The following is a 72,089-nucleotide window of genomic DNA, read 5'->3' as shown; positions in this document are numbered from 1 at the left end:
CGTGACTATGTTGCCATCTTGAATGAAGGGAAAAAGAAACAACACGGCAATTAGCGTTGGTGTTGTTGTTGTTGTTGCCATCATTCAGCCCCGGGTCAGACCTCATTCAACAGACTCCAAGTTCAAAGACATTCAAGCCGTCATCATCCAGTTATGTTTTTGTTCGTTTTTTTTTTTCCTTTATTCAGGGCATAGTGTATCTAACATTACATTATTCAATGTGTCCTTCACCGTTGTTTTAAAGATAATGAGAATTGGCTGCTATTTCTAGCCAGTCAAAGTTGCTTCTTATTTAATACTTGATCAGCACTGATCCAGTAGTGAGTAATGTTCAACGGCATTCTAGGCGTGACCTTCACTCTCACCAACGCGAAATGTAGTGACCGAGGCCAGCAAGTGACCCGTTGCTGGAAAACCCTTGACCAAACGCCGCTAATGTTAACCATTATGTTTTACTTGTATCAGTCATTTGACTGCGGCCATGCTGGGGCACCACCTTGAAGTATTTTGGGTCGAATGAATGGACCCTACTGCTTTCTTTAAAGCCAGTTACTTATTCTGTCGGGTTTTCTTGCCGAACCGCTAAGTTACGGGGACGTAAACACGCCAACACCGGTTGTCAAGCGGTGAGGGTTAGGGTTAGGCTTTGCCCGGTCGAAGATACTTGGCCAAGTTATCACGCAGTGGGACTGAACCTGAAACCATGTGGTTGGGAAGCAAGCTTCTTACCACACAGTCACGCCTGCGCCTACACTGTTTGGTATTAAATAATTTCCCCCCTCCACAAACAACTTCCGTTTAAAAGTCCCTCCCCCATTTTACGCACGAGGACCTCCCTTCCCCAGACAAACCCGGCTCCGTTAAGAAGTCTTACATTCCTAACGTTGACGAAACCACATCAAAGAAATTTGGTTAAGGAATAAAGAAATATTACCGCTCAAAGAATCTGTGCGGAATAATCTCTTTCATGTCTGGAATAGCAGAATAGCGGAATAGCGCGTTTGATTCCGTCACTGTTGTACGAGACGAAATTTAGATGGGTTATCTATCTATCTATCTATCTATCTATCTATCTATCTATCCATCTATCTGTGTCTATCTGTGTGTGTTTTGGGAGAGAGAGAGAAAGAAGGTGAGAGGGCGACAGAGAATCTGACGAAGGTTAGCTAGCAGACCGAAACTTCGAAGTCGCTGTCATTCCTCTTGTAAAATTTAATAAACACGTAAGGCGGCGAGCTGGCAGAAACGGTAGCACGCCGGGCGAAATGCTGAGCGGTATTTCGTCTGCCGTTACGTTCTGAGTTCAAATTCCGCCGAGGTTGACTTTGCCTGTCATCATTTCGGAGTCGATAAATTAAGTACCAGTTACGCACTGTGACCGATGAAATCAACTTAATCCCTTTGTCTGTCCTTGTTTGTCCTCTCTATGTTTAGCCCCTTGTGGGCAATAAAGAAATAAGAATCGTTAACACGCCGGTCGAAATGCTTAGCACTATTTCGTCTGTCTTTACGTTCTGAGTTCAAATTCAGCCGAGGTCGACTTTCATCCTTTCGGGGTCGATAAATTAAGTACCAGTTGCGTATTGAGGTCGATCTAATCGACTGGCCCCCTTCCCCAAAATTTCGGGCCTTGTGCCTAGAGTAGAAAAACTACCACTTTCTGATCCTTGCCATTAATTAAGAAGCCAACAAGGGGCCCTACGGCCCTACGTACCTGTTATTTAGCTACAAGTAAGTACAGACTTGACTCTAGGACTCGTAAAGGCGGTTACCCGGTTTCCACGGCGATTCGAGTTCACATCATTCTCCCCGAACGGGGACGCCAGTCCGTCGAATGGTTGCTTATTTACAGCCGAGTGGCCTGGAGCAACGTGGAAGGAAGTTGGCTTCGATCGGATTCGAACTAGGTTAGACTACAATAATCAAAAGTCGTATAAAGCGAATGCTTCCGCCGCAATTCTTGATCTGGAACCATTGAGGCTTTTCTGGTTTGGATCATCTGGGGGAAACACATTGCAGTTGTTTACTCTCGTAGAATGACTTTGTTGTCGTGGTAGTTGTTGTTGGTGGTGGTGGTGGCGGTGTTGTTGGTGGTGGTGGTGGCGGTGTTGTTGGTGGTGGTGGTGGCGGTGTTGCGCTTGTTACTGTTGTTATTGATGCTGCTGCATCTACGGCTGCTGCTGTTATATTACAATTGTTGTTGCTGTTGTTGTTCTCCCCGTTTTCCCCTACAATTTGCAGCCGTTCCGTTGTTTATTTTTGTCATTCTCCTCATTGTTGTTGTTGTAGTTGTAAGCTATTGCTGGAATCGTTTGTCTTCTTCTTCTTCTTCTTCTCCTCCTCCTCCTCCTCCTTCTTCTTCTTCTTCTCCCCCTCCTCCTCCTTCTTCTCTCCCTCCTCCTCCTTCTTCTCTCCCTCCTCCTCCTCCTTCTCCTTCTCCTTCTTCTTCTTCTTCTTCTTCTTCTTCTTCTTCTTCTCCTCCTCCTCCTCCTCCTCCTTCTAATTAGCTCCTGTCTAAACACTACCAATGTTTCTCTCTCTCACATCGTCAACATACTTCAAATAGATGATTATCCCTTCTTTATCTCAAATATATTTGCCGATCACATCAAAGGGGGAATCTTTTTTCAACTCTTTTAGCGCTACTCTCTGTCTTTTTTTCTTTATATTTATTTCTTTATGATTATTATTTTCTTCAACATCTTCTGCTTATTAAACTCACCTTCGCCCTCTCCCCCACCCCCCTTTTTTTAACTTTATCTTTTTGAACCTATTCCACTCTGCTCTAAAATGCCTATTATGACTACGATACTAATTGCTCTTAGGTGCCAAAACTCTATTGATCTTTTTCTTCAGGTGTTGCTTCATTTCTTACCGTTCATGTCTTCTTCCATCAGCTGGGGTCGGCTAACAACATGTGTGTCTCCTCTGAGCATCACGCAGTGTGTGTATGTGTATGTGTGTATGTGTGTGTGTGTGTGTGTGTGTGTGTGTTTATGGTTAAATTTATATTTTTATACTCTACATCACTGTCAAGCGTATACACACACGCACACACATACACACACACGCACACACATATGTATAAGTGTGTGTGTTATTTTTAATCGGCAGAAGTTAGAAAGTGATTCAAGGACCGAGAGCCTCGTGTACGGCGTTTATTAAACATTTCGATGTGTGTCTATTAAGTGCAATGAACTCAACTGGTACTTATTTCATCGACCCCGCAAGGATGAAAGATAAAGTTTATCACAGCGGAATTTGAACTCAGAACGTAGCGACAGACGAAATGCCGCCAAGCATTTCGACCGACGTGCTAACGATTCTGCCAGTTCGCCGCCTTTGTGGGAGTTAAATAACAGCAGGATTTTTCTTATCGATATGGCGCTGTTGCTGCCGTTATGCCCTTCGCTCCCTATAAAAGAGAGGGCATTGACGACCTTCTCCAGCTCTGAGCTGTTCTGCCCTTCCCCTATGTTTCCCTGCCCTCACCTCAGTCACGTGGCTATGTTTCGCTTATTCTCTTGTCTGTTTTACTACATAAACATCACCAACTGCCTACCCTGAGTAATTACTGACGGCGCGTGCCTGTTTTCAACATAGCTTTTTTTTCTTTCTACGTAGGTTCTGTTGGCCCTCTGCAACGCCATTTTCACCTCTGGGAAGATGTGGTCGATGTTAGTCAGGCCTCTATCCTTCGACCTATCCAGCATGGACGGTCCTACCAGGAACTTGCTCTCTAATGGCATGGCTCTTAGGGTCATCGAGACATACAAGCCCACCTTACCGCAACAAAGGCTGAACCTCGGGGTGGTTTTGCATAGAATACGTTTAAAGATTTACCCCCATGTAATGTGGTGCTGTATTAGAAGGTCGGAGTAAATCGCTTACTGCCGGCAACAGGTGTGTACAAAATGAATGCCTAGGGTAGTATCTGTTTAGCTATTCATATAGCAATTAGCTACGGGTCAGTGGCATCCAAGTGAGCGTGTTCACCTATGGTTGATGAAAATTAACGATAAGAGACCAACTAATGAGAATAACAGTCGGTGAGCAAAAGTTACGTGTGCGTACGTGTGTGTGTGTGTGTATTTGCGCGCGCGCGTACACACGTATATATTATTGCATCCTTTTACTGGTTTCAGTATATATATAGGCGTAGGAGTGACTGTGTGGTAAGTATCTTGCTTACCAATCATGGTCCTGGGTCAGTCCCACTGCGTTGCACCTTGGGCAAATGTCTTCTACTATAGCCTCGGGCAGACCAAAGCCTTGTGAGTGGATTTAGTAGACGGAAACTGAAAGGAAGCCCGTCGTATATATGTATGTGTGTGTATATGTTTGTCTGTCTGTATTCGTAAATGCTTCAAATAATATTATGCCAATTTCGAACCCAACATATTTACACGCTATCATTTACGAGGTTCATTCAGGCGGCGAGCTGGCAGAAACGCTAGCAAGCCAGTATTTCGTCTGTCTTTATGTTCTGAGTTCAAATTCCGCCGAGGTTGACTTTGCCTTCCATCCTTTCGGGGTCGATAAAATCGACTGGCTCCCTCCTCAAAAATTTCGGGTCTTGTGCCTAGAGTAGAAAATATTTACATTTAAGAACCAGTGGTTCGGGTTCAGTCCCATTTCGCGACACCTCCGGCAAGTGTCTTCCACTATGGTCCTGGGCCGACCAATACCTTGTGAACGACTTTGGCAGAAGGAAACTGTGTGGAAGACGTTGTATACATATGGTAGTGCTCCAGCACAGTCCAATGACCAAGGCAAGTAAAAGATAAAAAAGATAAACGACATATTTGAATGAGATGGACGCGCATTCCATAGCAGACGGACGGAGAAGGTGTACGGTGAACATCATGCTGTTTTATTGCAGCAAAATGAATAAAGAGATACAAATGAATAACGAGGTACAAAACTAAACAAACTGCAACAACGACACGCCATAAACGACGACGAAAACTCTGAACTCAACGCCAGTCATTTCTATCAACAGAACTATTGAACTGTCAATCAAAAGCCATAAATATATCATGAAGCTTGTAACTGTGAATCACAACTTTATTAGTATCGTCTGCCATGTTGCTTCTTCAATCAAGTTATTTAGTTGGGCTCAAAGTACTGAAAGGCTATAAAAAAACCCAGAAATATATAAGGTGCAGGCATAGCCGTGTGGTCGGCTGTTAAGTTATGCGCTTTATAAGCCTGAGATTATGGGTTCGGTCTTACTGTGCGGAAAGTATCTTTGGAAGGTGTTTTCGAGTGTAGCAACTGTCTTCTGCTATAGCTCGGAGCCGGCCAAAGTCATGTGAGTAAAATGAACTATTTCAGCAAAACTTTACTGGCATGTAGTGTTTTTTCTGGGCATTCTAAAATTATTTTGAAAACCTGTTTTGGTTTACCTTCCGCGACAATGGCCCAGAAGCAAGATATCAAAACTTCTGGAAAGTTCTAGCATCGCATCGTAATGGTATTGGAAGGTTTTGTTTTGTTTTATAATTTTCTTTGAATCATTGTAAACAGATTTTTGTGCGACGACGTATTGAAGGTGACAACTTTGGCACATTTAATTCGCCTTCTTAGAGTTCGGCGGTAAAAAAAAAAAATGTCACAGAAAAACGTCACTTCTTTGAAGGGAATTTTTTCTTACATTTTTTATTAAATAAAACGGGATTTTGTTTTTTTTTCACGTAGATGCAATGTCATTTATAGGCGACTGATTGGCCGCCTCGTTAGAGACATTGTCACTGTGGTATTCGTTCCGGCTTTCTTTACTTTCATTTCAAATACTGCCGACCAATAACTTCACCTTTTATCCTTTCGGGGTCGATAAATACAGGGCTGGCTTCGTACTGAGAAGAGAGTCTCTCTCTCTCTCTCTCTCTCTGACACACACAAACACACTTTCTGTCTATCCGGCTATCACTCTCTCCGATTCTTTCTCCTACTCTTTTTCTTTCTCTCCACTCTCTCTCTCTCTCTCTCTCTCTCTCTCTCACAAACACACTTTCTGTTTATCCGTCTCTCATTCACCTCCTCCTCTTTCTCCCTCTCTCTCTCTTTATATCTGTCCGCCTGTCTGTCTTTCTGTAAACAGCAATGGAAAGGGATGAACCCCTCCGCTTCCTCTAAAAACGCCCCTAGGCACATCGTATGTTTCAACCGAATTCATCAGCGATCGATTCAAAGCCAGACGATATCGTTATAAAAATTGTGGGTTTTAAGGGATTCTGGATTGGCAACATCGTTAAACCTTCCAGCAAATGTCTTGCGTTGTTTAGTTATGCTTCTTTACGTTCTGAGTTCAAACCCCACTAAGGTCAGCTTTACTTCTCCTCCTGCCACTCTAAACGTACGTTTGCCTAACGTGGTTATAAACAATAGTATACTACTACTACTACTACTGCTGCTGCTACTGTGTTCACCGTTTTAAACTTGGAAAACAATTCTCTGTTCTCTCGGCAATGTAAACATTTTTCTTTGTGGAATGAATGAAAAGAATAGGGAAATGAGTATGCGCATGTGTGTGTGTGTGTGTGTGTGCGTGTGTGAATGTGTACATGCGCGTGCGCGTGTGTAGCAATTAGTAGTTGGACAAGTCTAAAACACACACACACACACACATAAAAACCAAGCACGAAACAAAGCAACAAAAAAATCTCTTCTGAAGACATCTGGACGATGCTGGTTCCATTAGAAACATATATGTGTGTGTGTGTGTGAGTGTGTTTGTGTTTGTGTATATGTATATGTATATATATATATGTGTGTGTGTGTGTGTGTGTGTGTGTGTGCACGCGTGTAAGTATGTATATATATATATATCCCTCCCGAAAATCCGTGAGAACTTCGTGCAATTCAACAGTTCAACTCTTTTTGGCCGTGCAAAAACATTTATTCTTTCGTGGGCTTTCTTTCTTTCTTTCTTTCTTTCTTTCTTTTTTTTCCTTCTTTTTCTTTTTGTTCTCTCCACGTTCCTTTGATCTACATAAAAACGTCAAGCACCGCACGTTAGAGTTATCTCCCGTATATTTGCCGCTCTTCAATTGAAGTTGATACTGCTGATATGTGATGGAAACATCTGATACGTGTCAGCTCTCATGTATCAGGTTTCTGGCCCGTGGTGTTTGCGTTTGTTGTCTTCTGTTCTCTCGTAGCGGTGGTGGTGGTGGTGGTGGTGGTGGGGATGTAAAAAAAAAAATATATAAAATATAAAAGAAAAAACCTGCTTCATTATTTACCGTCCTTCCCTCGACTATCAAAGACCGAGTATTATTTTCTCACGATGTCATTGCACTCCTTGTAATATTCACAATATTAAAGGAAGCAAAAGTAACCATTCGGCCGGCGAAGACCGCACGTTGGTTTCGATCCTGCTTTGAAGTCACTTAATTTCTCTTACATTGCTAATGTGGTTATAATTGGGAAATCACCCCCACAGCATCCAACATAAAGCTTTCCCCGAAACTGAAAGCCTCTTTCTGAAAACAAAAAACGTCATGTTATTTTATTTTTATTAAATTATGTTAAATACTAATATAATGAAATAAAAAATTGCAAATTTATTTTATAAAATAAAAGAAATAGAGATGTTACCAGAATAACTGAACGATTATAATACGAGGGAGTCCTGGCTTTAAGGCTGTTGCGAAAGGTCTGGCTGGAAGCCCAACGTTCCGAGTTCTTTTACAGGGCTTAGAAAAACTGAAGGACCCAAGGAATAAGTGCGTGAATCTGAGAGAGAAATACGTTGAATAAAATTATAATGAACTGATCCTCTCTTTTACTCAAAGCCAGGAACTTTTCAACCCCCTCGTAATGATGGTGGTACAATCATCCTGTAACAGCAGAATGAGACACCAACTAATCCTCCTCCGACACGTAATTTTAGGCGATAATTTTTGGTTTAGAACGTTTTTCATTTTTTTTTTTTTTGAGAAAGAGAGGATCAATGGTAGTTGGTCTAACGCACACTTAGTGCTCATCCCATACATATCAAATCTCGGGGATACAACGTGGTGATTCTTGAACCAGTATCCTGTTATAAGATCTAAAGCTGAAAATTTCTGTTTCTTATTTTCTTTCGGTCTGTTTTTCATATTATGCTATCGATTTCATATTGTTTTTTGTTCAATATATATCTCCAGTATATACATACATATATAAATTCTTCTAACCACACAACTTGCTTGTTGAACACAGCATAACTCTATGTACACTTCCAGCAGTCTCTCTCACACACACACACATATATACGATAGGCTTTATTCAGTTTCCATCAATCAAATCCACTTTCAAGGCTTTGGCTGGTCCGAGGCTATAGTAGAAGACCTAGAGTACCCTGGATGCTTCGCAGTGGGATTGAACCTGAAACCATGTGATTGGGAAGCAAACTTCTTAGCAGCTTGCGATAAGTTAGCAACGTGATTCGTGACACAAACAGGAGGAGAATCAGAGTCCCTTAAGATGCTTTTGAGGCCCCTTGACGAGATATATTTTAGGGAATTTGCTGCTAATTTTTATACACGTCCAAAACTCACACAAATTTTAATTTATTCTTTGTGGACATGAAATTTACAGCAATTTTAATTCTGATTTTGTCTTATTTATTTTTCCCCATCCAGATATTACCTAAGACGGTCTTTTGGAAGCTTTAAATGGATTATCTTTTTAGAAGGTGAGTCAAATTTACCTTAATAACTTTCTCTGCATCTGTAATACGTATTTTTTATATACACCACGCAATATCAATATCGTGTGTGTGTGCTAATGATCCAACTAAATGCCAACTAATGCTCCTCCGACACGTAATTTTGTTGAACACATTTCGTCTCTTTTGCCGAATGGCTATGTTACGGGGACTTAAACACGCCAACACCAGTTATCAAGCGGTAGTGGGAAACACACACACACACACATACACACACACACACACACACACACACACACACACACACACACAACGGGCTTCATTCAGTTTCCGTCTGCCAAATCCACTCTCAGGGTTTTGGCTGAACCGAGGCTATAGTGGAAGACACCTGTCCACGGCGCCATGCAGTGGGACTGAACCCATACCCTTGTGGTTGGGAATAAAGTTTCTTACCACACATTCATACCTGTACTTAATTTACGGTATTCATTTATGAATCTGCATTTGGCTCTGATATTCCAAGCAAATAATGACCTCTCGTCTACCTTCACAAGCCCTCGAAATATACACATATTACATATATATATATATATATATATATATATATATATATATATATATATATATATAAATAGAGTTATATATATATATATATATATATATATATATGTATATACATATACATATTACATATATAAATATATATGTGTATATGTGTATATATATACATATATATATATGTGTGTGTGTGCATACGTGCATATACGTATACATACACACAAACACACAAAGTCGCACGCGCGCATATACTGTATTTTTACTATGAATTCCTTAATTTTATTCCTATCTTATCACCTCCCGAAGACGCTTTTTGTTTTTTGTTGTTCAAAGCCTGGAACCCACCGACAGGTCTGCCCCATCAAGGGCGTACGTGTGTGTGCGTATTTATCGCTCTATTTCTATCTATTTACCTGTATATACTCATATATATCTTATAATTTCACACACACACGCACACACACATACACACACACACACTATCTCTGTATATATACATCGCCACGACTTGTTGAGTACAAGCTACCTACAGCGGAGTATATATAAAACAAGATCACTTGAAAAAGAAAACAAAAATATTGAAAGAGATTTTAATAACCTCTTTCATCTCTCTCCTTCGCTCTCTCCTTCTTTCTCTTTCTCTTCCTCTCTCATTCTCTCTATCTCTTTGGTAGTGGTTGTGGCGGTGGGGGTTTTTGTTTTGTACATTATTGTTTTTTTTTATCATTGGTTCCTGCAAAAGACTTGTGTTGGTTATTATTTTGTTGTTATCTCAAAGTGAAGTTTTATGCCGTGGCCTTTATATGGTGGATAATAATATTTGTAAAGAGATTAGACAAAAATAGAAAATGGCGGCTTTTTTGTTGTTGTAAAGAAGTACTTAAAAGATGGAAGGTTGTAGGTCCATGAGAGATAATATGGTTGTTATAGTTGTGAAGGGGGGGGGACCTGATGCACAGCAGCATGTGGAGTGTGTGTGTGTGTGTGTGTGCATGTAGATGCGTGGACGTATAAGTTGGGGGATGTTGTAAGGGTGCAGACAGAAGAGAAAGAGTGAAAGGAACGCTGGAAAAAGGCAACGTGAATCTGGTCTTGTCTGTCTTTTATTGGCACCGAAAATAGATATAATCTCAAAAATTCAATATATTTTGAATAAATTGTTTTTGAAAAGATGTTGGCTCTGTCATTCGTTGATCAGAGATTATTGTTACGTTGAGAATTGCTCCAGATAGTGATCGAAGTTGAACTTTACAATAATAATAACAACAATCGAGTTGATGGGTGATAAAACTGAACTAAAACGTAATCAATGTGTGTAATTTTATTGGCACTATGACGCTCACAAAACACAAGTGTGTATCGTTGAAACCATAATGAAAATTGTAATTTTTCAAAAGGTAGCCATATTTAATGAAAATCTGCATCCCTTTGACATGCTGCAAAGATATTTTGAAAGAAGACACGTTTTTTTTTTCATAAATTTTACTTTATACCGATATTTTAAGTAGCCATGTTTAGACAAAGCTTTCCTCAGCCGAGCTGATAACGAACGAAAGTTTTTTTTTTTTTACCAAGATTCGTTTTGAGGCCTAACAGGTTTTATGCTTATAAAATTTTATCCATATCAGAGCCATGAGCTGACGAGAGGTCTCTTATCAGAGAGATAGAAAAGCGTGTGATTGAGAATGATGCCGTTTGATGTTGAATAATTTACCGGTCGTAAGGGAGGGTCTAAAAACACTCTTAAGAAAGTTTGCGCGCGGACTTGGCTGTGTAGTTAAGAAGTTCCAGCTGTACAATGGGATTGACCTAATCGATTCACCCGAAATTGCTGGCCTTGTGCTAAAATTTGAAATCATCATTATCATTATTACGAATATGGCGAGCTGGCAGAATGGTTAATGCTTAGCACTGAGATCGAATTTGCCTTTCACTGTTTTGAGGTCAATAAAATAAGTAGCAGTCGAGCACTGGGGTCGGCCCTTCTCCAAAATCTCATGCCTTGTGCTTATTGTAGAATGGATTGTTAATATTATTAGGAGCAGAGATACCGCCCTGCGGACAATTTCCTTCTGGTCATCTGTAGTGACCGCCGCGAGGTTTGCGGACACTGGCTTCACAAAACGGAGAAACAGGCAGCAGCGAGAGCTCCGAGTAAAATAGTCAGTTATTAACGACTGTTGTTGGAAGTTGAAGAGTCGGCATGGAGACCTTTATTCGGTGCACGTTTAGAGTACTTAAGTACACAACCTTCAAAACACGCAATACATACACACACACACACACACACGCACACACATGACATTCGTGCATGCACACAGGTGCTAGCACACACATACAAATATAGACGCGCGCGAGCACACACACACTTCACATTCAAAGGGCCGCTGTAAACAATCTCAATAACTCCAGAAAAAAACTTGAGTGGTGTGTGTGTGTGTGTAAGCTATCTGTCCATGCATCTATCTGTCTAACCAGCTGTGCGTGTGTGTATGTGTGTGTGAATTTGTACCTTTTGTTTTTATGTACATTGTGTGTGAGAGACGGAGGAGGATACAGTAAGAGAGAGAGAGAGAGAGAGAGAGAGAGAGAGAGAGAGAGAGAGAGAGAGAGAGAGGGGGAATGGATGTAAGGGTGTGTGTGTGTGTGTGCAAGAGATTGCGCTGTGATGTGCGTGTGTGTATGCGCGACGGAGTGAACGTCTGCTTGTGTGTGTGTGTGTGTGTGTGTGTGTGTGTGTGTGTGTGTGTGTGTGTGTGTGTTTGCAGGTACTTGTAATCGTTTTCAATCACACTCGTAGTTGTTTGCTTTGTTGGTTGGTTGTGTACCATAGCTGCGGGTGTAGAACCATCTCAGTTGACACCCTTAATCTATAAATACGTCAGAAATATATCGGACAGCACCTGTTTCTTAGCCTTTTATCTTGGCCGATATTCCGCCCTTATGAAAGTTGAGTGCCCGCGGGCGACCGGTTCAATCTACGGCGACGACGATGCTTGGCCTTTTTCTTTTTTTTTTTTTGTATTGTTCATAGCATTGCTATGCTGGTGATATACATACAAACTGCACACACACACACATATATATACACATATGCACACATACACATACATGTGTATATACATGCAACTATATATATATATATATAGAGAGAGAGAGAGAAAGAGACAGACAGACAGACAGAAAGATGCACACACACACACACACACACACACACACACTATGTTGTATGTGTACCGTATTTACTCGTGAACAAATTGATTTATACACGTAAGTACGGTATATATGTATGTGTGGTCTTCGAGAATAAAACGAAAATACCGACGAATCTTTTTAGCGATCGCTCGGCTTGTGTGTGTTTGTATGCGAATGTATGTCTATGTATGTGTGTGTGTGTGAGTCAAACAGACTCCGAAGAGACTAATGCAGGTCTGCATGGGTAAGACTTGTATTAATTGGTGAAATAAAAAAAGAAGAACGAAACACTTGCCGTGAGGAATGGAGATTCCATCGTTTCGGACAGAGTCTTCCCTTCAGGATGAGAGACACGGCAGAGGTTTCTATCTTCTCAGTAGGAAAACTGGCTGCAACTGATGAGGAACGCAAGACCACAAAAGTTTCATACGTGGACAACAGCAAGTAGGTGGCGAGCTGGCAGGATCGTTAACTCGGTGGACGAAATGCTTAGTGGTAATTCGCCCGTCGCTGCGTTTTGAGTTCAAATTCCGCCGAGATCAACTTTGTCTTTCGGAGCAATAAATTAAATACCAGCTACGCACTGGGGTCGGTGTAATCGACTAGTCCCTACCCCAAAATTTCAGGTCTTGTGCCTATAGTAGAAAAGGATTATTGTAAGAGAAATTTTTTCCTTCACAGTAAATGCAGTGAATTTGCTTTTAGAGGTTTAAAATGTGATAAACATACTTTTTTAACCTCCCTAAAGTCGGTTTTTTCCTAATCCTTGCTTCACACTGATACGGCCATGCAACAAAATACTTCAACACACGATTCCACATCGGGAGTCTTGCAAAGCAAATACGAAAACGATTCATTCTTAACACTTAACTTTCTGGCGTTGAGAAAAGTCTGCGGACAACGAAACTGTTTTGTCAATTATTAAACGGCAGAAAATGAAGCGGTTTTTGGTCCTGTAACATGACACCTTGACACTCTGCCTCTAGCGAATATGGGTCACGCACGGACAAACACCGCGATAAAAAAAAAGAGAGGGGAAGACCACATGGGTGGGGTGAGGGAGGGCAAGCACCCCTATCAACAGGGAATAATGAATAAATAAGAAGGGAATTGCGTTGGTTGATGACTGGGAACGATTCAGAGGGGAGGAAGTTCTGTCTCTTGCTGTGCACAGATGGCGTCCCTAAGTTTTACGTTTTGATTGATTTGTCAAGTTGAAACATCCTGTGAAAGTTTTCTGTCGGACGGAATACGTTTCTTGTGGTATCATCCATGTTTGTTTTTCTTCTTTTCTTCACTTGTTTCAGTCATTGCACTGTGGCCATGCTGGGGCACGGTCTCGAAGGATTTGGTCGAACAATTTGACCTTAGTACTTATTTTAAGTATGGTCTTTAATCTATCGGTCTCTTTTGTCGAGCCGCTACATTACGAGGACGTAAACAAACCAGCACTTGTTCCCACGCCATAGGTTCAACGACTGTTACACCAAAGAGCTGGTCCGAAAATATTTCCAGCCTTGCACCAGACGCTTGGCCATGTAAAATGCTTGCAATCTCACTTTAAAAGAAAACCCTTGCTTCAGAACGAACTCCATTAATATTTCATAATAATTTAGTCGCTGATAAACGCCAAAAAACAAAAACATGTACAAAGGTAAATGAAAAAGATGAGCTGTGTTGGGTGGTGGTGGTGGTGGTAGGGGGTTACGTCGACGTTCTAAAATGAAGGTCTAAATTGGAGCGAGTGAAGAAAGATATGGGGTGGAGGTGAGGGTAGCAGTCTGTAAAGGTATTTGAAACTCGGAAAGCGAGATCAAGCCTTGTTTACGACTGTGAGTGTCTTAAACTTGAGTAATTTGTGTCTGTTGTCAACTTGTTGCCATTACAGAAAGACTTGCGTGAAGGGACTTTGAAAAGGAAGAAGAAAAACGGCGGTAACTGACTTTTATCCTTTCCACCGGCAACCCACTCCTACTCACCCACTCACTCACTCCTTCTCAGAATCAGCCATCAGAAGTGTGGTGATGGCGGGGGGGGGGGGGGCTAACGGGCAGGCTTTTCGTTCTTTGTCGCAAGTGGAATTTGTAAATAAAACCCTAACACCACCACCACCACCACCATTAAGAACACAAGCATTTATCGTCCAACGACAGCAAAAAAAAGAACATATTTTATGGCTGATGCGTTTTCATGCAATCAGTGAGAGAGAGAGGGAGAGGAGAAAAAGAAAGAAAGAGGAGCAAGGAGAGAGGGAAGAAGAGAGACGTGAGAGAGGGAGAGTTATAGATGGAGAAAGGGCGACGGTATGTGGGGTGGTAGTGGGGGGAGCTGGAGGGCAGCTGGAACTTAATTAGGCGAAAATAGATGTGTAACAACACACAGCAATTATAAGCATCCCAAAACATGCATAGACACACACACACACCATAATATCATATGGCCACATGCACACACACACACACACATAACACACACACAACTACATGCATATAAAGCACACGCAACAACGTATATGTAACACATCATATACAGACACACACACAAACATATAACACGCACAACATATAACATGCAACAGCTAGCAACACACACACACACACACATGCACACATACACACATGCACAGCATACGCACCACAACACATAAAACGCACCCCCCCTCCTCTTCCTACTCAGCTAAACCCCCCCCCCACCCCCTGCACTCCAATCTTTCCTTCTCTCTCTCTCCCTCTCTCGTCCCCTTACGCCCTGCAGCCACCACCACCACCTCCATCTGCTTTGACGGTTACTTTGATCAACGTTTCAGTATTAAGGCCGCCCACCCCTTACCTCCATCCTTCACCTTTCTCTCTCTCTCTCTCTCTCTACTAGTATTGACGGGGGAGTAGGGTGAGGCGTAGGGATGGGATCGTCCCTCCTCCGCCCCTCCCGCCGACTGTAGTGCACTGACCCCTTTCAAGAACGTGCTAGTCAGACATGGAAGAGAGCGGGGTGGAGTGAAGTCAGAGAGACGTGGGTGAGGGGTTGAAACAAGGGCACAACGCTCTCTCTCTCTCTCTCTCTCTATATATATATATATACACACACACACACACACACACATATATATATATATATATATATATATACACACACACACACAAGCAGGCAGCAGTGTGTGTGTGTGTTTATACATATAAAACCTTTAAAGGTTCGACTATTCTCCGATATAGTTTGCTGTTGCTGTTGTTGTTGTTGGTGGTGGTGGCTTTGCACTTGCAGTCGCTGCTGCTGTTACTGCTCGTGCTGTTGTTAGTGGTATTGTTATTGCTGTTGTAGGTGTTGTTGTTGTTACTGCTGTTGCTGTTGATGATGTTATGGTCCTTTGCTGTTTAGCCCCAGGATGATGAAAAACAGAAGGTACTCCCTGACATTCCTTCTTTAGAATCTGCTGTAAACACTCGTTGTTCTCTTTCAGATGGTTGGTATTGTTTCGATAAACACAGCTGCCAAAGCCGATGGGTAACCATGAAACCTTACATGAGCTCAAAACACTGGCCGGAAGTTAAAAAAGGTAAGCTTCGACATGAGGATGTCGTTCATTAAAAAATTATTATTACTTCCGCCTTCGCTAAGGCGGGGATATTGTTTTCAGTCGTGTTTGTCCGTGGACAAAATATCTCAAGAACCGCTGGATGGATTCGGATAAAACGAACCGATTAGATTTTGGGATCGATCCGGTACCGCATCGGAGGAAGTGCTATGTGGTATAATCTGAATTCAAATCCCGTCGGCGTCGACGTTTTCTTTCGATCCTTTCCGGGGTTCGATAAAATAAAGTACTGGTGTAAGGAAATTGTTAGAGCACTGGTCAAAATGCCTTGTGGTGTTTTCCCTGCTACTTTACGTCCTGATCCCGATTGAGAAGACGCTACTACCAAGTTGTATTGGCTCGACCTTCTCCTTAGACATGCACCTGTCCAAGATGCGACATCGTTGAATCGAACTCACAACGCCATGGTTTACGAAGCGCCCTTCTTACGCACAAAACCACGCTCGCATCCTCAACGCACAGCTTCCCCGTGCCCTATACATCTCCCACGTTCTTTCCATTTCTTTATTTTCTCCTCTCTCTTTCCATTCAAACTCTCTCTCTCTCTCTCTCTCTCCATCCATTTATATGTCTCTCTCCCCTCGCATTTCATACATCTCAATCTCTGTCCATCAATTATTTCTCCATCTTCCTCTCTCTTCATTCTTTCTCCATTCTCTTTCTCCATTTCCTCCTCCCCCTCTCTCTGCTTTTCCTTCCATTCTCACCTCGTTCCCCCCCCCTCCTCTCAGTTCTTCCTTTCAACCACCATTCATTCACAGTAACTCTTACTTATGGTCCTGTCATCACAATTCATGTCAGCAGCCAGCTGTACGTGTCATCATTTCAATACAGCTTCAGTGACCCTTGCTGGTGGCGGCAGTGATGCTAGTGTCAGCGGTTTAAGCCAAGTTCGCCATGATCCCGCGGACTTACCAAATGCATTCCAACCGTGACCATTCCATCTGGCACTACATTATCCAATTTAAGGTTCCTTTTACAATTTTTCAACGTCTGGACGAGGCGATTTGGCTGCTATTTCCGGAAGAGCGAGGGACCGCATATGGCTCTTTCGCTGACTCATTGTCTTGATGGTGGTGGTGGTGTCCTTATGGGTGGGGTGGGGTGGATGGTAATTGACAAAATCACCCTCCATCAAAGTGGCTGCCTTTGTTCCTGAATCAGAAATAGTTACTATATCGCTTTCACACACACACACGCACACTTTCTTCTCCCTCCGGTCGTAGAGAGGTTATGTGTCTCCGGCCATTTCAGTCTAACGAGTCGCCTATACAACCTAGCGCTTTATAGGTGCGAAACCGAGGGTCACTCTGTGACTGACAATAACAAACAACCTATATATATTCCCTTTATTTTTTTTACTTGTTTCAGTCATTTGACTGTGGCCATACTGGGGCACCCTATATATATATACGTAACATATACTCAGTAATTGGCGTACGGCTATATTGAGACACATAACAATAAACCTACTCGTTTTCTATGTTCTATTTCTCTACTCCTTCATCCCTCCGTATATATATATATATATATATATATATATATATATATATATATATATAATGTTCGTATGTACGTGTATACACACACGCCTTTCGTCGTATATACATACATATCCATACATCCTGCTGTATACTCCGCTCTCACCTCACCTCGGGACAAGAAAATGATTTATGTGAAGCTTTAAAAACAAAGCAAACCCCGCCCAAACCCCAAAGAAACATCAAAATAATCTGGATAATAATTGTAATTATACATGTGCATGCCACGTCTTCTATATCACACAGACCGCAGCATAATGGCGGTACTGTGGTACTTGTGCGCCCCCAAAGAGAAAACAAGATTCTGTACAACCTTACATTTCCTGAGAGGCGACTTTAGCAGCGTATACGATCCCGCCGCCGCCGCCACCATCTTTCACTGAACTGTTGTTATCTTTATTTCGCTGCCGCCATCTTTGATGGTGATAACACCTCTCCACGCCATATTGAATCTCTCTTCAACACCCACCAAACGCCAACACCTTTTCTTCCCTCCGGTTCCTCCCATCTTACATCAAATTTCAAAGCATGATATACACTCAAAAGCGTTGTATTGTATAGACTATTAAATTAACCAACGCTGGTGGAAATGGCGATGATGAAAATGACGATGACGACGACGATTGTGGTGGTGGTGGTGGTGGTGGTGGTGGTGGCGATATGAATATTAAAATACCGATGATGACGATGGTAGTGGTGATGCTGAATATAAAAGCGACGACGACGACGATGAACTGCTCCAGGCACTTAATGTAGGCCTCTGGGTTGAGTCTGAGGCCCTGTGGGAAGATGAATCTCTCCAAACACCATGATGTTGACTGGATGTTTGATTTTTATCACCCTCGGTACATGTTTTGGGGACACGGCAAGCCAACGGTTGTTCTGTGTGTTCACCATCTGATCCTGGCAGAAATTTTTCTCGTCAGAGAAAAACCAAAACGTATTCAATTGGAGGGGATGCTTGAGTTTATTCAAAAGTTTCGTAACGCAATCTTTCCTCTTGTCCTTGATGGCTTGGGATCAAAATTGGCCCTTCTTCACCTTGTATAAGGAATACTGAATGTCTTTATGCACCACCTGCCTGATAAGAAACTCAGACACTCCCATGTTCCTGGCAATGAACCTGATTGATTTGCAGGGACCTTTGTCAATCATGGCCTGGATCTCACAACCCGAAGCCATAGTAGACGACACTTACCCAAGGTACGACGCAGTGGGACTGAACCTGGAACCATGTGGTTTGGGAAGCAAACTTTTTACCACAAAGCTACGCTTAATATTGTCAACCAGCCTGACCACCCCTCTCCAATAGACAATCTGCAGCTGAAGACAGACATCACTTTCGGCATTAATGTTCGGATCAGTTATTCCAAGGAAACCAGATATGCTTGTAACATGCGTTGATGGCCTTTCCGAGCAGCAATGGCGACTTTAAAGAGAAACAGCATTCGTTGCTTCTGGATTCGCAGCCCAAACACACACACAAGAAGCGAACTCGTTTGGTGGTGGTGGTGGCTTTTGTATTTTATTGTTGTTGTATGTTTATTTTTCATGCTTTTTATATTCATTATCGTTCTTCTGCTTTATTTATTTATTCATTATTCCTAAGAGTCAAATCATGGAGTCGTGCGTGGACTTAATGACGGCGGTATATGTGTGTACGTCTGTATGTGTGCGAGTAGAAATGGTGATTGTGTATAAAGAAGTTGTGCTTTGATCTCTCTCTCTCTGTGTGTGTGTGTATTTATGAGTGTGTACATGTGTGTGGTTTTACCTTTGTGTGTATACCTGTGTGTAATAGTTTGTGTGTGTGTGACTGTATGGAAATGTGATTGTGTGTGGAGGTGTATGTTACAGCATGTGCTACAGTTGTGTTTTTGGTGTGTGTGTGTGTGTGTGTGTGTAGAGTTATTCATGTGTGTGTGTGTGTGAGTGTATGAACATGTATGTGTATGGGCACATGCATATGTGTGCATGATTGGATTTGTGTGTGTATATGTATGTGTGTATGTATGTGTATATGTATATACATATACTGGGTGTATATGTGACACTGTGTAGTAATAGCAGTTTCCGTTGATCAAATCCACTCACAAGGTTTTGGTCGGCCCGGGGCTATGATAGAAGGCACTTGCTCAAGGTGGCATTCACACACAGATGAGCAACTGTTCTAACAACACCCCCATACCACTCCTGTCCACCTCCGCTTCTTCCCCACACGTAACCGCAGTTAATTACTGCTTATGCTTTAATTAACACAGTAAAAAAAACATATTTAGCGAGTTAACATGAAAAACGTCCCTTGGCCTTCCTCCCCCCTCATTCTCCCACCACCGCCACCGCACACTTTCTCTTATCTAAATGTGATTGTTTAATGGTGGTGGGGAGGGAGGAGAAAAAGCGAGAGAAAAACCCTTCCCGTGGCAGCTGATGTATTTTCACGCTACACCAAACATGTGGAGCGTTTCACATCTCTCAGCCCCCTCCTAACCTACCACCACCACCACAACCACCACCGCTATAACCTCCACCACCACCGCCACTACCATCGGCATCTTCCCGCCAACGACGTAGTCTTTATGTGGAGGTTCGTTCTGCTAGAAATAACAACCAAATTCTCCTTAAAAATCATCATTCTATTAAAAAAAAAATTGTAAAAGAATATTACAAAGGTAGATTCTCCCCCATTGCCTTAAGGCTCGGCTGGGAAATTTGATTTTCTGTTTTTTATGCATGCGTATATGTGTACGCACGTACATAGATACATATAATACTCTTGTGTTTTTCTCCGTCACAACATACGTAGAATGGTAGATCTGTAGGTGACTAAGAAGGGAAGGAATATTTACCAATGTCAGGGTAACGAAGAAGGTCGGGGTGGGTGCATTCGGTATCGATGATCGCACTTTTTCTGCCTCAACCATATTCGTCTTAGAATCTCTTCATAAACGCAATTTTCGTTTCTTTTCTTTTTCGTAATTCATTTTAAAGTCACTGTATTTTTGGTTTTGTTTCATTTCCAGGCAGTGGTATCACTTCATGGGACCCAGAAGAGAATCCTTATTATTACCATGCAAATATGGTGTAAGTAACCCTTTATTAATTATTACAATAATTAGGGCGTCGACGTGGCAGAATCGTCGGAGCGTCGGAAACAATTTCTTCTGGCTTTTTCATATTTTGAGTTCAAACTTCGTCGAGATCGACTTTATCTTTCATCCTTTCAGGCTGGGTAAAATAAATTACCAGTCGTGTACTGAGGATGATGGCATCGACCAAGCCCCTCCCCTCAAAGTTGCTGATCTTGTGTCAAAATGCCTTGCGATATTTCTTCTGGTTCAAGGCGTTGGCGAGCCAGCAGAATCGTTAGCAGGCCGGACAAATTGATGAGCGGTATTTCATCCGGCTTTACGTTCTGAGTTCAAATTCCACTGTGGTCGACTTTGCCTTTCATCTTTTCGGGTGGTCGATAAAATAAGTACCAGTTGAGCACTGGGGTTGATGTAATCGACCTTCCCCCTGTAGTGTAGCGAGGACTACCAAACAACCATAAAGGGGAAACGTGCGTAGGAACTTCAATATAAACTTGTGTTTATTCTTATTTGTCTTGTATTTGCTTTATAGCTCATAACGATGAATACTACTCGGATTAGTAGTCAATTAACAACTAGACAGGATTAGGATAATCTAAGAGGACCTTTAAACATAACAGTAGCAGTCGTACATTATTTGTATATATAAGTTCTACTACATACGTACGTACATACATACACACACACATATACACACACACACGCACACACACACACATATATATATATATATATTGTGTGTGCGTGTCCAGAGACAGATAACTACAATCGGTTTCTCTAATAACTATGCTATTTTCCCCGCCTCTGTTACAGATATGTTCCTTATTGCTCCAGTGACTCATGGACAGGAACTTACAAAGCCACAAGCAAAGGTAATACTTCCTTTATATGCCTCATATCGCAGAATCGTTAGGGTGTCAGACAAAATGTTGTGTGTGCGTCTGTGTGTGTGTGCGTGCGTGCATGTGTATGTGTATGTGTATGTTCATAATAATTAATACTTATTTTGTTGCTTTGCAGAAGATTTCTCGTTCATGGGTTCGTTGATAATAGAAGAGGTCCTCAAAGATCTCTTGGCTCATGGCCTTGCCAAAGGAAAAAAGTTGATTTTAGCCGGAAGCAGGTAACAGTATTTATCAATGTTCGCTAACAGCTCCACAAAAACACCCACAGACAGAATTTCCCATCTATGTAGTAGATTATTTATCCAAAACATTTAATTTGCTTTGAATTTTTGCACTCTAGTTTCGTGTCCTTTTCCAGTAAATGTCCACTGGGACTTTTCTCCATGGGGTAGCGACAGCTATTCTGAAAGCCTTACTCTCATTTCATGCTTATTATCATTGTTTACTAATTCTTTAATAATCAAAGAAAATTAGCCGTCGATAATAGGGAAGTACCAAGAAAACATATGCAATCGTGAAAGACGTACAATTCGTTCCATTCGTGACTATCCCATGCCAATTGCTAATCCGGTTTTTGCGTTTCATTTCAGTGCTGGCGGCACCGGAGTTCTTCTCAACTTGGATCGCGTCGCAGACAACCTAGCAGACTGGGTCCCCGGCATCGAAGTGAGAGGTGTGTCCGATTCTGGCTGGTTTCTGGACAACAAACAGTACAAACCTGCCCCGTGCATGAACGCGCATTCCTGTGCACCAGTTGATGGGATCAAAAGAGGAGTCGAGTAAGTGGACACTGTGGATGTGTGCGCGTGTGCGTGTGTGTGTGTGGATGTGTGTGCGTGTGTGTACTGCTTGTCACTCCCACAACCATTAACTGATATGGACCTGTTTTTAAAACGGAAGGGTGAGATTTGAGGAAGATTTAGCTACTATTTCTAGCTTGTCAAGCGACCAAGTAGAAAGCCCCGAGGTGGGTGGGTGGTGGTGGTGGTGGTAGTGGTGGTGGATGGATGGGTAGATGGGAGAAAATTGAAAGGTGTTGAACAAATGTAATGATTAATTGTAGAAGTTACTGAACTGTGACGATGCGTGTGTGTGTGTCGCCTCGAGCGCGCACCGTAATCATGATTGCCCCATCATCACCGCCGCCTTAAACCTTACCATCACCACCACCTTCCCCACCATCCCCATTACCGCTACCGTAACCACCGCTGCCACCATCCCCGCTCTCAGCACTGTAACCACCTTTACCACCACCACCATAATCATTAGATTATTACCCCCCCACCGTTATCCTCTTCCCCCCCACACACCACATTCCTCCATTGATGTTTCCACATCAAAAGTTCATTTGATGATAGTGGGGGAGGTGGCAATGTCGTATTAGTCTTGGTGGATGTGGAGGTGGAGGTGGAAGATGTAGCCATGATGTCGGCGGCGATGGCGGTAGCAGAAGGTTGTGGCTTTGGTAGTGGTGGTGGTGGTGGTGGTGGATCCTGATATTGTTTGTTGTGGCTGTGGTGGTAGCGGTGGTGGATGGAATTGGATATCTTTGTTGTGGTTGTGGATCTAGTAATTGCAGTGGTGTTGTAGTTATTGTGGTAGTGGTAGTATCGCGGATGGTATTGGTGGTGGTATTTTGTTTTTGCTGTGGTTTTGGTTCCAGTTATGAAGTTGGCGGACGCAATGAGGGCGGCGGCGGTGGTGGTGGTGGTGGTGGCAGTGGTGACGGTGTGTACGATAGTAGTAGTAGTAGTAGTAGTAGTAGTAGTAGTAGTAGTCGTCTGTGATGGTTAACGGTGGTGGTGATTTATATTTTACCTGTGTAAAATCTCGTGGTCATCCAGCTTGCTAAAAATAGCAGCCAAATCACATCACACTCAAATCTCTCTCTCTCTCTCTCTCTCTCTCTCTCTCTCTCTAAAATACACAACCGGAATATCTGTAAAAATAAAATAAAATGAAACTGGATCAACACAACTGGAATAAATTTTTTTTTGATCAGAAGCCAGAGGTCTGTTTGATCAGAGGTGACCTGAAGCTAAACCTCACCATCAAAACAACCACCACCACCACCACCAACAGCAACATATAGCAAATAGGTATAAATGTTGAGTGGTTCCTGTAGACCAAATACGGGTCATCTTTAGCAGTCGGTCTTACCAGATTATATAACTCGCCGTAAATCAGGACCCCTCCTCCCTCTCCCCCTCACTGACACCATGAGATGCAGCACAGAATTTTGTCAGTGAACAGGTCGCGTTTTCAAAGCGACGAAAATATTTTGAAAAATTAAATTTAAATGTTGAAGTGAATCTAACGGATTTTGTGTTTTTAAAACGGCTCATAAACACCTTCCCTGCTGCAATTGTTTTTGTATACATATATAAAATAAACAATAAAAGAATTAATACCAAAATTTCCATAAAAGGGCTACATGTAACCCTTGTAGTAGGATTGGTTGCTTGTCTCTGCCGTAGACAGTAAATAACATTTATTCCACCTTACTTTGACAGTCTGTGGAATGGTCGGCTGCCAAGAAGATGTGCAGGTCGCTATACCGAAAGTGAAAAGTGGCGCTGTTACTTTGGATATCGCCTCTACCCAACACTGAAAAGTAAGTATATCATCTCTCCGAGAACTACGTTAAGGGTACACGTGTCTGTGGAGTGCTCAGCCATTTGCACGTTAATTTCACGAGCAGGCTGTTCCATTGATCGGATCAACTGGAACCCTCGTCGTCGTAAGCGACGGAGTGCCACGACGACGAGTAATGAATGCTCAATCTAAAACATTGACGGTTCAACTTCATACGAACCTCACCTTCCTCGCAGTGACCATAGTGATTGTATTTGTATTCTTTTCCCAGCTCCGGTTTATATTGTCCAGTTCATGTTCGATGTGGCTCAATTGACCGCTGACAATGTTGGTCCACCCGTCCACAAGGAACAATGGCAGTATATTCACCAGTTGGGTCTCGACATCAAAGAATCCTTGAAGAATGTTTCGTAAGTCTATTATTATTATTATTATTTTAGTTTGGCACCACCTTTACTGTTCTCATGCTTCAAATTCTTCCTATTTCAAATTTTAGGGGTTTGTATTTTTTTGGTTTGTTTTTCTTCCTCTTTCTTTACGATCCTAGAATCAAAGGGACATGACAGGTCGATAAGTAAGCAATTTCGCTTTTCCTTATCTATAATCGTTATGTCTGGTCGATTATTTCCTAATTTCCTAACAATGACAACTACATTAGCTGCTGCTGCTGCAACTACTACTACTACTACTACTACTACTAATACTACTACTACTACTACTACTACTACTACTACTACTACTACTACTACTACCACTACTACTGAGAGTATTGACATTTGTCTATTTTTGTATTTTTCAGTGCAGTGTTTGCTCCTGCATGCATGTCACACATTATGTTAATGAAAAGGTAAGATCATTTGATATTTCTTATTCATTTGTTAATATCGTAACATTATTATTAAAATAGACATCCATGTATTATACTTAAGGCATATACACTGTTGACAGACAAAGTTACTGTAGTTTTTGTCTGAGATAAAATATCTCATGGATAAACTGTTAAAAAAAACTATATGTATATCAGAGAAAGATGTAAACTAAGCCTTCAGCAGCAAATGATATCACCAGATTCATTTTGGCTTTGTTAGGCCTTGTCAGTGTAGTGTATTCGCAACCTAGATGAGATTTGTCACCTCTGATATCGAAAACAGTGAACAAATACATCCACTGGTAATAGTTGCTGGCCTCTTGCAGCCAGGACGGTTTTTTTTTGTCTCATTTTGGTATATATTGCACTTATATATACACCCGGCCATGTCTTTAAGTGTACTCAATAAACTAAAACTGGACGTGTGTGTGTATCAAGTGGTAATGGTGATAAGCACACACAGCGTCCTGGTTTTTCAAATAGGACTAACCATGCGCACTGAGCCTGAAAGATTGCTTGGAGACGCAATGCACATTATATAAATGTGCTCAGTTATTGTGTTTCCTTGGCATGATATTTAGTTGCTCTTATCTAAATACTGGAGAACTTTTGGGGTTGATCCTACCTATAATGGAACAGTAAACTGTATATTTGTGTGTGTGTGTGTGTGAGTGAGAGAGAGAGAGAGAGAGAGAGAGAGAGAGGAGGGGTACTGTTCTATGCAAACTCCATGAATATATACCGGGGCTCAGTCTTGTATATACTAATATAACTACTGTATGAATAGTTACTGGTCTGCGCCCCTGTGTATGCTCCGTACATAAATGCTGGACCGTGTCTCTAAATAGACACACTATGTATGTGTGCGTTTATGCATGTGTGTGAGAGAGAGAGGCTGGGGGAGAGAAACAACGATTAAGGAATGATTTATAAGGACTGGTAGTTCTTGATAATTATTTCAACGTATTTTACGACTGGCTTTGTTGAAAGCTCCAGCTTCTTGCTAAATATTTCCCCCATTTTTTCTCCATCATCTTGCGGCTTAGGCACTACTTTTAATATGGCGTCTCTTTGCAGACGATAGGGGTGGAACAAAAGGAGGTCACTAAAGGAATGAGAGAATCTACTTAAACAGGCAGATTTTTGTTAATCTTCGCAGCTTTTATCGTTCAGTAATCTTTATGTGTTCGTATAAACTTTCACGAGCGGTTTTATGACTTTTAACTAAATGGTTGGGCATCTTGACGGATTCAGGTTGTAAGAGAGGCTTTTACTGTCTCTGGTTCACAGCCAGTGTGGATTTTAATGGTAGCTACAGCTAGAACTATTCCTACACACACACACACACACACACACACACACAATGATATGTGTGTTTGTACAGATGAACTTATGGTTACGTATGTACAAAGAGCACAAACACACACAGGTAGAAATAGTACTTTGTGTATGGTGCACACACACACACACACATGCAATAGTCGTAAAAACATTAAGGTGTAATACTATGTCGGTGATGTTGCTCTACGTATCATTTTATACGAGAGGGGGGGAAGAGAAGGGCAGAGAAAAGCAAAGACATAGAGATTAAGAAAGAGAGAGAGAGAGAGAGTGGGGGGAACGGAAAGTGAGACGAGAGAGAGGCAGAAACCTTTTATGAATCTTTTAATTGAACTTCTGTCTGGAGAAGAGATCAGCTGATTTAGGTTTGAAATTGTGTTTCATTTCGAAAATATCTCAAACAATTTGAGAAGAGACAACAAGGATTGATTGACAAACTAATTAACGATTCAAGTATTCTTATAGTCGAGATATTTCCAGGAGTTCTCTGCACATGATACATTAAATCAACGTGGCACCTTCAATTATAAAATCGAAGCTATAAAGTCCCCTACTGAGATAGAAAATCGATAAAAGTATCAATAAAATTAATTGATGTTTTAGTTGATGGTGGTGGTGGGGAAACGTTTGGACGGAGGCGCGCGAGATATTTAAGAGATTTGGTTTTGTTTCCTGTTTAGTGAAGGAATTTACATAAATAAATACTTTCTCTCGTCCTCCTGATAATTATGGCGTGCAGGGACAGTTACACGGGAATTTTCTGGCAAGGAAAAAAAAAAAAAAAAAAAAGGTTACTGCAATGAAATTAAACTGCAGTTTAATTACATTGCAGTATAAGAAATATCCTTTTGTGGAATTTGGTTCCAAATTGTCTACAAAGAACCGACTTATAAAATTTCATTATGTTTCTCGAAAAACATTTATAGTCATGATAGAATATATAGATTTTTTTTATTTATTTTTATTCTGAACCAGTGCTGTTTACATTTCTGCTGAGGAAGTCAGCATTCTTTTGGAATGGAATGAAATTCTGATAAGCGAAATTCTGTCTGTTCGTCTGAGACCCCCGTATTTCAGCCTACATTTGTTCTGCATCGACATATTACACCTTTTTGAAATCAGGATGATCCCAGGATTGAAAACTTGCCCTTCATTTGGTTCTTCAACATCCAGCATTGGGATCTGATTGAAAAGCATTTGGGTTGCTATTTCTAGCGGGCAAAGCTTGGCGGATTCATGCCATCTTGGTGGCGTTTGTCAGATGGCGTCAGAGATCAAGCGGGGAGATGAATGACATTCGCATCGTTAATTTTTGCGTCGAGATAAGAACTTTAGGACAAATTGGCCAACAGTTGGAATTCAAGTTTGAGAGACTGGAACAATAGAATGTTTGCATCACAGAATTAATTCTCATCTGTCCTTAACCTCTGATCAAACACCACCGAGGTATATGGTCATTATAGACGTATTACAGTCATGCTATTTAACTCTTTTTAGTTTTGGGCTGCAAGCCTCATTGGCCCTCTGCAGGGGGTACCTCAAAAGTCCGTAATCCTTGCAGACTCAACTCAAAGAAGAAGTAAATAGTTATTGGTTATAGCAGTGATGGGAGATGCGTTCGCGGGGTGGACGATGGTTGACAATGGTGAATGGAGAAAGAGACAGAGAAAGAGAAAGATGTGTACGGAGAGGGAGGGAGAGAGAAAAAAAAGAGAGGGAAATCACTGAAGGGATGGGGGGAGAGAGAGAGAGAGAGAAGTCCGAGTCTGACTAAAAGAGAGTTAAAAATAAACATGCAAGAAAAAAAAAGAGATTTAAACACAAGGAGGGAGGAGGAGGAGAAGGAAGAATGTAAAGACGTAACGAAGTTTGTGACGTCACTACAACTTTACTCTCTCTCATTCTACCTCCCTTTCTCCCCCTCTCTATCTCTCTATCTATTTATCTGTCAGTGCATTTGTTTGATGCCTTTGAAGTGTGTCTCGCCATATAAAAGAATTGTTTCTAATTTAGACACAACGCAGGTGACTTGATGGTGGGGGAGAGGTTTTGTGGATACCAACGGCTTCAGGAAAAGTATTATTTCGCTACAACAATGGAAATAATGCCAAGATACTAACTCTCTCTCTCTCTCTCCCTCTCTCTCTCTCTCTCTCTCTTCCTCTGTGTGAGTGCAAAGGCTCTGTACTAAAGAAGCACGTTTGTGTACGTTCGTAAATATAAGGTAATTATTTTAAAACCATAACATAAATATATTTCTGAAGTTAGGTGTGCTATATTATATTCTTTGACTCATTTAGCCTTTTACTAGTTATTAGACTGGCCATGCTGGAGCAGGACCTGCAAGATTTTCATCGAGGATACTGACCCCACTTTGCACGATTCGTCGTTTGTATATAACCGTATTTGTCCATTATCCGGTGGGGCGGTTAATGGGGTAAGGGACATGGTGAACCCCAGGCAATGCTTCTATGGGGAAAGCCCTTTTGGGTTTGCTGTATCAGTTTGTATAGGCTGTAGGGGCCCAGGGGGTAGTGAAATCAAGGGCTGCACACACTCTCGCTACGCTGCTGACATTGAAAACGGTCCCAGCATAGCTGGGAGTCTAATGACTGAAACAAGAAAAGCACAAAAGATAAAGGAGATGTGTGTGAGGGGGGGGGGGTTATGTGCATGCATCTTTGTACCTGTGTTTATCCCGTCCACCTCACCATTTGACCACTGGTATCTTTTTGTTTACGTGCCCATGACTTTGTGATTCGACAAAAATGATCGATAGAATCAGCACCATAATTGCAGAGGTTGATTCGTTCAATTAAAAGCAGAATCCAACGACTGAAACGAAGGAAAAGTACGATTAAACGATCCGTAACTTTTAAAATGCTTTTCTGATGTGTTTTTATTGGTTCCTTGCAGAGACTGGAATCAAGTAACTGTCGGCCAAGTCACTCTTCCACAGTCGATTTATTGCTGGGAGAGCAGTAAGTCACAACGGAAAGGCTACAGGTGCCGCGGAGGCAGTGGCAAAAGACGACACCGTCGCAAGCAGACGACAACGTCACAGCCATCTGTAAGGTAAGAAATGGTTGTTTCATTGATCTGTATAGTCTGTTGTATCTCAGGAGGGTCATTATGCCAATAGTAGATACATGCACTGGTTCTGTTCACTTCTTTTATTAACTGGGTGCTTTTTATTTTATATAGTATTTAATATAAAATATATATGAAATATATAATGTAGATAAAATATACAATATGAAATATATAATGCATAATATACACAATATGTATATAATATTATGCAGTATGTATTAGTGTCAATATAAATAAAATATATAATCTGTACATATATGAATATATATAATATCAAATATATCTGTAATATATAATATTTTCTGCAGCAAAAGCCCTCTCAATGAATCCACGTCAGACAATCCTTTGGCAGATGCTCCGAAACATAAGAAAAAACGAAAGAAGAACAAGAAAAGACGGCGAAACAGAAGGAAAAGGAAGAGAAAAAATAAAGGTAATTATGCAAAGAAAAGGTGGAATGAGTGGTAAAGGAGTACATTTGTGTACTTTGAGAGTACACTAAAATGGGCTAATGATTGAGTGAGGAAGTGAGTAATCAAAGAGTATGTTTGAAATTTGATTGGTTAAGAATCTTGCTTTGCAACCATGTGGTTTCATGTTCGGTCCCACCACACAGCACCTTGGGCAAGTGTCTTCTACTAAGGCCCGAGGTTGACCAATGTCTTGTGACAGGATTTGGCTGACAGAAACTGGGTGGAAGCCTGTTGTATATGCATATATTTATATGTGTATTTGCCAGTACCGCCTGACTGGCTCCCGTAGGATTTTCGAGCGAGATCGTTGCCAGTGCCCCTGGACTGGCTTGTGCGGGTGGCACATAAAAGACACCATTTCGAGCGTGGCCGTTTTCGTGCGGGTGACACGTAAAAGCACCCACTACACTCTCTGAGTGGTTGGCGTTAGGAAGGGCATCCAGCTGTAGAAACTCTGCCAAATTAGATTGGAGCCTGGTGTTGCCATCCGGTTTCACCAGTCCTCAGTCAAATCGTCCAACCCATGCTAGCATGGAAAGCGGACGTTAAACGATGATGATGATATATATATATATATATGTCTGTTTGTGTGTCTTTGTGGTGTTTGCCTTTCTTCCCCCGCCAGTGTTGGTTTGTTTACATCCCTGTAATTCAGCAGTTCCTGTTACTGCCTTGGTTTATTAATATCACATTTGTTCTTTGTCTTATATTTCCTAGGAATGAGAGAAAGACGTTCCTTGAAGCCCTGGTTGGACAATATTCCAAACGAAATATGCCGCCGTCGTCTGGTGGACAGCTGCCAGTGGCCACAGTGTAACTCGGCCTGTCCGAAACTGGTGAACCCACTGACGGGTGTTGAAGTTGATGTGGTCGACTTATTAGTGCAGCTAGGAATTGAACCGGCAGCCTTTGCCAACACACTGGGCATCGACATCAATCGGCTTCATACGATGAGCCACGACAAACTCATTCGGCGTTTGGCTCAGTGAATAGAAGACTAAATACTATCTACATTTAACACATTATTGCCCATACACATACACACACACACATATATATACATATATACATACATACATGTATATATATATATATATCCACACACACACACATATATTTACATTGTGTATGTGTATATATATATATATATATATATATATATATATATATATATATATTACATATAAATAAATATTTATAGTGTGTGTATATATATATGCATATCTATATATTCATATATATATATATGTACGCATATATATATATGCATATATATATATATGTACGCATATATATATATGCATATATATATATATATATATATATATATATATATATATATATATATATATATATATATATTACACATATATAAATATTTATATAGTGTGTGTGTATATATATATGCATATATGTGTGTGTGTGTGTGTATTAAAATAAGGATATTATATTAAGGTGAGTTTTAAAATAACAATGGAAAATTGACTGACATGATTCTGTACGGAGAGCAGAGTCAAATCTGTTCTGAAGGATCAGGTTGACTGGGACTTCGAATATTGCCTCTTGGCTTTGATACACACACATTGGAACAGGGACATTTTGTTTTCACTGGCAACGTTTGATAATCTCTTGTATTAGACAATCAGCAAAGAGAATATTGGCGAGAACAATCAAACAGCAAAGGATTAATAACAAACAATTGACCGGTCAAGCAGCCAGGCTGACTGAGTTGTGTACAAACAGATACATTTACAGTCACACACATACATATGTATATACATACAATAACTTACATGCACACACAAACTAATGTGCATAGTATATTAATTACTGAAAAATATTTACAAACATATGTTTTGCATATGTGCATACAATCACATGCATATTGAGATTTAGTGAAGGGAGTTTGTAATTAATGTCTCAACCCTCTGGAAATAGCAGTCAAATCCCTCTTGGATTACACCTTCACTGTTTCCGAAAAATATAAAATGAATTTATTCAATAATATTGTCCTGGACTTACAAAGAAGATTAAATGGCCGATGCTTAACTGCTTTTCATCATAGATCTACTTGATCCAGGTACTACTTGCAATGCACAATACACATGCATACATATATATATATATTTATAAATATAATTAAGGGATCAGCAAATATATATATATATCCACACATACACACTCATCCATGCTTACATACATGCACACACAAATGTGTCCTAAACTTTTGAGCAGCCTTTTTAGCTGCAAACATTATGCATGTGTGTGTAGGTGGGTGTGATGCACTCCTATACTCAACATACATTTGCACATCAAGTGTACTATGCACATGTCTATAACATATGCACACACACACATTGGGGATCAAAAAATTTACTTACAAAGACAAATATCCCTTCACAGCCCTTATATATTTGTGTGCAAACCAGTGTATATAAAATTAAATGCTCTACATGCATATATATATATATATATATATATATGTTCTACATGCATATATATATATATATATATATATATATATATATATATATATATATGTTCTACATGCATATATATATATATATATATATATATATATATATATATATATGTTCTACATGCATATATATATATATATATATATATATATATATATATATATATATATGAGCCTGGTGCAGCCGGTGGCTTTATAGACCTCAGTTAAACCGTCCAACCCATGCCAGCATGGAAAACGGACGTTAAACGATGCTGATGATATATGTATCTATATACACACACACAAGCTCACTCACACACAGACATACACACACACACACACTTGATTAATTACCACAATAATTATAAAACTTCCATATTAAAAAAAAAAAGACTTCCTGACGACACACACACATATACATACTCTTGAGCATATATTAGTCATGAATCATGCAAACATGCATGCGTGCACATATGTAAACTGATGAATGCAATTATATGAAACACCAATCCTGGACTGGATACAATTTATATTCATGTGGCGCATCTTAGAGGTGGACAGAATTATAATGGAAGGCCAAAAGACATGCTCTGTACACTGACATAGAAACACAATGTCCCTCCTGCCACACATATTCCCTCCTGTTACTACAACCTCTCACACATGTCTTATAATTATTACTATTAATATTATTATTATTTCAAAATATTTATTTTCTCTTTTCTTATTTATCCGTATGTAATATATATATAACAAAACTTATGACTTTTAAAACAGCAACCTCAACCGTTACCGTATACTTAAGATGTATTATAACCTATCAGTGTACATATATATATATATATATATATATGCACATGTGTATATATGTGTGTGTATATGTGTATATATATAGATGTATATATGCATGTATATGTGTATATATATATATATATATATATATGTAGATACATATATATACGTATATCTATGTATATATATATATATGTGTGTGTGTATATATATGTATAAGTATATATCTGTGTGTGTGTATGTATATGTGTGTATCTATCTATCTATCTATCTATCTATCTAATATATATATATATATATATATATATATATATATACCTTTTAAATTTTTCTAAAGTTAACGTTTTGAATATGCAAATGAAGCTCCTATTCCCATATGCCGGCCACAGTCCAAAGATGGTGACTGGTGGAACCAGTGTTTTGCGAGTTGCATCGAGTCGTAACGACAATCCTTGGATGGAATTTATAAACATCCGAATGCATTGCTACACACGTTTCCACAAATCATATCACAGCCTGTATTCTGGGGATGATTACTGTGTAGTCCATAGTATCCGTGGGTATCTTGGTAGGTCATCTTCATGGATTCATTTAATGCTGTATCGCCTGAAGAAATGAATCCACGAAAATGATCTACCAGATACTCACGGATACTATGGACTACACAGTAATCATCTCAGGAATACGGACTATGATCATAAGAGACATATGATTTATAGAAACACGCATAGCATTGCATTAGAATATTTAAAAAATTCATCCAAGGATTATTGTTATTATTACTATATATATATATATATATATATATATATATATATGATCCAACAGACTGCAAAGAGGTTGGTGTTTGTCTGTGTCTGCAAGACAAATGTAGTAAAATCGATAAACAAAACAAAAAAGAAAAAATATACGGTAAACATGCAACCAATTCTTTTTTTTTTTTTTTTTTGACGTCGAAATATGAAAAACGAACAAACAGAAAGTTAAAATAGACACAATGGGGTTAAAAATATAATACGGGTCATATATAATACTTTGATAGAGACGGAGATAGTTGTCACTCACCTTGTTTACGTACGTAATATGTGTACGCGTGCGTATGTATGTGTGTGTGTATATAAATATATATATACATATATAAATATATATGTCTGTGTGTATATGTATATATGAATGTATATGCATATGTGTGTGCTTATATAAGCACACATACATACACATATATATACATATATGCGTATCTAATACACACACACACATATGTGTGTGCAAGCGATGCGGCTGTAGGCTGCTGTCGCTGTGGATGTTATATATATATATATATATATATATATATATATATATATATATATATATAATGCTGACGTCATAAAAATTTTGTAAACTTTCAAGAGAACGTGAAAAAATTCTGTTTCGGAAGATTGGATCTCGGAGTACATAACAAAACTATAAATAACACCATATAAACACTTTTATAGACGTACGTTATTTACATCGAGAGCAAATATTCCAAAACAGATGTTATATATATATATATATATATATATATTATACACATACATACGTACATGCATGTCTACATATATAGCCTCTTTTTGTAATGGCCAAGCTATAAACATCACTCTAACCAAATATATCAAAGGCCAAACGAACAATTTTTATATCTTATTATATCTCTATATGTAATTGTTTTATTATTGTTTTTGTTGTTTTTCATCTAAAACTGTTGTTTTTTTAAAATTCAAATCTTTGTATAAAAGCTTTTAACTCTCTGTTTTATTTTTTAAATTTTTTATTTCTCTGATTATCGTTGAAAATCTATTTAATTTCTTGCTTGTTTGTGGAAATACGTATTACGTAAACAATAGCGTTTATTGTTTACAGATTTCCATCGGGTTTAATCACTGACTGATTGCGTTTTACGATGTCAAGAGTGACAATGCACCGTCTGTGTAAATTGCAATCAAGATTTCTGTTTGAAAGCACCAGTTTATTGGTATCTTCGAAAGTGTATACATCCTTTCGCTGATATACGTGTGCGTATACATACATATATATATATATATATATATATATATATATATATATATATATATATATATATATATATATATATATGTGTGTGTGTGTGTGTGTGTGTGTGTGTGTGTGTGTAATTAAAAGTGTTTAATTTCTGTTGGGACTTCCTTTTCTAACGTACGTAAATATGCAAACTGACGTCCTCATATTGACGATGTATTGATTTCTGAAAAGACAACCTCTTGTAATGTGCGAAAATAGCAGCACAAAAATGTTGACTAATAATAATAATAATAATAATAATAATAATGATTTTAAAACAAGTGAAATAGAACCAGTGCGTGTGTTTATTATAAGCATAATGACCCTCCTGACGTAGAAAAAATTATGTAGTCGAATCTAACTCCTCATTAAATTGCGTCTGATTTAAGCAACAAGGCCAGCAATTTTGAGGACATCGATTTCCAGAACTTTTGGCTGATATCTTATTTTTTCGATCCTGGAGTGATAAGAAGCATAGCTGACCATAGCGGGATTTGAACACAGTACGTGAAAGCGCTGGACTATGCGTGTCGCAAAACAATTCTGCTACCGATTCTGCCAGTTGGAGAAATTCGTGCCAAATGTACGTGGAATTGGATAATGGTGGTGGTGGGGGTGTTATGATGGGGGCGGCGGTGGATGTAAACGAGGTAGCAGTGGTAAGTCTCTTCGATCGATAGTGATGGTGGTGGTGGTGGTGGTGGTGGTGGTTGTGTAGTGATGGTATTGGTGGGGGCGGTGATGGTACAAGATTTATGAACTGTTTTATTGTCCATAAAAACGAGTGAAAGCTAAACGGGTTTTTGTTGAGAAATTTTATTGGTGCCTTTGTAGTAGTAGTAGTAGTAGTAGTAGTGGTGGTGGTGGTGGTCGTGGTAAGTGGTGACGGTGGTAGTGGCGGTGGTGGTCGTGGTGATCTAGTAAATGGGTCTCCGTCAGTTTCGACGGTAAGTATTGAATAATTCGGTTAACTGAGCTCCCTGCTCTTTTGATTAACGTGTAAGTGGTTGAGTATACTACACACACATGATTACTCTTAACGTAATTCTCAATTAGTATCAGTCTAACACCAATGTGTGACAAAACCGGATCTTTGAATCACGGGGGTAAAATTTACCAAACAGGTTTCTGCACAGTTTCCATCTATCTAAATTTACGCAACCTATGTGTCGATCTGAGGCAAAAAAAAAAACTTGCTCAAGATGCCGTGCAGTGGGATCGAACCTGCAACTCCAAGACTTATCCTTTGAAGCCTAGTACTTATTCTATCGGAATCCTTTGTCGATCCGCTAAGCTACGGGGATGTAAACAAACCAACATCGGTTTCAAGCGATGGTGGGGGGGGGGGGACAAACACAGACATATATATATATATATATATATATATATATATACGATGGGATTCTTTTAGTTTCCGTCTAGCAAATCCACTCGCAAGACTTTGGTCGGCCCGAGGCTATATTTGAAGACACTTGCCCAAGGTGCCACGCAGTAGGAGTGAACCTGGAACCATGTGGTTGGGAAGCAAGCTTCGTACCACGCTGCCACGCCCGCGTCTATAAAGAAAATGAAGATAATTTTTGCTCGGCACAAATTCATCTCTAAGAGTGCCTACGCTCTTGTCATTCGTCACGTGTCCAAATAAGGTTTCCCACTTCCGCTCTGTAGCAGCGGAATCTCCATCAGACCGCAGTTAATTAAGTGAGTTAATTAAGACATGACTCTATTGATAATGAAGTCGTTTGTACCATCGTGTCTAAGTAAATAAATGATGGGCCACTCATAAACGGAACATTTCAAATCCTTCTTCCAGATCAATGGTTTTCAATCTTTTGTATTTGGCGACCCCTTTCACTAAAACAACATTTTAAAGACGCAACCCCCCCTCCCACCATGTTTGGCAAGAAAAAAAAGAATAAAAAGATCAGATTATTTTAATAAAACTGAAGATGATTTCGTGCAGTGGTCACTCATCAGTCATGTTCCTTATAACACAACGTTATATATATATATATATATATATATATATGTATATATATATAATATGTTCGTGTTTGTCCCTCCACATCTTTACAACCGGTGCTGGATTGTTGACGTCCCTGTAACTTAGAGGTTCGGCAAAAGTGGCAAGCAAGTGTTGGGGTTGTCTATAAAAAGCCGGCTTTCATTGCCTTTTATGGACAGCAAAATGATTCATAAATCTTGTACCACCGCCGTCACCACTACCATAACCACAGCCAAGATGGTGCCCCAGCATGGCCGCAGTCCAATGACTGAAACAAGTGAATGATAAAAAGATGGACTCCGTCGAGATTTTCTGTTTCGGATGCATTATTGGCTTTTTAAAGGGAAGCAAAAGGACAATGATTTTTAAGGGTTACTACAGAGCCCCGTTTCGTCAATAAGGAACTTCTGACATGGGAGAGACAAAAAAAACCCCACCTTGTTGTTGTTGATGTCTTTGTTTAAATGAAACTTGTAGGGTGGGGGTGGGGGTATGTGTATCCCAGCATTCCATAGTATGTCTTCTCTTCGGGATTCCTTCTTCGATGTATGCGAAGATGTCGTCAGGGAAAGAATAATAATAATAATAATAGAAGAAGAAGAAGGCTGGTACCAGTGTGTGTGTGGTCCATTCCCTGGTGGTCTTTACTTTATATACACTTCGTGTCTTCTTTCGTCTTCTTCGTACATTATATTTATATACACACTCACAGACATGTACACAAATACGTACGTATGTATAATCATATATCTGTGTGTATGTGTGTGCGTGTGTATCTCCATCTCTCTCTCCCTCTCTGTACGTATATACATATACATTATATATATATACATACACACACACACACATATATATGCGTGTGTGAGTGCATATAAACATGTATGTATGTGTATATATATGTGCGTGCGTATGCACACACACACACACACACAAATACATGCATACGCACACTCACCCCTCCCCGCACGATCCGAGACACTCGACGCTGCCCGGGTGTTGAAGTTTGGTTGTTATACAGGGGGGTAAAAAAGAGTCAGAAAGATAGTAAATCTGTCCCTGGACGTTAAAATTTGGCATCCAGCCTTCTGTACATGCGTACATATACATATATTACGGAGATGTACTTGCATAGCAAATGACCTGATCTGAGATCGTGTGCTGGAACGAAAACAATTGCAGCGTGGAAGATGTTTATAAGCCATTTAAAATAACACACAAAGACCGTTAGATTCACTTCAGCATTTAAGTTTTGTTCACTGACAAAGCGACGAAAATATTTTGACAATACATATATATATATATATTACAAAGAATATATATGCATGTATACACACATATATGTACATACTTACATCTACATGTGTATATATATGCATATCAGGGTACAGGACGTTAGAACAATGAACTACAGACAACGGAACGAACACATAGGAAAACGGAAAGCCACTTGGAATATTCCTTCATCAGCTATATATATATTGACAATACATATACATATATATATATATATACACACACACATTATATATATATATATATATATTGTTGTTGTTGGCCCTCCGTCGCTTACGACGTTGAGGGGGGTTCCTGTTGATCCGATCGACGGAACAGCCTGCTCGTGAAGTTAACGTGCAAGTGGCTGAGCACTCCACAGACACATGCCTCTGCATACAGCCTTTTGTTGGGAGCAGGAATATATGGACTTCTCTCTTTGTGAGTCCTGTTGGTTCTTGGTGGATTATGGGTGTACAGGTGGATTATGTACTTGCAATGTACATCCGAGAAGATGTCACACCCCTACTACTCCTATCACACTCAAACTCTGTCTGTGATACTTTAATAGAACACACAAAAAAAAAATGGTTATCACCAGAAGAATACCGCAGTAAATTTGCCTGCCACGCGGTGGAACTGAACCCGCAACCAGTGTGTGTATGTATATATATACATTTATACATAAACACATACAATATTGTGATTCTATTGGTATGAATAAATACTAAAACACTCGGTATTAGAGAATATTACACACACACGTGTGCGTAGGTGCTTGTGTGTGTGTGTGTGTGTGTGTGTGTGTGTGTGTGTGTGTGTGTGTGTGTGTGTGTGTGTGTGTGTGTGTGTGTGTGTGTGTGTGTGTGTGTGTGTGTGTGTGTGCGTGCGCGCGCGCGTTCTAATCTCTACATAATATATGTAGAGAGGTTAGAGAGAGAGAGAGACACACACACACACGCATCCAGTTATACATCATCACCTGTTAATTTTCTATCTTTCATTAATACATCAGGCAACCGGCAAACCATTCAACCGTGAATACAGTTAGTCACCCGTGAACACAACCGCCCATATAGCCACCCTGCATATTAAGCCAGACAAACAACCATAGGAATGCTGCTGTTGTTTGTTTGTTTGTTTATCCCGGCGTAAGTAGACCCACGATCAAACACGTTCCAAACGTTCTGTCTCTCCTCATTGCCACAGAATATCTTGGACTACAACACCTAGTATAATTTGAGAAGGATTTAGTTGCTATTTTTAGCAGGTCGGGCGACCACATAAAAGCTTCATAGTTTGGCTGCCATCGGTACATCTATTCTTTTATTCCTCTATTCTTTTATTCCTCTAGTCTTTTATTCCTCTAGCCTTTTATTCCTCTATTCTTTTATTCCTCTATTCCTCTAGTCTTTTATTCCTCTGTTCTTTTATTCCTCTGTTCTTTTATTCCTCTATTCTTTTATTCCTCTATTCTTTTATTCCTCTAGTCTTTTATTCCTCTATTCTTTTATTCCTCTATTCTTTTATTCCTCTATTCTTTTACTTGTTTTAGTCGTTTGGCTGCAGCCATGCTGGAGCACCGCCTGGTTTCGCCATTTTCGCTCAACAACTGTTTCTCTCGCAGCAGATTCCCCTCCATCTGGAACGACTAAGTTCTTCCGATATTGAGTTTCTTTCTGTAAACCGTAGCCGAGGAAAATCCAAAGGAAACTGCTTGTATGTATATATTCAAGGAAAGCCGAATCAGTGGAAATGATAGTGAGGAACGGAAAGAAAAAAAACGTGAAGGACAGAATACGAAAGCGAAGTGAAAGAAGGCGTTGAAAAGGGGTGGGTGGCTAGAAACAGGAAGCAAAAGAGAACGAGTGAAAAGGGAAATACGAAAATGTACGAAAACGGACGAGTATAAACGAGAGGATTCAGTCGAAGTGAGTAAAAAGGTAGAGAAGGAACGACAACACAGCTGTCCCCTGGCGGCAGTGTCTGTCACACACACACACACACACGCACGGGATGTAACATGAAAGAGATGCCGCCTCACAGTTAGCTATCCATTAAAACGGTGTAAATTCTGGCAGTGCAGATATTTTCATTGAAGAGTGGAGGAACTTCAAAAGTAACAGGAGACTGTATCAGGGTGGCGGAGGATTCAGGCTTGGTACACAACGCAACTTGTATATATATGTGTGTATGTGTGTTTGTCAACTTACACACTTGCGTGAGAATCTGTGGATGTGTCAGCGCAAACACATTTATGTACGAGTATTCATCTGTGTCGAGGAGTGTGTATGCATGTATGGGTGTGTATATGTGTGTTGGGTCTCACAATTATGTATTTGTGTGTGTGTGCGTGTGGATCATTTAACAAATGTGTCTCTGTGCGCGTGGGCTAACGCCTGTGTGTATTCTGCGTGTATGGGCATGTATTAGCCAAAACACACACAAATATAAGACGGGCTTCTTTCAGTTTTCGCCTGCCAGATTCACTCAAAAGGTTTTGTCCGCCCAGGTCTATAGAGAAGGCACTTTCCCAAAGTGCTACGCAGTGGAACTGAACCCGAATCCTCTAGTTGGGAAGCAAACTTCTTACCACGCAAGCCACTTTCTATGAGCCTTCACATTTGACCACAATGCCAACATGCTGCACACACACACACACCTTCTCTTTATCATTTCCCCTGTCCCTTTTCTTTTCTTTTCCTCTGACCGCCATTCAAAAGGTTTCTCAAATTCAAATCTCAACTTCAGCTGCAATATTCTTAAGCTTCCATTTCTTCTTGCCCTTTAATTTTCCAAGTTCAACGCACTTTCCATGCTAGTGCATACGTACATACAGACACACACACACCTGATATGGCCAAGCATTGTATCGGTAGATACACTGAACCTGTGCGTGCATACATACATATATACGTACACACACACACGCGTGTATATATATATATGTGTGTGTGTGTGGTGTGTGTTTATGTGCAAAAAAGAGTGATAGAGAGTTAGTAAAAGAGAGAGTGGTGGTGGTGGGGATATGTGTGTAAGTTAGCATCGTGTGTAGTAGATGTGAGAGCATAGCTGGAACCACTGACGCCTCCCTGTGTCAGCAACAGGCTGTAATTGTGAATGCAGACCATGCGCCAAATGGCCGGCATTGGCCTTTTATCTGTTGTAACGGATAACCTGCCTGTGTTTTTACATTGAAAACAGGCTCTTTGATCAGAAGCCGTCCTCCCGTGTAGGCTAAAGCCGGTCTCCACTCACCGAACGTAGGAGTAGTGGCGCGGAGTTGAGCAAATCAAAGAAAAGGGAAACATACAGACAGATGTGATGTAAGTAATATGGAAGGGAGGAGAAAGACGAGAAGAAGATGACAAAAAAAAGAAAAGAAGAAAAGAGGAATAGGCGCAGGCGTGGATGTGTGGTAAGAATCTGGAAAAGAATTGGCAAAAATCGGAATTTCGAAATTTCAATCCCCACCAATTTCTTCATTTTCGACTTTTTTCAGAATTTTTTTTTTTTTGCAAAATATATGGGAAAATACGAAGATCATGATTCTAAAAACAAAATTTCCAAAAACAATATAAGAAATACACATACATGCATGTATATAAAAAAAAAATTTTTAGGGACTACGAATTGGTAGAGTTGGATAAAACTGCTGAGTATTTGGCGCGAATCTCTACGCTCTGAATTTGAATTATAATAATTTTGGCACAAAGCCAGCAATTTAGGGGGAGGGGTAAGTCGATTAGATCCACCCCCAGGATTCAACTGGTACTTATTTTACCGACCCCAGATGGAATTTGAATCCAGAAGGTAAAGACGGACGAGATGCCGCGAAACATTTCGCCCAGCTCGCCGCCTTAATAATAATCCTTTCTACTAAAGGTACAATTTTAGGGGAGGGGGCTAGTCGATTACATTGACCCCAGTGCTTGACTGGTACTTATTTTATCGACCTCGGCTGAATTTGAATTCAGAATGTAGCGGAAACTTGAAGAAGTTCATCAGGGATTGCTGTAAATGTAGGCTCATCAAATTTCACCGACGGAAGCCTCTCCACTAAAATGTATGTGTGTGGCTGCTATTTCTAGCAGATCGAACCACTGGATGAGATGTTTCTTGGATGGGGTCCTTATCACATTTTGTTGATTCTCAAAGTATAACTACATAAGACGTTGATGAGGGCCGATGTCAACGGAACTGTTGGCTATTTAGTGAAATTTAGAGTTGCCTCCCCTACACTAAGTTTCTCCAAAGACGAGAAGTGTGTGTGTGCCGATATGACAAAACGTCTCTAGTTACTTAGCTTTTGTAATACTAAATGATTTGTGTGTGCATTGCTCAGAAGCTAAACAAGGGAAGTAACCCTTGACACTACTAAATGCATTTTTGATTTCATTTGAGAGAAAAAAAAACGTCGGCGGCTTCCAACATGTTTTGTTTATATTATCGTAGCGTAGGCACATTGGAGATGACGGATTAAGGAGTTTGCTTCGTAATCACGAAGTCCCCAGTTCGAAGCATCTTGGACAAATGTTTTCTGTGTCCTAGGAAACTGAGCAGGTGGAAACTACATAGAAGCCGATCGAATGGATTCTACTAGTTATTCAATAAGTACACCTCATCACTTACTTATTCGTCATGAAACCGTTTCCATGCTGGAGCACCACTCTGATGGTCTTAATCAACCCCAGAACTTATTTTGTCAGTCGCTATTGCCGTACCACTACGTTATGGGGGACATAAAGACACAAACACGGGTCGTGAACAAAGACGCATAAGTATATATATATACGACGGGCTTCTTTCAGTTTCCGTCTACCAAATCCACTCACAAGGCTTTGGTCGGCTCAGGGCTATAGTAGAAGACACTTGCCCAAGGTGTCACGCAGTGGGACTGAATCCGGAACCATGTGATTGGTATGCAGACTTCTTACCACACAGCCACGGCTCCAAATTAAGCGAAAAATGCATGTCTGAAGAATACTCGACCATTTAGACGTTAATTCATTTGATCGAACAGAATTCCCCATCGTCAAACGACGGAGATCCACTACCACCATTATCAGAACATGCATTCTCCCCTGCATCAAGGTTTTCCATTTAGCCAAGAATAATGTCAGTAAAAGGTTCTGCCATTTATAAATTAGAAATGTGATTAATTCCTATTTTTTAATCTGTTTTTCATTGAATATTTTTCTTTGTTGTAAGAAGAACGTACGGAACCCTCAATGTTGAAAGTTGTCTCCCTTGCATACTAGAAAATTTCGTAGTTGGAAAATGTTAGAGGGATCTCACCAATTCTAGGTAGAAGGCTTGAGATTATACTAATACATCCATTTGTTGTTTACACCACCCGTCTTCGTCTGTTGTTTTATTCTCCTTATGATGGCACCACCATTCCAGCGTGATCGTTACCAGCGTCGCTGGACTGGCTCCCGTGCAGGTGGCACGTAAAATACACCATTTTGAGCATGGCCATTGCCAGTACCGTGTGACTAGCCTTCGTGCCAGTGGCACGTAAAAGCACCCTCTACACTCTCGGAGTGGTTGGCGTTAGGAAGGGCATCCAGCTGTAGAAACACTGCCAGATCAGATTGGAGCCTAGTGTAGCCATCTGGTTCACCAGTCCTCAGTCAAATCGTCCAACTCATGCTAGCATGGAAAGCGGACGTTAAACGATGATGATGAAAAGACAAAAGATATAAACAAGAACAAAGATAAAAAAAGAGAATTTTTTTTTTTAAATAAAAGACTTTTTCTTTCTTCAGTTCACAAATGAATTTGTAAATCCACAAAAGTTGAAGGATAGATCTTTGCTTGTTTGTTCATTTGAATTAGAAAAGCACAACAGCACCAGCGCCACCGTGAGAGACACTTCTCCAAAGTCTTGTCAGTTCTTCTTTTGTTCAGTTGATGCTGATGCTGTTGTGCCAATCAATTCCTTTACAGAACAGCCTCTCTCTCCATCTCTCTCACTCATTCACTCACTCTCTCTTTCCCCCCTTCCTTGCTCACCTTTCATCCTCTTTATTATTTGACTTGTTTTTCTTTTGTATTGTCATTGTTCACTCCCGCACTTCCCCCTCACCCTCCCTCTCATGAGTTCACCTGTGAATTAATCCGAATCATCTCGACAACAACGTCATCGATTTTGTGTTCGCCAAAGTCTATGTTTGGGACGATTATTTCGATTAATCTCTTCACATTTTCACGCAACTCATTCAACCGTTTCTTCACACAATCCAGGTTCTCCTCTTCACCATCTTCGCTCACAGCAGGCTCGGATGCGAGTCTCGAAGCAGAGGAGGATGGTGGTGATGCTGCTGCTGCAGGAGTCACTGCAGCAGGGGATGCATTGTTCTGTGGCTGTGCAGCAGAGACAACAGAATCGGCCGCAGCCGCCTGCGTCGGCAACGAAGCAACAGAATTCACAGAGATTATCTTTATGCCGTCGTCTTCATTTAGTGCCCGATTGGCCGATGGCAGCACAGAGACAACCTCGTTGGCACTAGCCGAAGAGCGATTCCTTGTTACCTCCATTGCAGTTACTTCCATGTCTATTGGTGTTTCACTGACTTCAACAGCGACTGACACGTCTGAGGTAGGCATCATGTTGCTATTCGATGCTGGCAGTATACCATTCGTGCTTTTCATTTTAGGGTCATCATCGTCTGTCAAATCAATCACCCCGACGGGCTCCTGATTGCTTTTCTCTTTCTCTTCTCGCCGACGAGTGGCCAGGTCAGGTACGGAAGCAGTGTCCTCGTTCAACGTCACTGTCACGTAGTTACCGTCCTCTGTCTTGATGCGATGGCGCTTCACTAAAGTGACAGTTTCTGGTGCTGTGTCTAAGGAACGTTTACCGGGAGGAGTTACACCAGCTGCAGGTATCATGCGGTTCGGTTGGCTGAAAGAGAATGAAAAGACACACAGTTACAAGAATGCTATAAACAGGCGTTAATGCTTTAGCATTTAAATTGGCTATATCTGGCCTCTCGCACCTATGCTACAATGCCATTCTAAAAATAAACAGGTCACATCATTGAAATTTTGAAGCTGAGATAATCCAAAACAGCCTAGAATAAGAATAGCCTAGAATAAGAATAGCCTGGGCAAAGTTTAGAGAGCTCTTACCCCTGCTGGCGACAAAGGGACTCTCACTCAGAGTAAAAGGCAGACTGTATGACGCATGCGTACGAACAACCATGCTACATGGCAGTGAAACATGGGCTGTAACTGCTGAGGACATACGTAAGCTCGCAAGGAATGAAGCCAGTATGCTCCGTTGGATTTGTAATGTCAATGTGAATACCCGTCAGAGTGTAAGTATCTTGAGAGAAAAGCTGAACATTAGAAGCATCAGTTGTGGCGTGCAAGAGAGACGATTGCGCTGGTATGGACATGTGGTGAGAATGGAGGAGGATAGCTGCGTGAAAAAGTGCCACACCCTAACAGTTGAGGGAACCCGTGGAAGAGGTAGGCCCAGGAAGACCTGGGCTGAGGTGGTGAGGCAAGACCTTCGTACATTGGGCCTCACCGAGGCGATGACTACGGACCGAGACCTTTGGAAATGGGCTGTGCGTGAGAAGACCCGGCAAGCCAAGTAAGATCGTTGCCAGTGCCCCTGGACTGGTTCTTGTGCGGGTGGCACATGAGATGCACCATTTTGAGCGTGGCCGTTGCCAGTACCGCCTGACTGGCTCCTGTAGGATTTTCGAGCGAGATCGTTGCCAGTGCCCCTGGACTGGCTTGTGCGGGTGGCACATAAAAGACACCATTTCGAGCGTGGCCGTTTTCGTGCGGGTGACACGTAAAAGCACCCACTACACTCTCTGAGTGGTTGGCGTTAGGAAGGGCATCCAGCTGTAGAAACTCTGCCAAATCAGACTGGAGCCTGGTGTTGCCATCCGGTTTCACCAGTCCTCAGTCAAATCGTCCAACCCATGCTAGCATGGAAAGCGGACGTTAAACGATGATGATGATGATGATGATGATGATGGAAGTGGATAAGTGTTACATCTTTCTTTCCAAAGCTGGAATGGATTTATATATTATTATACTAAAGCCTGTCTAATACTGAAATATTGGCTGGTTTTAGATATCAGCGTTCTGCCCATGCTGGAACTGTGTGCACACCAAACAAACAAATATAGAGAAGTAATCAAGCAGACGAGTGTTTGATACACTTACCTTGTGGAGCTGACATTTGACCAGTTTGTGTCGAGGTAGTTCTACAAATGAAATTGGACATTGTTAAAGAAGAGGTCAGCTTTTCAAATTCAATTAAGGAAGTGCAACTAAAACAGTCAAAGGAATTCTTGGTTATAGAGAAACTTACTTGACTTTGAATAACAGAAAGAAGAAGAAGATTAATACAAGGAGTCAACGGAGCGGAAAAAAAGAAAAGAATTGTGTTCAGCAACAAAGAACAGCAAGACACACAAGAAGAAACAAAAACGAAGATGGAGGAGGCAGAAATATAAAAATAACTAAAAAACAAAAAGATTAAATGAAACAAAAAAAAAAAGTAAAAGTAGAAAGACTGAGAATTACAGAAATAGACTGTCTTTTTTTTATGAGTACAACATTAGTGTGTGTATGCATAAATATAGGCATTTGTGTGTGTGTGCACATATATATATCCACTTTTCCATGCTTGCATAAGTCAGATGCAATTTGTTTAGGAAGGTTTTCTACAACAAGATGCTTTTCCTGACACCAACCCTTACCAGTTTCCAAATAAAGTAATATTTCCTCCATGGCCAGACACGTTTTTGCAGAATATTGGAAATGAATCACAGTCATTTACAACAATTGCATGATGTCAAGGCAAAGAGAGACAGACATGTACATACACAAATGGGCTTCTTTCAGTTTCCATCCACCAAATCCACACCCAAGGCTTTGGTAGGACTGAAGTTAAGGGAGCTAACTTCTTAACTCCACAGCCATGTCTGTAGACAATCTCCAAGAATCCCTCAAACAACACACATTGCTGCAAGAACTCCTCATTAAAGATGAGAGAGAAAAAAAGGGAAGATGCTTACATCGTTACGTCGTTGCACCATGTGAAGAACTTCAGCTGCTTTCAAGATCTCAACTTGCTTCGTTTTGATGTGATCTTTCTGTGACTTTAGTTTTTGGATTATCTTTGCTTGGGTTTTTTGTTTTTGGATTAAGGATTCTAAAGCCTTTTGAGCCTGTGTCAGTTCTGTTGTGCTGGGTTTCTTCTCTGTTGAACTGGTCACCTAGAAAGAGAGAGAGAGAGAAAGAACAATGAACATCTACAATAACAACCATTGCTTAATCTCCACTTTTCCATGCTGGCATGGGTTGGATGCTTCAAGAGGAACCAATGAACCAAAGGGCTGCCCCAGGTTCCATGTCTGCTTTGGCATGGTTTCTGCAGCTGGATACCCTTCTTAATGCCAACCAAATTTCTATCATACACTAGAACCTGTCTTAGAAAGAGAAGGACACATCAGACAAATTGTAGTCCTAAATAAAGTCTGTCCTGTCACTGTCAATCTGGAGCTAAACAACAGCAGCATCATCGGTAATAAAAAAATTGCTGAATCGTTTCCAAACTGTGAATCTTACCTCCACAATGCCTTGCCTCATGTCCCGGTCTCGCCTTTCCAATTCCTTTTTCATGGCCACCAACTGCGAATCTTTTTCTTGCTGTTTCTGGAACTGAGAACAAGAACAAAGACATTTTGAAATTTTTACCATTTTAAAATCATATTTCCACACTGGCATGGAAGTATTGGAGGTGGGGGTGGACAGGAGAGCTGCTATTTATATATAGACAGGGTGGCCCAAAAGTAGGTTTCCAGTTATCACGTGGGCACTTAAAATTTCTTTTTAAAACATTTTATTACATTTAAATTCCTATCTTACAAACTGAAAAGGGAGATTCACAAAATTAACTAAATTAGCATCGAATAATGGTTTCATATATTTTTATAATTAAGATCTAAACTGGAAAATGGTTGTTAAATGATGATGATTTTATATATGTATGTATATACACACACATGCAATATACACATATACATGTGATATATATATATATATATATACACGCACACACACACACATCCACCATTTCAGAAATAAACAATGCAACACTTACTTCTTCAATTTGTTTTCGTTTTCTTTGGATTTCTCTGAAAAACACAAAATTGACAATTAAGTATCAATATTTCTTCTTGAAGACTTGTGTGGTTGTTTCCAGTTCAATCCCACTGCGTGGCACCTTTGGCAAGCGTCTTCCCCTACAGCCCTGTGCCAATCAATATCTTGTAGGCAGAGACAGTGCAGAAGCCCATCATATAGCCAACACCCAGCTTGACAACCAATGTTGGTTTGTTTACATCCTTGTAACTGAGCAGTTCCTCCGAAAAGGCTAATAGAATAAAAACCAAACTTTAAAAAGAGAATGTTTCCTCATTATTAAAAATGCCTCGGAAAACTGAAGAAGACGGACAGTGATGTTCACAGCTGCCACACAAAGGAGACAGTAACACACACGCACACACCAGTTTCCATCTCGGAAATCCACTCACAAGGCTTTGGTCGGTCTGGGGTTATAAAAGATACTTGCCTAAGGTGCCATGCAGTGGAATTGAACTTGAAGTCATGTGGTTGGGAAACAAACTTAATTACATCAATATAATATGCACACAATAACAAATATTGTTAATCTACTAATGCAGCAACTACTATAATGGTGATGGCATGGGAGGAGAGTCTGAAATGAAATGCATTGAGGAAGAGATGGAACCTTATGTGAATGATACTTACTGAGCTTTTTTGAATGTTTTTTCATAGGAGGGTCGACGGAGGGCTTCATCTTCATCTTCTGGTTCCTCTTCAACATCACATCGACTGAAAATACAATGTGTAAGAGTTACACCAACACTACACACACAACTACATCTACACATTGTACACTAATATTACACACTCACACACCCAATATTATACACAAGACTACACACACATCAAAACAATGAGGCACCAATACTACACACAGACCAACATACACACCATAATGATTGATAATAGATACATACACACCAACAACTGATTTATATGGGGGACACACGGACACACACAAAATACCAGCCTAATGTATTTGATGGTTTATAAGTCACAATTTCTTCTCCAAAACAACCTTAACAAGAAAAAAAAACCACCTGGATCTTGTATGTGAAGTTTCGACTTATATTACATGCTTGAGTGCACAAAAAACTTTTCCTCTGGATATCTGTTGTTCAAATTGGGATGTGCCTAATGTATCTGTGGGTGTTTTTTGTCCTCAGATGCAGTAATTAGTACACACACACATACAGCAATAACAGTTCTCACACGCATACACCAACATCGACAAATTCACAGACACACATACATCCATGACTGATGAAAATGCCGTCCAATTCAAAGAGTTGGAAGGAAAAGTTCTTACTTATGAGAGGCATCAGGGTTCATGTGACAATACCATTTCTCTGGTAAGTCTCGGAACCCAATCCCAGTTGGCAGACGGCGCCATTTCAAGCAGTTATCACACTGCACCCACAACCAGTCAGGTTCTGGAGCAACTCTGTAAAAATAAATCAAGGAATTTTGGTGAACAGGCAGAAAATTACAACTACTATTAGGCAAATATTTGTATTCAATCTGCTAAAAATAGCAGCCAAATCTCACTTGTCTTCAAAGGTGAAGGACATATTGGATAATGTGGTCCTCAGGGTCCTATATCTGAATAAAAGATGGGATAGTCATGGATAAAAACCCTCTGTTTATAAATTCCCTTCTGGAACTCTTTGCTCAGAGGCCTGCTTCATCAGGACTAATTAAACAACAACATTAATAACTGTAGTTACTTAAGATTGTAATTAATCTCGTCTTATTCCTGGATAAGTACATCCTTTAATCCGATGTAGCGTTTGGTTTAACAGCATTTACCATTTGTCTAGACATAAAAAGTTCCAGCTTCAAATCCAATCTGCTACTATGTACACATCCATGAATAAAACATCCTGATGATGATTAAAGAATTCATTAGTGAACCCTTTTGGTGCCATATTGCTGCTTAAGAACACTGCCTTTGTAAATAATTATGAAAAATGAAGAATTTTGTTGTTATTAAGCTGACATTTGAAACAGATCCACATGGAATTTTGATGGCTGTTTTGACCCTTTACTATTTAAATGGCCGTATCAGGTCTAAACAGTCTCCCTGTCTGGCCTCTCACTCCAACCCTACAGTATCATTATCTCAACGCTTTGAGATAATGCAAGATTAATTTAAAACAATGTGAATAAATAAGCATTACATTTGAGACAGAATAATCCGAATGCCAATGGGTTGGTCGAGATTACGTTAAAACCAGTTTGTACCAGAGAATCAGGGATAATCTCAAGCAGGCTGGAACCAAAATAGTTGCAACAGAGTATAAATATGATGGATCTTCTGCTCAAGCACAAAATAATGCTAAAGGTCTCAATCATTGCCTCCATGGGGCCCAATACTTGAAAGGAATATTAATAATAATAATAATAACAATGGTTTCAAATTTTGGCAGAAGGCTAGCAATTTTGAGGGGGGGGGGGTTAAGTCAATTGTACTGACTGACCCCAGTGCACCACTGCTACCAATTTTAATGACCCTAAAAGGATAAAAAGCCAAGTCAACCTCAGTGGAATTTGAACCCAGAACATGAAGATGGATGGCATGCTGTCAAGCCTTTTTCCCAACATGCTAAAGATTCTATCAGCTCTCCAAATAATGATAATGCCAGCATGGAAACCAAATGCTAAATGATGATGATGATGGTGATGATGATGGTGATGATGATGATGATGTATTTGCAGTGGAATAAAATGTTTGGGAGTCACTGGTTAACTCTCAGAAATATCATCACAAACATAGACAATAACATTGCAATTCCTCTACAATTCTCAAAGAATTGATGCAAAGAACCAGTTGAGTACTCAGATACTCAGAGTAACAACAGAAGCTGCTACAATCCACTGTCGATGCAGACTTCATGGCAAAATGAAGACTTGAGAGGAAAACGGATAACAGCTAACTACAGTTAAAAAGAACTCAGCTGCGAACAAGCGGAACGAGACAGTTGAGGCATGGCTGCTGAGATGCTGATCAGTCGGCATGGCTGAGGGGAGAGTTAACCGGTTTTGGCAATAGTAATTTTTGGTGCAGAAGCAAACACACACACACATTTGTGTGTGAATGGAAGTGTTTTCTGGCATAAAAAGTCGAGATTTTCAGACCAAAATTTACAGCCAAAACAGGTAGATTGACTCCAACAACACCAAAATGACTTTGGAGGACCAAAGATTCCATGAGAAATGCAGCAAGGTTTGGGAAGATAGTGAACAATGGTTGAATGCTTACACTATGTACTACATCAACTTATATGTTGGAAAACATGGTAGAGAGAGAGAGAGAGAGAGGCACACACACACACACACACACACACACACACACACACACACACACACACACACACACACACACACGCATGGAAATGTCTGATGTCAGAAAAGTCAGCACTGAATCAGCAATGCCAAACGAACAGCATCAAAATGGCTCTGCCAAAACGTCTCTTAGTCTCTAATTGCTACAGAGGCAGAAAGTGGAAGGTTTATGATTTAGTGAATGAGAGAATGATACAACTAAAAGCGTGGACTACGGTGGTTGGGTTGGAATTATTGAAGTGCTGACTGATTATGTTAAGACAGAATTAGTAAACATTCATGTTAGTATAATTGTAGGGAAAAACAAAAACAACAAAATCATGGTACACCATGTAAAAAAAAAAAAAAAAAAAAAAAAAAACTTTTCATTAAACACACTCTGAAATCCTACATGCATGTGTTAAGTGAATGACCAATAACTGGCTGCCACATGTTTCACAGTCATTGGATAAGAAACAGAACAGCAGGTGGATTTACATCAGACCAAACAACTAATCCATCAGATGTCATAGACACATCAATAGTTTTCTAGAAGACCTCTGTGTGTGTGTGTGTGTGTGTGTGTGTGTGTCACTGAGTCCTTGCCCTGACATTGTGTGCCACCTTTGTGCATGTGATGCCCTTCATCTCCAATCTTCCACGGAAACTGATCTGGTGATGGGCAAATATCACCTTCCTCGGAAACAGGTGAGGGTTGGTGACAGGTAGGGCATCCAACTATAGAAAATCTGCCTCAGCAAATTTTCACTCTCAGTACATGTTTTGGGGACACAGCATGTGTGTTTTGTGTGTTCACCATCTGATCCTGGCAGAAATTTTTCTTGGTGGAGAAAAACCAAAACGTATTCAATTGGAGGGGAAGCTTGAGTTTGTTGAAAAGCTTTGCAGAGCAGTCTTTCCTCTTGTCTTTGATGGCTTGGGATAAAAATTGGTCCTTCTTCATCTTGTACGAGGAATACCGAATGTTTTTATGCACTGCCTGATTGATAAAAAACCTCAGACAGTCCCATGTTCCTGTTGATGGACCTGACTGACTTGCAGGGACCGTTGTCAATCATGGCCTGGATCTCACCAACAAATTCAGGTGTTCTTTTCTTATCAGAACGATCAGAGTGTGTTTTCTGAGCTGCCCTACCTTCGCAATCACCATTAGACTCCTCCAACTCTTTCTGAATCTTCTGCACTGTCCTCTGATTGACACCCAAACACTCTGAAATGTTCACATTGGAGCTTCCGGCTCAAATACCAAGTAGTACAGCATGTCTTTCCGAATTTCTGGCCGGGTGAATTGTGTCATGGTGCTGTTTTTCTCAAAGATGGTGCCCAACTGACCCTACCATATTGTGTAGTCGACAAAATCAAAGACAATGTGCATGTGCGAAATTAAGAATATAAAATAGTGACAATTTACCCTGTATATGTGTAACAAAATATATGTATATATATATATATATATATATATATATATATATATACCAGGTATGTTGATGCAAACAGGAAAAATAGAACTCAAAACATGAGTTATGTATATTTTTATTAATATTTAACAGAGTGACTCAAGGTCCGAGAGTTCTGGGAGTTGGCACTCATCAAGCTTATTGATAAGTGCCACTGCACGACATTCCCGGGCCTTGCATCACTCTTTTACTTCTGCTAAATATTAATATATGTATATGATATATGATATGCAAACTGCATTTCCTCGTAACACACAGAGATAACAACACTCACCACCATTATCTAAAACTGATGTAAAAACAGCTGCTGACATAAATGAACAAACAACGAAACATATGTAACAGGTATGTGAGAATCAGTGTACAGTAGTATGCTGGTGGTTGGAACACAAATTGACTACAATCTAAAGACCAAATATCCAGTGATGACAAGAGAACAAAAGGGAGAAAGCATTCAGCTACAAACTAGTGTAAAAATAGCAGGCAAAAGCAGGAGGAGGAGGAGGAGGAGTAGTAGTAGTAGTAGTAATATGAGGTAATACATACGAAGGAAACAGCGTTCTAGAAGTCAGGAGGGAAAAAGATTATTAAAGCAAGTGAAAATAATAATAATAATAATAATGGTTTCAAATTTGGCCATAAGGGCACCAATTTTGGGGGAGAGGATCAAGCCCAAAAGGATGAAAGGCAAACATCGACCTTGGCGGAATCTGAACTCAGAATGCAAAGATGGACAAAATACTGCTAAGCATTTCGTCCAGCATCCTAATGATTCTTCCAACTCGCCACAAAAATAATAATAATAATAATAATAATAATAATAATCTTTCCTACTAAAGACACAAGGGCTTGATTTTTTTGTGTGTGTGGGGGGGGGGGGGGCGCTAGTCGATTTTATGTGACAATAATTGTTTCTAATTTAGGCAAAAAGCTCGCCATTTTCAGGGGAGTATGATATTTCATTGACCTCAGTAAGTGACTGATATTTTGTTTGAGTCTCAGAACATGGAGAGCTAGAACAAATACCACAAGGCACTGTTCCAACATTAACAATTCTGCCAAATAATGTTTTTTTTAAATTCAAGCACAAGGTCAGTAATTTAGAGCAGGATGAGGGCAGCGGTAGACACCAACGATCCCCCACTGCTTGACTGGGATTTTATTTTATCAACCCTGGCAGGATTTTAACTTGGAAAAGTCAAACAATAAACACCACAAGGCATTTTTTCTGACACTACCAATTAATAATAATAATAATAATGATTTTCTTTTACTTGCTACCAGGGTGACGGATGCAGGGACCAATCTCAAAGATATACATAATGTGGGTATTTACATGGAAAAAAATCAAATAAAGAAAAAAGGAAAAAAAAGAAAGAAAACATGAAATACAAATATACATGGCACACAAATAATGGTTTCATATTTTGGCAGAGGGAGAGAAGTTTTTGAGGGGAGGGGCAAATCAATTACATCAAGCCCAGCACTTGAGTGGTACTTATTTTAACAACCCTAAAAAGGATGAAGGGCACAGCTGACCTTGACAGACGAAACTCCGCTGCTGCTGCTGCTAAGCTTTTCGTCCATGGTGCTGCCAGCCATGCCAGTCCACTGCCTCTAAAGAATGAGTTTAGAGGTACCAGGTCGTGCAATTGGGGGCCTTTCGCTTGCAAAGCAATACAGGGCACACAAACAATGAAAGAAGATTATGATGTACCTTATGCCTCCTGGTACAGGAAGACCTTCCTCTAGGAACCCCACAGATCCAGGATAAAAGATGTGTGTAGGGTGTAGGGCGGGTGGGTCTGTGTGTACTCTTGTTTTGCAAGCGAACATCACTGTTGTACAAGTGGTTTTCGTTTATTTCCAAGGCCAAACAAGTTCTGTGTTTGCCAACAGGAAGAGCATCCAGTCGTAGAAGATCTGCCTAAATAAAGTCTGTCTGACCCATGCGAACATGGGAAAGGGGATGTTAAATGATGATGATGATATCCCTCATGCGATTTTCCAAATAGAATAACAAACTTATGCTACATTATGATTGTGTAAAGCCTGAATGTATTTGAAAGCAGGCATCAAGTAGGGAGTAAGCATTGGGACATGAATTGATCAACTAAACAAGTAAAAGTGATGCTCCAGCATGACCTTGAACTGATGACTAAAACCAATAAAAGAATATGCCAGTGTGTGTGTAAGCTTCCTTCCAGTGAAGCAGCCCAATTATTTTATATTACAATTTCTAAAAAAAAAGGGATTTGTTCCACAACATCTCCTACTCACCCAGTGGCACTAGACACTGACTGGATCTTCACACTGCTACTACCACCACACTTCTCATTCCAGTAGTCATTTAATTTGGTCCCTAACGATGTCATGAAGGTACTGCAAAAAAGAGACAGAAATTAGAATTAGCAAACAATAAACATTGATGGTTGCAGATCAATAATGAGATTCAAACAAATTAGTAATTCATTCTAATTTTGGCACAAGGCCAGCAATTTCGAGAGGAGGAGGAGGAAGTTGGTTACATTGAGCCCAGTATTTGACTGGTACTTTCGTGCAATGGATCAGTGTCCTGTCCAGGGAGGAACATATATACAACAGAGAAACCAGCCCTATGTTCCTTATGAAGAAATATGGACTGACCAGTGATTGGTGTGTTGGAAAATTGTAACCAACAACCAAAGGGACATCAATTGCTCTATATGAAATATATAAATAAAAGTGTGTTTTCGGACAGAGATAGGGAGAAAGACTTACTTATATCGGTCTGTTCGTTTAAAATCTTGTTTGTTGTGAATGGGATCAAGAAAATCCACCTCAACAACTCCGACAACACCAACACCAAGTTCATTGGCCTGGAACAAAAAAGAGAATGTTGTAGTTTATAAGGGGGTGGAGAGAAAAGGGAGGTGAGGAGACTGTAGAGAAGCCTAGTCAATGTCAGCCCTTTAGGTTCTGTGTTCAAATACTGCTGGCTGTTGTGTGTAAATAATCTACTGGTGTTGATTGAAGCAATTAGTCTCACACAATCATGGGGCTACAAACCTGTGGCTTATATAACATAGGCAAAAGGCCTGAGATTTGGCGGAGTGACCTGGTCAATAATATCAACCCCAGAAGGATGGTAAGCATATATATATATATATAACCAGCGTCGCCTGACTGGCTCCTGTGCAGGTGGCATGTAAAAAGCATCATTTGAGCATGGTTGATGCCAGTACCGCCTGACTAGCCCTTGTGCTAAATTTCTGTTGAAATATGCTACCTTCACTTCCATTGATACTGATTTCAAATTTTGGCACAAGACCAGTATTTACAGGAGAAGGAGAAGCAGACTACATTGACCCCAGTACATGACTGGTATTTATTTCATCGACCCTGAAAGGATGAGAGACAAAGCTGACCTCACTGGAATTTGAAATCAGAATGTAAAGACAGCCAAATGCTGCTAGACATTTCGCCAAGCATGCTAACAATCTTTTGCAGCTCACTCTGCCATTTCAATTAATATTGAAAATAACGAAGTGAAATAACCATTATTATTAAGATGGTATTTGAGACGTATTTTTAACATGAAATTTAGACAGAAACTTAAATTCAGCACTTCAAAACAGGAAGTTTCTATCATGGGACCAGAAGAGATCTCAGACGGGTTGGCACCAAAAGGGTTAAACAATTGGTCACATAAGACTGCAAAAAGAAAGAGGAGAATAGAAACTTACCTGCCGCTGGTAACCGACTTTCTCATAGGCTTTGATCAATCGGTTCCGATGATACATCAACACACCATAATTTTCTGAATCAAATTCATTCTTGTTTGGACTGAAGCCGAACGTAAGCAGAATCGGTTTTGGCTGGAAGCAAAGCTAAGGAAACGGGCAATTTCTTCATGCAGTAATATATAATAGTGTAGATTCAATAAGGTTCATACCTCACTATGAAATAAGTGGCCTGAAGGGAAACACACAATGTCTTAACCCTTTGGCATTTTAAACTGACCATATCTGGCACAAATTTCTATCAGTTTTAGGTTTTAAACTGGCTAGATCTGGCCTCTCACACTTACCATACAATGTCATTCTAAGGATAACCCGTCATCTCATCAAAATCCTGAAGCTATAAGATGAGGAATGGATAATTCAAGACTGTGAATAAACATTGCATTTGACAGAATACTGAAGGATTAACTGTAGCATGATTTATCACTAGAAAATAGCTCTATACCAATTTAAGAAATTACCAACATATTTGATGGCATAAAAGATGCACAGGCACATTAGATACACCTCAATTTCAGCTGCACATATTCAGGTTTAGGCAGGAATATTAACAATCAGATCACTATATCTGATGTTGCGATTTGCTAAAATATCAAACAAGTCATCAATAAAATCTGATCAATCAAGACTTTGCCTGGAACCGGCTCCAACAACAATTTCATCTTTTGGTGGGTTTCTTTCTGAGCCTATCCATCACTATAGATTCAGTGCACCTTAGCTACTACAAACAGATGGCAAATGAGAGACATTAAAAGACAGCAGCACACACACACACACACACGTACATACCTACATGTATGGTAATTTTGAAAAAGGATACAAGCCAGGTAGGTCGATAGATGTCTGTTTCTGTTCTGGACAAACTCTTTGAAATTAATTTGGTTTGAACTTTTTTACCTCGAAGTATAATCTTCATCCTAGGTTTCAAATAGAGGATGGAACAGTATTCCTGAAAGTCAGAGAAGATGGAGTTAAAGCAACAGAACCAAAATTAACCATTTACAACAACCACAACAATCACCACCATTTGATAGATGGAAACTGAAAGAAGCCATTGTATATTATATATATATACATTTGTATATTATATATATACATCTTATTTATATTTTATGTGGTGATTTAATGTCAATTATGCAATTAACAGTTGTAAACTGAAGGAATAAACATCCGTGTTTTCACTTCACTTCTCTGATCAATCCATATATAGTGCTTGTGCCACGTAAAAAGCACTGAGTCCACTCTGCGGAGTGGTTGGTGTTAGGAAGGGCATCCAGCCGTAAAATCCCTGCCAAAACAGACACTGTAGCCTTGGGTAGCTTTTCTACCTGGCTGGCTCCTGTCTAAATTCATGCCGACATGAATGATGAAAAAGTTTTTTAAAATATTGGAGGATGGCAAGTGAAGAAAGGTAATCCAACTTACTCTAAGTGATCTACGGTACTCGGGTGAGTACTGGCTGAGAGGACGGTTGATAGAGGAGTAATCAAACTCGTGACTCTCTGGATTTCGGATGTCGGCAGAATCACTTTCGAAGTCCAGTTCGAGCTTGCCATCATTGCCCCTGAAACAAGGAAACAATAAATAATACAATGGCATAACTATGTTCTTGGAACGACAAGACAACAAGAATCTACCTGAGAGAGAGAGAGAGAGAGAGTGACAGAGAGAGTGTGTGTGTGTTCATTTTAAGTAGTAAAAATGATTGTCATGTGATAAAACTGTATAGTTTGCATAAAATTTACAGATTACTGTAGAGTAATGTTGGAAAAATCATAACAATCAAGCACAGACCAAATTTAATTTTGAAAAATTCTACACTGTAGAGTAACAAAAGTTTCCTACCTTTTCAAATTGTAGATAATAATTTTGGTTCCAGTTTTGAGCATTTCAAGAGTGCCAAGTTCCTCAAGTAAGCTGCTTTCTTTGCGAAATATAGAGTACTTGAGAATTGCTCTTAAGTTGTTTAAACTCCCTTGGTTGGCAGAGCGAGTTTCTAAGAGGAACAGATAAGGAAACAGAGACATGGGAAAACCAGAAATACATACAAGAATAGATACCATTCTGTGATGCTTTGGTAGAACAAAGAGACATACACTTGAAGTCTGCTGGATGACACTCCAGGCCGAATGCTTTGCTTGAGTTTGCTCAAATCATCCAGTACCCCAACTGTATTACTGCTAATGTCTTTAGATCTGGTGAATTATGGATAATATTGATTTCAAATTTTGGCACAAGGCCAGCAAGTTCGGGGGAGGGGTTAAGTTGATTACACTGACCCCAGGGCCTGACTGGTACTTATTTCATCGACCCTGAAAGGATAAAAAGCAAAGTCGACCTCAGTTGAATTTAAACGGAGATCGTAAAGATGGAGGAAATGCTGCCAAGCATCTTGCCTGGCAGGCTAAGGAGTCGGCCAACTTGCTGCCTTAATCATGGTTCAGGGATTAGGGATAAAATGTTAGAATTACAAAATGATACACTCCAAAATTTCAGGCAGTCCATCATCACCACCACCAATACACACATTTTACAAATATATATCTTGCAAATTGGTGGTCTGGGGTTCAGTCTCAGTGCACGGCATCTTAGGCAAGTGTCTTGTACAATAGCCCTGGGCTAACCAATGTCTTGTGAGTGAATTTAGTAAAATGGAAACTGTGTGTGCATCTGTCCCATTCACCCATCCATTTGGGAACTGGTGTTGGTTTGTTTACATCCTTGTGACTTAGTAGTTTGTCAAAAGAGGGTACTGCAGTTGATTTGTTTCCCTAAACCATTCAAGACAGTGCTCCAGTATGGCTGCAGTCCAATGACTGAAACAAGTAAAAGAGAAAAAAAAAAAAAAGAGATATTTTATATAAGAGAGGATACTCTGAGGAAGTTTCCAGGTGACGATAGGGACAAGCACAGTCTCCTCCCGGACAGCTTCGAGGTATGATTGTGACAACATGCCGACACTCATACTGTTCAGATTTCGGGTAAAAACAAGTGCATCACGACCAAGACGCATTGAACCAGACTTGAAGCCGTTGCCATATTGCCCTATTGGTTTATGTCCGCTAACGGCAACCTTTTCACAGAATCCAAAACTGGAAAAAAAGAATCGGATTTAAAAGAGAAAAAAAAAAACATCACATATTAGAGGAAATTTTAAAAGAATGAAATTAACAACAAGATACTAATTACTTTTCAAATGGTTACTAAATCTAAATGTCTAAAACAAGATATCAATGCAATTTTAATTTTTCAGACATGCACAGGTGCAGGGGTGGCTGTGAGAGAGAGAGAGAGAGTAGAAGGGGGAAATGTGAAACAATAGAGAGGGGGAGCAATAGAGTGGTAGGAGACATTTACCTTAACATTCTAAGTAATTTCTCTGGATCCATTCCATTTCCATTATCCACAAATGTCAAACAGATTTTATTATTAAAGATTGTCTTGTCAATCCACAGCTGAGATGCATTGACATCTGGATCATAGGCATTGTCTAGAAACATGCAAAAGATGACAATGTGTTACAACAATTGATAATATTACACCAAAAGGTGACAGTCAAACATCAAAAACTGAGTATTATGTCTCAATTAAGTAAAAATCAATTATATGCAACAGAATTGGATTAAAATAGCCACCTATATATCATATGCAAATATATCTCAAAAAAGGCAAATTCATCCATGGCAGAAGGTTTTGTCTGCAAACCGATCATTGCTCCTTATTGACTATATTTGGCTCTAAGAAGGACATCCCAGCACATACTGCCAAAGAATTGATTTCTTCCATGACATATTTGCTCGATATGGTATGCCAGATATCATTGTATCCGATAATAGGACATAATTCACAGGATCTCAATTCAGAGATTTCTGTCAGATGTTCCAAACTGAACATAAAACCATGCCACCATATTCCCCCACGGTCAAATGGTCGGGCGGAATGGCCTGTGCTACCAAGTATTTGTTCACCTCTAACAGTGAAAAATCAATTCAGTAATTGGCAAATTAACCTTCAATTGCCAAGTACGGAGAAGATCCAATTGCTGCTAATTTGTTTTACACGGACGTCTGTTGTAACATAAATTATCTGGAATCAGAATTGGCAAATTTCAAGTTCATAAATGCAACGATGAGGTTAGGAGAGAACCTGACTTACCGATGAGCTCGGCCATCGCACTGAACGTCCATGTGTGACTAGTTGAGTTGGCTTGCAAAAACGAGGGGCTCACCTGTCAACAACAACAACATCAACAAGTAAATACGACAAAGCAAATCAATGTAAAAGAATTGAGAGAGAAAAGAAGTAAAACATGCAAACAAAACCTAGCATGGAGTCACTCAACAACCAAATTCCAACCTGCTGTATCCTCTCCATTTTGTTTTTACTGCTACAACAGTGTTCTCTGCTCCTTCAAGCTGGTTAGTCTCATATTGACCCCTATCGTAATCTATCTTTTGAACTCCTACATGCAACCTGGTGTGGAATCTTTTCTCCCCAGAACATAAGACCACTTCAATTTCTTCCTTGTTTTTTCTTTTTTGTTGTTGTTGTTACTTTGTCCATATCAGGCAATTTTGATGCAATCGACAAAGCAAAATTAACTGATATAACTGACCATTATTACAATGTTCAGTGTCCATCTGGATAACTTTACATATAATAGATGAAAAACAGTCCCACCAAAGGAAAAGAAGACATTATTGACAATAAAAAAAAAAAATGGAGAGAGAGGGAGAGAAGTCGTAAAAAGGGAAAAGCTGAAGAAATGACAAAAACACAGCAAACACGAAAGATAAGTGAAAGAAAATCACCCCAGAAGCGAATGACTGATTGATATCGATATTTCATGACCATGAAATATCGATATCTGTCACTGTCATTCACTTCTGGGGCCAATTCTGTTTCACCTATCTTTGAGGTATGCTGTGTTTTTAAACCCTACGTCTTTAAAAGGGTTTCCCCTGGATGAAGTACCACTGCTACATAGCATTTAACAATTCAAAAAGTATGTCATACTGCAAATGTTTACTGCTTCAAACATAAATTTTAATGAAAAAAAAAATAAAATGAAAATTTGGGAATTTCAACATGAATGGAATCAATTTGGTCATGCTAATGAAGAGGCTCTTGCAGAGAAGACTCAATTATCAGGCAACAATGACTGACTGGAACCTAATGAAGATACAAGTACACGAATTACTTGATGGCTCAGTTATGCAAAATGATTGTGACACAACCTCAATGAAATGCATGTGAAGCAAGGAATGTCTAATTGAAAGAGTAGCAGTGAAATCCTCTTCCTATCGCTCGTTATTCTTTCATTGGTGACGAAAAGGAATCAAAGGAGCTCGAGAGTCTGAAGGGGATTTCTATGCAAACTAACAGGTATCGGATAGATGCGGTGCATGAAGAGAAGTGCAATATCTATGGATAGAAGAGTGGGAAAAGTGGTGCAAAAATCTAGTTTCACCACCAGGTACCATGTGGAGCCCTTTCAGCACACTCCATTCGGTCAAGCCTCAGGGTTGAGAATACCTCCCTTCCAGTGGTCTTCGAGGTCCCATAAATAGTTGTATTGTAGAAGTAAAACCAATTTATCGCTCATAAATTTAAACAACAAAATCTTCAATGACCCCCCCCTCCCACGAGCCATGTGAACCCCTAAGGGCTATATAGAGCCTAGTTGAGAAACCCTGGTCTACAATGAAATGACATGATCTGGGTTAGGATTAATTCGTTTAGCGTTAGATAACACCTACATGTGTGTGTGTGTGTATGGGTGCCACTGATTTTATATACCCACCCTCCATCAGCCTGACAAGCGGTGTTGGTTTGTTTACATCCCCTTGGCGGTTCGGCAAAAGAAAAAAAAATCGAAAGAGATCATAAGCACTGGTGGGGGGGGGGGGTGTTTCAATTTGTTCGACTAAACCCTTCAAGGCGGTGCACCAGTATGGCCGGAGTTCAATAACTTAAACAAGTAAAAGATAAACAAAAAAATTTAGCAGGGAAATGGTATAAAACCATTTGTGTCGTCAACTACAGGAGATGATGCTTGCTATTTACTTTTGATATTTGTTCTATGGAATATAATAAAAGTTAAACTCCCAACGGGATTTGAACCCACAGAGTGTATATATGGAACTAGATACAACAGAACTTCATGCTGTTGTTGTTTAACCCTGTGTCAGCGATGACCGAGTACAACCAGTACCACCAAAAGCATTCCAACTATGATAATTTTATCTTTCATTCAGACTCAGGTGTCCTTCTTGGCTGGAATTTCTCGCAGATCAAGCTTCCACGTAGAGATTCCCTGACACAGAACCTCATGGATTTCCCCAAATGGCATTTGAACATCCAAGAAATAACAAAAGACTGACTACACGAACAGCTAGAAATAACAGCCAAAGCTCGTTTCACTCACACGTTAATCAAGTTCTAGACTGTGCTCGAAAATAAAAAATAAAAGCAACATGAGATTTTGTGACGGGTGGAATGCAATTCATAGCAAAAGTCTGACCGGGGGCTAAACAGCAAGGTAGCCGGTACCTGATCGATCGATGTTCTGCAAACAGCAACCGAATGATTCTCAAAACACAACCTTTCAAAAAAGGGACAAACTAAGTAAAGGATGCACAGGGCCTGAACAACGTCTCCAGTTCAAGGATGTGATTTATCAGGACTGACCAGACGAAAGAAGTAAATGGCGGGATAAGTTTGCGACCGTCGATAACTAAATAACCACTGCCAGCCAGTGTAATTGCACTGATTGGAAATGCACCCCAAAGTGCACTAATTGTTTAATGCCTTCACTTACATTTATGAAGGGATTTTTGAATACACACGTGTTATATACCTCAATCGAAGGGGAAAAGTTACCAGAGAAAGACATCACCGATTATTTTTATCGAGTTCATTATTTGATAAAATTTTGGAAGAAAAACGTGATTCCCCCCCCCCTACTCGGCATAACATATACAGTCTTTAATGTCATTTTATAAATTGTATTGCCATTACTTGCAAAATCATTTATCAAATGACTTAATTCTAAGAAATCTTTCAGAGACACAAATATTTTCACTTTTCATACATTTCTCCAAAAGACTGTCTTCGAAATACCTCTGAGAAAAGTCCAAGTTCTTGGAAGCGTGACCACTCCTAACAAAAACGGTGCAATCACGACTACATCATTGAACGTACATCTCTCTCCAAAAATCACGAACGTGTAGTTCAATAGAGATTTGGCTGTTATTTCTCGCAGACCGTCATTAATGAGCCAGATAGCGGGAAAAAGTTTAATTATCAGACAATAATGAAAGGTGACAGAAGTTCTTATTCAAAAATGAAAACAGTGTTTTGATTTTTTACCCCACACCCCGCGACAAAAATATAAAAGTGAAAATAAATATAAAATATTTATTTAAAATGAAAAAATATTCAAGTTAAATTTTGGAAAAACGAAGAACAGTGATTGAAAACCACCCTAGAATACATTCAATTCATTACAAATACCCTCTATCGATAGACAAAATTGAAGAATTCGACCAATCCATCTATTTCGCTAAGTCTACCTCACATGGTCGCTCGACCCGCTAGAAATAGAAGCAAAATTCCGTCAAAACACACATTGCCTTGAAATGAGGGAAGAAAAAGGGCAGATTTGATAATAAAGTTTCAGATACTCCCTAAAGAAATAGAGTAATTAATTAATCCTAGGTCTTGCCCCTACAAGGGTTTGAAACAAGCAAAACTCCATCAAAACATACTCTAATTGTCTTGAAATGGGATTAAAAAAAACTGAAAGAAAAAAAAGGGACACATTTGTTAACGAAGTTTAGATACTCCCTAAAAGGAATAAGTTAATTAATCGTAGGTGTTGCTCCTGCAAGGATTTGACTGGGGCAAAAATAATAACCTTTACTTGTAGTATAGATAGCACACCTAACGGTATTTCACTACTAGAATCAGTTAATAAATATTACTATAAAGCAGAACATGTAACCAGAGAGAGAGAGAAAGAATGAAGCTGACAAATATTTTCGAGGAAATTGTTCTCGAAATAGTAGACAGACTTCAGATAATAATAATGAATAATAATAGTTTGGGGGAAAACAACATCGAATTCCTAACGTGAGATTTCGATATTCACCTTGTTTGTTTTATTGCCAGCGCAATTAAAGTTGGGTCGCTAAAAATCATTGCCGAACTGGAAATTTTATGTAAATGTACAGAATTATAATTTATTTAAAATCAGTTTCATAATAATTCTGTTCAAATCAAGGTTGTCTTAGAGGAATGTGAACCTGCCCCACGGTCGGCATTTATTTTATTAACCCTCAAGTTAACCTCGACTGAGCGTTACAAATTTTGTGTATCAATATTCGAAGCTTTACCAATCCACCGTCAAGTCAGTACCTTTAAAGTCCCAAGTCAGCCATGATTGAGTTAGGCAAATGATGGAAAAGCTTTCAAGCCCTGGCTACCCTCTCTTTTTTTGTATGACAGGAATTACATTGTCCAGCATGTCCCACTTTTTTGGACAGCAGATAATTTGAGGGAGATTTAACTGTTGTTTCTAACAAGACGAGCATCAACAGAGGCTCTTTCATTGGTTCTGCTTACATTACATATAATCCTATAAGAATTTTAACTTTCAAACAGCCAAAAACCTCGCCGTTTGTGTTATTCCAGTGCATTTAGAGCAATCACTTGGCCGAATATTTTACGAAAATCTGGAAAAATGTCCGAAAAGTGTCGGCATGTTTTTTTTTTTTTTATCGAGGGACGCGGAGGTATTTTACGTGAAATGAACCTTCTTATCATAGATGAATATCAAAAGAAGATAATGCTTGTGATAATCATTTTCAAAGCGCCTCCCCTGACTGGTGAAGGAATAGATTTATTCTAGGACCGGCAACTTTAAATAACACTTGAGAGAATGGTCATTAGAAGACATAAGCAGAGGAATCAGATACAAAGAGCCACAACAGAAGACATTCGATAATAAAAGAAATGGCAACTTTTATTATTCTTTCCACTATTCCTTTCGTCTGTCAGTCGTTATGAAAAAAATATCTGAGATGGATTGGTTAGAGAGACGGACAGGAATCGTGAATAAAGTTAGCAGCAAAAGCATGTCGCGAGAAGTTTTATGCAGTTTCGATATTTATTGATGTTTAAGTTTTGTGATGAAAAAAGAATGGTTTTTTTTTCTCTCGGTACGATGATATAAGCATAAATAATAATTCAGAGATAAGAAAGGAAAACATGAAAACAAACCAGAATCTAAAATAAACTAATAATCGGTGGGGGGGGGGGGGGGGTTAGGGGTCTTTTATAGAGGCGCAATGGTGTTGGAAGGATGCGGTGGGGAATGATTTGATGGTGATGGTTTGAGGATGGAGGGACAGGAGAAAAATATATTGACAGAGAGAAAGAAAAAAGGAGGAAGATAAAAACACGTTTCGTAAAGCGAAAAAAATACTAATATGTATATATATATATATATCTCCGTGTGTGTATATATAAACACAGGCATATAGTCATATATATATATATATATATATATATATATGACTATATGCCTGTGTTTATATATATATATATATATATATATAAACGTATTTACTAGTTTCAGTCGACTGGACTGCGATTGCATAGAGAAAAACACATAAAAAACATGTTTACAAAAATGTATTTCTAAAGACAGTGAAAAATGTAGGGACTATAATGTCGAATATTAATTAATTCATAAATATTAATAACGACGATGACAATAGAATAAATAGAACAAACACTACTAACTTTGCTCAGCTGAATCCCCTGAGTTGAAGCCATCTTGTACCGTTGCCTACCAAATGTTTTATTGTTGCTCTCTACTTTTCCTTCCTCAACACTGAAGAGTTACACACCTTGAGAGAAACATTTTCTCTCTTTTCTTTTTTTGTTCTTATATTTCTTTTTTATTATTATGTTTCTTTTTATTTTATCACACAACGCGACTTCCGCTCTAACATCATCACTACAAAAACACCTTTTCTCCTCCCCTTCCTGTGCCCCTTTTACATCCCCTTTTCCGTTCCCCCTCTCCTTCTACCTGCCGTTCCTCCTCCTACAACTCCTCGCATTCCCCTTACTCTAACCATTCCTCATTCTTCCCTTCCTCCTCCTATTTCCCCGCCTCCTCCTTCCTTCTCCCATTTTTCTCTCTCTCTCTCTGCCCATCCTCTACCTATTCCTCGTTTTCCCCTTTCTCTTTCTATTTCTCTGGGCTCCCCTTCCTCTACCTTCTACTTTGATTCACGCTCATCCTCTTCCTCCTTTATATTTCATATACATACATACATACATATACATACACAGGACGACATCTATATATACTCCTAGTTATTTTCTACCATTCCTTCTCCTTCCTTTCTTCCTCCTCTTTCGCCTCGTTATTCATCGCCAACACTCTCCTCCTACTCCTACTTCCATTTCGTACTCCTACTTACTTTACATTTATACCTCTGTCTTCTCCCCTCGTTGTTGCTCATCTCACTCACTGACAGCAGGCAGTATGTTTTGTTGTTCTCAGTTTTTTCAAATGCCACTCACACAACGAGAGAGTCTTTTCCCCTTTCGCACTAGCATTGTTTATCACATTACCGTGATTACCAAACAAATGTACACACACACACACACAGACTAGAAACCCATTTAGCGTTGTCAGGTAATAAAAAAATTTTTAATTGCATTGTCAGGCAATTCGAGATTTCGCCAGTTATCTGACGAGGCTGAAGATCGTCGAAACGTTGAAGCAGCCAATATCATTAAATTTCTTTTAAATACATGCACCTGTACGTGTGTATGTGAGTATATATATATATATATATATATATATAGGGTTATCCCATAAATAATGCGGTTTTTTAATACTTTTATTTTTCAAAATTAAGATAAACAAAGTTCTATTTTAATCTAAAATATACTCTCCTTCATCTTCTACAGTGCTCTTCCATCTATCTGGTAAACTTGCAAGGCCCCGCTTCCAAAATTCACTTATCCGTGACGGAAAATACTCCTCCAGACCTCGCGTACAGGATTCATATTTTTTCTGTCCAAATGATTTTGAAGACTGCAGAATAAATGATAATCGGATGGGGCAATGTCCAGCGAATGTGGTGGGTGGGGCATCGTTTCCCATTCAAACTGCTTCAGCCTTCGGAATGTCATCCTCGCTGTGTGACCGATCATTATCCTGATGGAAGAACATCTTTCGTCTTGAAACTACAGATGGTCGTTTTTCTTCTAGCGCTGGCCTCGATGACTAGTTGAACGAACAAATCCAAGCTTCTCTGCTAGTTCCTCAACAATTTGGATGGGATTTTGTTCCACCAAGGTTTGCAGGACGTCCTCGTCAAGTTCTACAGATCTTCAGGACGAGGCTCGTCTTCTAGGCTGTAATTTCCAGCTCAGAATTTCTGCAACCACCGTTGACACTAGCTTACGCTTATTGTCCGATCCCCAAATACTGCATTAATATTCCTCGCACTTTCCGTTGCGTTGTTGCCTTTGTTGAACACAAAAAGTAAAATATGCCGAATATGCTCCTTTGTCACTTCCATTATAGCTTTGAAGAAATAACTGTTTAAATCGAACTGCACTCTTCAAGACTTGCACTAAGAATAAATAGAAGGTAAAATTACTACCTGCTTTTATATATACATCTATATATATACATGTATATATATACATGCATATATATAACATTTGTGCAGATGTATACATATATATATATTTATGTATATATGTATGCATGTATGCCCGTATATATGTGAGATAATAGCTTCACTTTAATAATAGTTTCACTTTAATAGTTTCAGTATGAAAGTGAAACTATTAAAGTGAAAATATCTGACATTACAATAGAGATGTTATTGTTTCACTTTTGACACGTAATACTGAAATAGTGGAGAAGATATGATATTGCTATGGATTCGCACTAGGCAAGAAGTTAAAATTTTTTTTGGCCTATGACACTACATGGACCCTAAGTAAGGCATGTAAAATATGAATGAAATTTGCGCCAAAAGAAGAACCGTTTGGCGCAAAACAAATCAGAACGCCGCCAGAGTTCAACGTAACATATTCTGAATTCTCTCCTCTCGGTAAGTCGTGCTGAAGATATTTGAGGCCCGTGAGCCAAAGATTGAAACCATGGTGCACGAATATCCGAATGGCACTATCTTTAATGATATGATTTTTAATTCCTTAACCGTTCTCCCGCTTACTGTTATTCTCTGTAATATTTTCAATTATATATATATATATAATTATTTTATTATTATTATTATTATTATTATTATTATTATTATTATTATTATTATTATTATTATTAACATTAATAATAATAGTATCTACGAAAATATGTCAACACAACATTATCAAGGTAATCCGAATTATTGAAATTCCAACTGAACATCCGAAAAAAATTTAACAGTTAATAAACGCTAACAAAAAGAAGCGCTTAAATCAAATTCAACTTCAGTCAATCATTCAACCAATAGTGACGTCATTGAATAACTAATATACTTTATAATAAAAATAAAAATAAAAATGAGTACTAATTAGAAATATCCAACTGAATAAACTTACCATTAATGCTAGTGAACCAATCTTTAGTTATCCAGCGAAGTCATCAATAATTGTATATATTATTTCAATTATTATATAATAAGGTTAATTCCTATATTAAATAAATAAGCAATTAATTATTGTGACGTAAAGTATCTAAGGTTCTATTAAGCATAAAGTAGAATTCTTGTCTGTAGTTTTTATTCTTTAGTTATTCAGTGACGTCATCAATGACTGTATATAAAAAAATACTCATTTTTTATGCTACTCTTTTAGATTACTTTTCTATTTCGATTTCAAATTGTCAAAAAATATAGAATTAGTATGGTATTTTTTATCTTTTATTTGGATTTCATCATTTGTAACTTCACTGTGAAGTCTCCAATAATTGAATATTTTTTTCTCAAATACGTTTATTTTTTATTTTGGGGTCTATTTTTATATTTATTCTTATTTTTATTATAAAGTATATTAGTTATTCAATGACGTCACTATTTGGTTGAATGATTGACTGAAGTTGAATTTGATTTAAGCGTTTCTTTTTGTTAGTGTTTATTAACTGTTAAAATTTTTTCAGATGTTCAGTTGGAATTTCAATAATTTGGATTACCTTGATAATGTTGTGTTGACATACATTTTCGTAGATATTATTATTAATTTCAATTATATTGTTTATATATATATATATATATATATATATATATATATATATATATATATATATCAAAATAAGCAACAAGGATATCCAGAGGTAATGCAGTACGATCGGTTCACGTAACTCCATTTAATTGAACAAGGCAACCATTACATCAATTTAAATGCAGAGCAATCCTCAGCTGCACAAAGACATAGAATTTATAATATTGAATGTTTGGGGGGGGGGGCAGTAGAGTAAAATAGGAATCCAAGAAGGGTTCATAAGTAAAAAAAAAAAAGGGTTGAGAACCCCTGCTTTGGAAGGACCACGATCTGCTATTTTACTATTCTATTTGGAAATTTATGTCAATATTTTTGGCTAATCAGTAAAATTTATACGAATAAATAAGAGTGGTTTTGTCATATTCATGTCGTATGAATGTGCAACCTTGGGAAAACATCATGGAGTTGCCATAATTACTACTTAACTTAATGACTTGTACATTAATTTACCAATGCAGTTGGTAAAATTAATGCATAAATCAGGAAGAGCCAGTAATGTGGAATTTTACAAACGTTTACTTTCCATTGAAATTTATTGCATTGTTAATCATTTATTACTGATTCCATTGTAAAATAACTTCTATAACGTTACCAATTATATTCCATATTCAGGAGAAATTGTTCGAGCAATCATTACACGAGTGCATCAATATTTTAGAATATTTTCTCCATAAATTCAATACAAAAATTCAATAGTAGTTAAAGTTAATTTGAAACTCAAAATGTTTTGAAAATTATAACATCTCAATGCATTTTAATGGCATTCACGTGTGTTAGAAAATTATTGAATCCACGAAGGAATCTTTTTGTTGGCAAATACTGTTAGTGGTAATGTTTGGCTGTAGTTTATCTCTAAGTAAAAGATACAATGATGTTGATGCAATAAGTGTTTATTAAAACATTTACTCTAGCGCTTATATGCTATTTCTAAGACGGAATTGTAGGATGTTTGGCTACTGCTTGGCATGTTGAGCGAACATGTAGACTTTTCAAGGTGTAATAAAATGAACAGATATCTGAACAAACCAAGGATTTTCGTAATAAATGTCAATTATTAGCGTCTAAAATTTTTAGTTGAGATAAGTATTATTTCTATCTCTATTAATTTAACCTAAAACTTCGTTTAAATTGTATTTTAAACGAAAGTTTCGTTAGGATTAGTTTTGCATGTAATATTTCTGCTGGCTTATATTATAATAAACGTAAAGTTAATTATGGCACGTTTATAATTTTTGATATTTTTAATAATATTTTTCTATCTTAATATATTAAGTATATATATATATATATATATATATATATATATATATATATATATATATATATATATATATATATATATATATATATATATATATATAGTGAGAATTTACAAAACAACAAAAGACGAAGACGGGTGTGTAAGCAACAAACAGATGTATATATATATATATATATATATATGTTAATTCTCTAAATGAAGTATTAACAGTAACTGCACGATAAAGTGTAGTATATTGCCACTTAAGTGTGGCTGACCCCTAG

General features: G+C 39.3%; 2 protein-coding genes across 3 annotated transcripts in view; one reads left to right on the top strand and one right to left on the bottom strand.

The window, feature by feature from the left end:
* The window catches only part of LOC106878702 (palmitoleoyl-protein carboxylesterase notum1), a 36,468-nt gene extending 5,431 nt beyond the window's left edge, over positions 1-31,037 (top strand). Inside the window, exons 2-13 of the mRNA XM_089342058.1 lie at positions 8,631-8,683; positions 15,867-15,962; positions 20,566-20,626; positions 21,448-21,506; positions 21,655-21,757; positions 22,130-22,318; positions 24,053-24,153; positions 24,406-24,544; positions 24,934-24,981; positions 29,260-29,418; positions 29,745-29,869; positions 30,627-31,037. Of these exons, the coding sequence (XP_089198184.1) occupies positions 8,631-8,683; positions 15,867-15,962; positions 20,566-20,626; positions 21,448-21,506; positions 21,655-21,757; positions 22,130-22,318; positions 24,053-24,153; positions 24,406-24,544; positions 24,934-24,981; positions 29,260-29,418; positions 29,745-29,869; positions 30,627-30,898 (1,405 nt within the window). The 3' untranslated portion in view covers positions 30,899-31,037. The remainder of the gene's footprint in view (positions 1-8,630; positions 8,684-15,866; positions 15,963-20,565; positions 20,627-21,447; positions 21,507-21,654; positions 21,758-22,129; positions 22,319-24,052; positions 24,154-24,405; positions 24,545-24,933; positions 24,982-29,259; positions 29,419-29,744; positions 29,870-30,626) is intronic.
* Positions 31,038-44,221: 13,184 nt separating this feature from the next.
* LOC106878703 (MORC family CW-type zinc finger protein 3) lies at positions 44,222-67,148 on the bottom strand. 2 transcript variants are annotated; one of them, XM_089342055.1, is made up of 18 exons: positions 67,056-67,148; positions 61,404-61,476; positions 60,606-60,738; positions 60,123-60,340; positions 59,094-59,244; positions 58,674-58,812; positions 58,069-58,197; positions 57,192-57,323; positions 56,227-56,324; positions 55,747-55,848; positions 54,013-54,027; positions 49,974-50,108; positions 49,310-49,393; positions 48,639-48,672; positions 48,104-48,196; positions 47,551-47,751; positions 46,694-46,734; positions 44,222-45,410 (listed from the first exon to the last, which is right to left on the bottom strand). In XM_089342055.1, the coding sequence occupies exons 1-18, from the start codon at positions 67,086-67,088 to the stop codon at positions 44,600-44,602; spliced, it is 2,622 nt and encodes an 873-aa protein (XP_089198181.1). In that variant the 5' UTR covers positions 67,089-67,148; the 3' UTR covers positions 44,222-44,599. The 2 variants fall into 2 exon arrangements, with proteins under 2 accessions (XP_089198181.1, XP_089198182.1); XM_089342056.1 differs by lacking the exon at positions 54,013-54,027.
* Between the last annotated feature and the right edge of the window lie 4,941 nt (positions 67,149-72,089).

The sequence above is a fragment of the Octopus bimaculoides genome, chromosome 25, assembly GCF_046866305.1.
Source record: "Octopus bimaculoides isolate indiv1 chromosome 25, ASM4686630v1, whole genome shotgun sequence".
Classification (NCBI taxonomy): domain Eukaryota; kingdom Metazoa; phylum Mollusca; class Cephalopoda; order Octopoda; family Octopodidae; genus Octopus; species Octopus bimaculoides.
The sequence above is the reverse complement of the archived record's forward strand: the minus strand, read 5'-3'. Positions and strand labels throughout refer to the sequence as shown.

Excerpts from the sequence above, each read along its gene's own strand:
- LOC106878703 (XM_089342055.1), bottom strand. The coding sequence starts at position 67,088 with ATGGCTTCAACTCAGGGGATTCAGCTGAGCAAA. Across the intron at positions 60,739-61,403 it reads TGCGATGGCCGAGCTCATCG|ACAATGCCTATGATCCAGAT; the intron begins GTAAGTCAGGTT and ends GCATGTTTCTAG. Across the intron at positions 55,849-56,226 it reads AAACGAACAGACCGATATAA|TACCTTCATGACATCGTTAG; the intron begins GTAAGTCTTTCT and ends TCTTTTTTGCAG.